General features: G+C 47.3%; 1 protein-coding gene across 2 annotated transcripts; it reads right to left on the reverse strand.

The window, feature by feature from the left end:
• Positions 1–10,987: 10,987 nt before the first annotated feature.
• Positions 10,988–33,938, reverse strand: GPRC5B (G protein-coupled receptor class C group 5 member B). Of its 2 annotated transcripts, none has more exons than XM_040257489.1 (4): positions 33,821–33,938; positions 23,196–24,209; positions 15,503–15,615; positions 10,988–14,204 (listed from the first exon to the last, which is right to left on the reverse strand). In XM_040257489.1, the coding sequence occupies exons 2-4, from the start codon at positions 24,199–24,201 to the stop codon at positions 14,160–14,162; spliced, it is 1,164 nt and encodes a 387-aa protein (XP_040113423.1). In that variant the 5' UTR covers positions 24,202–24,209; positions 33,821–33,938; the 3' UTR covers positions 10,988–14,159. The 2 variants fall into 2 exon arrangements, with proteins under 2 accessions (XP_040113423.1, XP_040113432.1); XM_040257498.1 differs by lacking the exon at positions 33,821–33,938 and adding an exon at positions 33,350–33,368 and having other exon boundaries at positions 13,122–14,204.
• Between the last annotated feature and the right edge of the window lie 37,561 nt (positions 33,939–71,499).

Consider the following 71,499-nt stretch of genomic DNA (forward strand, 5'->3'; position numbering starts at 1 on the left):
CAGACTGTGACCAGTGCTCTGAAGAAGTTCTGAGGCATCAGATAGATGCCTTGAGAAACTTTAGCAGGAGGTTTGAATAGGTTCCCCTAGTAATTAACTAGACATGAGTGGCAGTGAGGGCTTTCAGATGAGGAAAGGATGGAGGCAAAGACCTTGAGCCTGGAAAGGGGACTGAAAGAAAGCTTGAGTGATGAAAGCAAGTGTGAGGTGATGGGGAGCTGGGAGAGAGCAATGGCCTCAGGGGCCTGGTTAAGGACTTTGGCCTTGGTCCTAGGGGCAGCAGGCAGCATTTAAAGGCCTTTAGCGGGGCAGTGGCATCATCAGATGGGCTTTATAGAAGGATGAGCATGGCTGGAGGTGGGGGCTGAATCGGATGACCTGGTACCAGTGAAATTCGACAGAAGTGGATGGGTTTAGGAGATGTTCAAAGGGTGAAAATGACCTAGGTGATATGAGTGATCCTTTCCGAAAAGTAGCTTTGTTTAGGAGTCAGTATGTTTCTCTCCAAGGTCAGGGTTTGAGAATATTTGATTTTTTCTTTTCAGTACACCAGAGAGCTTCCTTTTAGAACTCTTTGCTGAAACTCTTGGAATGTTACTTCCCATCTCCTTCATTTAAGGTTTGATAAAACTGTCTTTCTAGTCTTGGATGATTCTTGTCTAGAGCTGTGTCAGCCCAGGGTTCTGGACTGACCGCCAGATAATAAGTGAATACTGTCACGGTGCCTAAGTACAGACTGAAATAGTTTCTCAGTTAGTTATTAACTTGTTATACTTACAGAGGAGCTGTGTAAAAATAAACGAGGGGGTCTGTTTCCATTTCACTTAAAGACAGCATTCAATATACAGAGCTTCTGCCAGTCTGAACTGGATGAGAACTGTTTATACCCCAAGCTCATTCAGAATGCCTGGGATATTTCTAAAGGTTCAGTCTTGGCGGCAGCAGCTGAGAATTCAGAGATAAATAAAAAAGTCATGAGACACGGCTGACAGGGTTCGTCTGTGTTCATTCACACCCCGGACTCACTAGGCTTTTGAAGATGCAGAATTTCGAAGGACAGCCTACTACATAGTGGCTTAAACTGCTGTGCTAAATCTCCAGTCTTGATAACTTCCAAATGGAACTACCTTTGTAAATTCTGATGTAGAAAGAAAATACTAATTGATATATAAATACATATGAGTAGCACAAAAGCTCACCTACAGAATTTAAAGAAAATTTGTTTAAATATTTATTTCCAGTTGTTCTAAAGTCAGTGAATTGTTGCTGTTCAGTTGTCCAGTGGTGTCCGACTGCAACCCCATGGATTGTAGCACGCCAGGCCTCCCTGTTCCTCACCATCTCCCGGAGTTTGCCTGGAGTTTGCATTACCTGTATAATTAAGAAATAATTTTATTGGGCATCAACCACGTGCCAGGCAGGTTCCATCTCACTTCACCCTTTGCACTCTATTACTGACCCCATTTTATGAGTGAGGGAGCTGAAGCTTCAAAGAGGTTAAGAGACTTGCTCAGGTGACTCAGTTGGTAAACGATGACGGGATTCAAAGTCAGGTCCCCTGGTTTCCGAAGCTGTGCCCTGAACAACTAAGCTGTGCTCCGATGGCCCCATTCCTTCCCCTGTTGGAGCCTCCGTTTCTGTTATCAATGAAAAGCAAGTCTTTTATTGATGGTCTCCCTTTAAAGGGTCAAAACTTGATATTGAGATTCTGTCTCAATATGACTAATATTGTCACTTCCAGCACCAAATATTTCCACTTACAAAATGCTGCCTCCCAGGAGACTTCATTCTGAGTTTACATTGTTTAGAAGTCAACACCAGTAATTACTGCACATTCAAGACTGTCCACCCCAGTCCCTTGTGGCTTCCAAGCTGGCTCAACTTTCCTCAAAAATAACACAACCCAACATCTGGCATCATTAGGAAAGGGAGGGAAACGTACCAGAGTACTCACATTACCCTCTGCATGTCAACATCTTCCAGTGGGGAGATGTGGAGTTTTTTTCACATTTTTTTCCTATATTTTTCAGACTTTCTATAATGATTGTGAACTGCTTTTATAATCAAAAAGTAATCTTATTTTAAAAATTCAGCCCAGTAAAACAGAAAAGAAATAGAACCTTGGTAATATATATTGCACAGTCCCCTGCCTTCCTAACTAGAAAGTCTGGAACATGACTTTAAGCTCTGTTGGCTGATTCTGGGTCATGGTCAGGGGTCCAAGTTCTTACTCTGCACTGGTGTGAATGGTGGCTAAGACCATGGGTTTTAGACTCAGATAGACCAGGCTTAGAGTCCTGGCAGGGCCATTTCTTTTAGCTCTGTGACCTTGGGCAAGTTGCTTAGTGTCTCTGGGCCTTAATTTTCTCATCAGTAATGGAAATAATGCTAGCATCTACCTCCTGGAGTGACTAGGAACATTAAGTGAGGTGAAAAATTTGTGTAAAGCCTGAACATAATGTCTAGCGTTCAGTAAATGCAAATTTTCTAATTAATTCTGTGATATTGTTAATAATCTGTTACAAGTGTGGAGCCCTCAGGGACTACTGAGGCACCTCAGACTCTGCCCTGGATCTGAATGAAAAAGTCCTCAGATTCTTGTGCCTGTTCTCTTCCTCCCTGTTTTCCTATTTTGTTTTATCGTTTGTTGAGGTGAAATTCAGCAGGATGTACTAATTCTCAGGGTACAGCACAGTGAACTGGTCTGTATGTACATACAATGTAACAGCACCCAGATGGTTGAAGAATGAGCCCCACCTTCCAGGGGCCTGCCCACCAGGCAGCAGCTGATCCCAAGGCAAACTGTATTTAGATTTCTATCACCGTGGAAAAGGTTTTACTTATTCTCAAACTTCATATAAATGGAAAATCAATATGGACTCTGTGTCTGGTTTCTTTTGCTGGACATTACATCTGGGAGACTCAACCAAATTGTGGAGGGCAGCAGCAGTTTGCTCTTTTCTCCTAAACTGTAGTATTCTTTCCCTTGAATATCATCACAGTTTGGATAGACACTTGAGTTGTATCCAGCTTTTACGAACATTCTAACCTGGGTCTCCTGCATTGCAGGCAGATTCTTTACCGTCTGAGCCACCAGGGAGGCCTGTATGTTTTTTGGTGGATGTCAATACTCACTTCAGTTGAGGCTTAGCCAGGAGTGGAATACACTTTCAGTGGCCTGAGAGTATGTAATAATATTTAACTTGGCGAGATGCTTTCAAATAGTTTGCTAAAGAGGTGGGACGGTTTCCCATCCCCACTAGCGATGCCTCAGCATTAAGTTGTCCTGCATCCTTGTCAACACTTAGTGTGATGAGACATTTTCATTGTAATCATTCTGGTGGGTGTGTCGTGGCTGTCCCACTGTGGACCCTCATGTGCTTATCAGCCACTGGGACACTGTGTGTGTGTGTGTGTGTGTGTGTGTGTGTTAATCGCTCAGTCACGTCCAATGCTTTGCAACCCCATGGACTGTAGCCTGCCAGGCTGCCCTGTTCATGGAATTCTCCAGTCAAGAATACTGGAGTGGGTTGCCATTCCCTTCTCCAGGGAATCTTCCTGACCCAAGGATTGAACCTGGGTCTCCTGCACTGCAGGCAGATTCATTACTGTCTGAGCCACCAGGGAAGCCCATTGGGAAACTAATTCATTCCTAAATTCAGTTATGGTCCAAGGATAACTCAGCTTGCCAGTATGATGCTTTAGGAATGGGCACACAGCTCTGAGAGGGGTCTCAGAGACTCTTCGGTGACTAATATACCAGAGTTTGGGAAACACATTCCAAAGCATCTACCTGGCTTCTTCTGCTCACTTTCAGGCCCTGGACTGTGTTTGATAGCTGAGCTTGAAGATAAATAACTTTCAAATGAGTGACATGAGTTTCAGTGATACTAAGTGAACTCTTTAGTAGCACTTCAGCTTGTATTTCTATAGGCCACTCAGGGGAGAAGAAGTCACATTTGTTGAGTACCTACTACATATTAATTCCTGCACTGGGCACTTTAGGTACATTATCTCCCTAATCTTCCTAAGGACTCTGTGTGGGCAAGATTATTTCACTTATTTCAAATGAGGAAATGAGGCTGGGACTGGGTCACCCAGCTATTAGATGGAAGAGCCAGGATTCGAACACTGGGTCTACTTGTCTCCAAAATCGTCTGTTCTGTGAACAAGCAAGCTGTTCCTGGCATACATTTCATTAATATTTTTTGAATGGTCACCTCTACTAAGGCTTCCATGAAGGCTCACTTGGTAAAGAATCTGCCTGCAATGTAGGAGACCTGGGTTCAATCCCTGGGTTGGGAAGATCCCTTGCAGAGCAGAAGGAAATGGCAACCCACTCGAGTAATCTTGCCTGGGAAATCCCATGGACAGAGGAGCCTGGCAGGCTACAGTCCATGGGGTTGCAAGAGCTGGACATGTCTGAGTGACTAAACCACCACCACCACTCTACTAAGGCAACTCCACCCTGGGTAGAGCTCTCCCTGGGGTCTCCCAGCATCCTAACATGGGGTCTGCTGATACCAGGAGGCCAGCACCCCGCCCCTCCAGACTCCCCAGCTCCTCACCGTTCCTCCTTCTTTCCTCTCCCCACCTCTGTGCTCTGCCTGATCGCAGTAACACCACGTGCCTGTTGATGCTCTGACAGTCTGTTTTTCTTCTGTCTGGTATATTTTCTGATAATTCTTTTAGAAAAATTTCCCCAATAGTATAGCAATGCATCTATATTGTAGACATTTGCGAAAATGAAAATTCACTCATTTCTTTTCAATCATTTTATCTATGTTTAGTTTTTTGTTGTTGCTGTTTAAACAGTTAAAAAGCTGGGCTACAACTTAGTTATGAATGTAATTTTTTTTAATGGGGCAGTCACATTTAAAGGATGTACTATGAACAGCTCACTCAGGAACAAATGTAAACTAGGCGTCACTTGTTTTAATTTTTTTTCACTTGTTTTTTTTAAAAAATTTTTTTCAGAAAGGCAAGAGGGAAGACGGGCAGAGATGGCTGAGTGGAAGAAACTAAATTCTACTTTACTTTCAGAGGAATCAGCTTGGTTGGCTTTCAACACGACCAGACAGAAGCCACAGTGTCCCCTCTGGAGACACTGTTAACTTTGGGAATGGAGCAAGAAATTTACATAATCAAAATGTACAGGAATTTTATAAATTCCACTGTATTTTGCCCTTGGCTTGCCTCCCTGTTCCTTTAAACTTTGCAGAAGCACATGTGCAATGGCAGCCTCCTGTTTTATGAAGTTTTAAAGTATCAGATACCTATTCATTCCCCAGGGGTTGGGCATTGTAGTTGTTCCTAAACTGTCTATGTGGGAAGTGAGTCTTTATTACATCTTTATTGCAGAAGTCATCTCGCTAGGGGGAGACCAAGATCCTGGAGAGGGTAAGGGCATGAATGCAGGAGCCAGGCAGCCCACAGTGTGACCCCAGACCCCTCGTGCATGCCTCCGTTTCCTCATCCGTATGATCACTGGGAAAAGAATGGCATGTACCTCACTGCTCCTTTGTTTGCTCAAAGGGCCCAATGAGCACCAGAGAAGTGATATTTTATTATTTACCTGGAATCCTAAAAACTGAGTGCTAACCAGATTAAAAAAAATTTTTTTTTAATTCTTATATGCATACTGCTGACTTGACAGTGTGAACCAGTCTCTGCTTTGTAACCTCAGGGCCCATCTCTGCGATGGATGCACATTTACTGAGGCAACTTCTCTCTCTGGTTTGTAAGCATCTCTGTGCTGTACTGTGTGCTGTGCTTAGTCGCTCAGTCGTGCCCGACTCTTTGCAAACCTATGGACTGTATTCTGCCAGGCTCCTCTGTCCACGGGATTCTCCAGGCAAGAATACTGGAGTGGGTTGCCATGCCCTACTCCAGGAGATCTTCCCCATCCAGGGATCGAACCCAGGTCTCCCGCATTGCAGGCAGATTATTTTTTTTTACTGTCTGAGCCACCGGGGAAGCCCATGAATACTGGAGTGGGTAGCCTATCCCGTCTCCAAGGGATCTTCCTGACCCAGGAATCAAACCAGGCTCTCCTGCATTGCAGGTGGATTCTTTACTAGCTGAGCTACCAGGGAAGCATCTTTAATTCCCTGTTAATTTTCCTGCCTCTCCTAGGCTGTGAGCTCCTTGAGGTCAGAGACTATGCCCTGAAAATAGTAATGGCTAATGTGCAGTGCCTGCTTCTGTGGCTCCGACTCAGTGCTGAGTGACCCCTTTGCTGGTCTTGCCTTGATTGCCCCTCCCAGGCCCTTGGGAGGTAGGGCACCTCTCAAATGTGGGCCCTGAGTGATGGCTGAGTGATACCGTGCTCTTTCCCAAACTTGTCACATCCGGAAGGATCACAGTCACATCCAGGATCACTTGTCACATCCAGAAGGATCACAGTGGTGGGAGCAGTCCTGATTCCCAGGCCTCACTCTCTGAGATTCTAATTGTCAAGGTCTGGGACCCTTTGCACTGAGGCCACATGTGGGCAACACTGAGTGAGCAGCTGGGTGACCCCCGTGGTCCCTGAATTTCCTCCCTGCATCTTAGGCAGCTTTTCTAGCCATGCCTGGAGTTTTCAGCTCTGTGACCGGCTGGAACCGGAGAGTGTAGGGGGGCGATCGAGAGGCGGAGAGTGTAAGCGGGTCTCATTAATATGCGAGGCCTTTCTTGTCACACTTCCTTTGACTGAAGCTGAAAGGCTGGCGCATCACCCCGGGATTTTCCACTCTCTCAAGCCCTTCCGGAACTGGCTGCTCACCAGCCTGCCAAAGGAGGACAAGGACAGCGCAGGAGCACGGAGGCAGCCATCCATTTGTGATGGAAGCCAACCTCGATGATGTCTCTAAACTAAGGTGGAAACTGGGGTCTCTCATCTCCCCACCTGCTCCTTCCTGCTGCCTCTTCCCTTGCTCTGTCCTTCTACTGAATAACCTATCTGTGCAAGGTTCTGTTCCATCAGGACCAGGAGAACAAAAACCACAAGGGAAAGGTTTTGTTTCTAAATTTTTTAGCAAAGTCATCCTTGTACATGGTTCCCCTGGTTACAGGTATATAGGATAAAGCAGGAGGCTGAATGAGCATCAGCGCTGTCACCGTCTTCTCTGGCAGTCACTTTGAGCTCTCGGCTGTCTCTCTGGGTGGTTAAGGGTGTTCGGGTCAGGAGGCGTTTAGACACTGTCTCCTGATTTCCTGCTGTGACACATGAGAATCAGCTTGCTTCCACCCCATTCACGCCCTCCCCAAAGACTTAAATTGCCCCTTTCCATTCCTTTACTAGTTGACTTTGTAATTTCAAGTAATACACTGCCATCTTCTTACCTTTTATTTGAAGGGGGAGGCATATATATAATAACAGCTACATAAAACACATATAACTTATAAAGCAAATACTCATGTAACCATCATCCCAGTTAAGGGAGGGGAACTCTGTGGCCCCTTTTAAGGCTCCTCTCCCCCGTGAAACCACTCACCCTAACCTTAGTGATGATCATGATCTTGCTTTTCTTTAGAGTTCTTCTCACCTTTATAGGTATCCCTTAACATCTAGATGTGTTAAAAGTAGGATCACACTGTGTGTTATTCTGTGCCTTGCACCTTTCCCTTCAACACTGTAAGCTAACACAAGCTGACATGACTAGCTGTGGTTCATGTGGGCTCACTGCTGTATATTCACCGTTCCAGGAAATCAGCATTTATTGATGCAGTCAGCTGGTGATGGACTTCTGGGCTCTTTCCAGTTTTTTCTGCTGTCATGAACATCTTCATTCATGTGTGCCAGTACACGTGAGCAAGGGCTTCTCCAGGGGCTGGATAAAGAAGTGGAATCACGGCATCGTGGGGAATGCACACACTTGTTTCACTTTAAAATGTCAGTTTTCCAGGGTGTTTGCACCAATGGACTGTCCCTACCTCCAGAGAACCTGACTTGATTGGCCAGCGTGAGGCTGGGCACCAGGAGTGTTCAGAGTTCCAGGTGATCCCATCAACTCCAGTTAGTGTCTTGACACTCCAACTTGGAAGGAGTGGCCCTGGCATCCCTTTTGACTCTTCTCCCTCAAGATTTTCGTATAATGATCTGAAAGAGAGAAGAGCTTTACCCAGGCAAGGTCAAAACGTGGAGCTGGGGGCGAGCATCTCAAGGAGTGACAGGACTGGTTGAAATCCTGGGACAAAGGAAAGACATGCAGGTCGATTTTTCCAGCAGGGTTGAGGAATTGAAGAAAACCCAAGGGCTGGGAACTCCACCCGTCAGCCAATTCCTCCTTCCTCCCATGCTACCAGTAGCCTTGAGTGTCTGTCTGCTACTTGTAGGCCAGAGAGAATGTCATTCATATGGCTTATATATTGAGACACTGAGGCTCCTGTGACCTGCTCTGAGGGTCTTTGTAGTCAGGTTTCCTTAAAGAAATCCTGGTTTGGGTTTCTTGACCCTGCCTGAATCTTAGCAATATACAAGAACTTTGAATAAATACTGATGCCTGGGCTCCAGACCAATTACATCAGAATGTCTGGGGAGAGACCGAGGTACCAACAGGCTTCAGAAGCTACCCAGGTAATTCTTAAATGCAGCCAGGATAGAGAACCAGTAGTCAGTGGGTCTCAGCTTTATCCAGTGTCCAACAGAATCACCTGGGGACTTGATAAGAACGCACATGGCTGGGCTCCACTTGCCTGGGGTAGGGGCTGGGACGTGCATTTCTTGTAGGTTTCCGGTGCTGCAAACATTGCTGGTCCCCCAACCACATGTGGAAAACCACTGTACACTGGGGGTTTCCCTGCATATTTTGTGGGGATCCGGGCTGCCACGTGTCGAGCTGCTCCATCCGGCTGTGTGATCCCCCTTCTACCTCAGTATTTTGTTATCAGGCTGGTAGCTTGAAATCAGCCATGGAAACTGGCAAATGCTACAGATCAAAACTCTGCCACCTCAGTCTGTTGCTAAGCATTTCATATCCTAGTTTATGTTATGGGCCCTCAGGATAATTTTCCCATGCCTATAGGTTCCCAGTATTAAAAATATTTTTCTGGTTTCAGTTATTAATACAACTAATAGTAGTTCACAAAGCCAATTAAACACATTCTAAAATTTGATAGTTATTAAATATAGAAAGCGAAGAAGACTCTGGGGGACACCAGCATTTCAAACTGCATCCCTGTTTGGCCCCTGGGGATTTCTGACAGCCTGGGCAATGCCAGGATGGGGAAACTAACATTGTAGGTCCACTCAAGGAAGCCAAGATTTGGAAATTGATTGTCTTTGAATAAAACATGACCAAGAACTCTTGGGAAGTCTTCGTGTAGCCCCAGTCTGAAGACTGCTGGGCTAGCCTGTCTAGCCCACTGCACTGCATATGATGGGGTCCACGGCCAGCCTGTGACCTCAATCACTGGGAGGTCAGGCTTGATTGAAATCTTTGCTCTACATGGTACCAACCCCCAAATACCCTTTCCAACTTGAACACTGCTCTCCACAAATGACCAGAGCCTGTGGCCTTGCTCTGAATAACCCTTTAGGCATTAACATCGGGGGCAAGCACTTGGACACTAGAAGCAAAGATTTATTAAAAAGAGAGGGTCTTTCCAAATGGATCCCCCACCTGCCAGGAGAGGATTTCCGTACATCTTGGGGGAGAGGTTTTTATCTATCGGGACGATTTCCCTTACAGACAGTGCCCTGTTGTGTGTTCACTTAACTTTCCTATTTGGCCAACTCAGGAAATCACCCGGATCACATTCTCGTCCGGTCCATGAAAGAGAAGAAAAGGTTCTCTTCTGGCCGTGCATTGACCCCCGTGTCCTGAGTTTTTGATTTTGGGTGGTGGTGGGGGGGAGCAGGGTGAGTGGTGATAGATTCAGTTGAATCGAGAGCTTCAAATCTGTCGTCATCTTTAGTGAAACTTCCCTCAGTGCCCCTGACCTGCAAAGCACACTTTTGACCTTCTTCTGAACTGAGCTCAGAACAGCTGTGAACATTTTGTGCAGTTCCTTTGAAACTTCAGGTGCTGCCAGTGGAGGACAATGGCCCTGTGTCCTTCCCCGGTGGATCTGTGGGATCAGAACCATTGCAAGCGCTCAGTGGGATTCAAAGCAACCGACTTCCGTGTATCAAAGTTTGCGGTGTCCAGATGCCGCTTCTGTCTAGGTGTGTGTTGATAAATCAGCCCTGACATTCTCTTTCATTTCTTTGCAGTGAAATGCAAAATGGAGGATGAGGAAGAGGCTGCAGCTAAGACTCCACAACCTTAACAGCTGTCGGCGTCTCTCCCACTCTAAGCTCCAATTACCCAACTGGAGGACAATGTTCTAGCTATGTTTCCTCTATTGTGTTTTCTTGAAGGACTAGATCTGGTACATTCGGATAAGGATCTTTTTGTTGCAAACATATTGTAGTGCAAATAGTTTATCATAAAAAAGTAGTAGTTTTAACTTTCTGCATTATCCCCCCCACCCCCGATTTTATTCTTTCATCTATTTCTTCAGCAATATACTTCTACATCACCCACTGCTAAAATGTACAATGAACTCTAGTTCCAAGGGATGTTGAAATGTTCTAGTTACCAGCTTCCCACTTTTGGTCGCCTTTGCAAAGATCCATGTTTAAAACAAAGTCCCAAACCTCTGCAGTGGGTTTAAGTTTATCCGCTGAGCATGCTTAAAAAAAAAAAAGACATCATTGCCTGTGATCCTTCCACAAGGAGGTTGACCCTGAACTTTGACTGCAAACCTAGCAAGATGAGATGCTTAAACACAGGCAACTATAACAGATAAATAAGTTTTGTTGTCTACGCCCCAAAACATTATAGAAAGTTCCTCATTTCATGGGTAAACTCACTTATTATCTTCAATTGTTCCACAGTTTGCTGTTACCCATTTTTGAATGGATTTTCCCATTCAAAATGCCACAGACTTAGCCTCCAGGCAGATCTGAAAGCCAAACAGTTGTATGGGGTTGTTTTGACAAGCTACCACACGTCTTAAGTAAATAGTAAAGCCTTTATTTTTTGTGTTAAGAACAGCATTTTGAAAATAAAACCTATCTGCCCATGCTTTACAACCTTTTAAGTCTGTAATATTTATTATATACAGTCATTTATGATACATGTTGATTGTCTTGAAATTTAACGATGTTTTTTTAAGTATGCAACAGTCAGCCAGGGGAGGATAAAGGTACATTATAAAACACACATTAATACATTTAATAAATATATATTATCTATCAAAAATGAGCCTTAGCTCTTTATCAATTAATAAAAAGCACCTGCTGAGAACTCCTGTAAGCTGGTATAATCATTGCATCATTGGATTATAAAAGCCACAATGCTCCCTTTCAGTTTAGGGTTCAACTCGGCCTTGCCTAACCAGGAAGACCACACCCACTTTGCCCATGTTTCCTGGACCCTGACAGAAACTGTGCTAAAACAATGGATCCCCAGCTTGCAACAACCAGATCTGCAACCCTTGAGACACACAGAACTTCCCAGTCTGTCATTCTCTCCTTCCCTCCCTGCTCCCATCTCCAGGGGAGGAATCCAGCACAGAATAACCATTTCCTATTAAAGGGGAGAAAGAGTGGCTGTTATAGTCCCAAGGTGATTTCGATAACTGGATCTGGAAAGAGTTGTGCTTACAATGAGGTGTTTTGATCACAGAAGTTCTCCTTCCCGGTCATTCTCCCCAACGTCTTGTTTACAACAGATCTGAAACAGCGGTGCCATTTAATTTTGTATTTAAACTTCACTCAGTGGGGGCGGGGGCTGGCACAGTCTCCTGGCAAAGATGTCTCTTGTACCCTTCAGGTGACGTCCTTAGAAAGAGAACAGTTTACTGCCCTCCCCCTCACTCCCTGCCTCCCACCCACCTCCACTGGGAGAGCACTCAGCCCCCTCTTGACCTTAAAGCCAAAATAAAATAAAACCCAGAAGCGCAAAAAACTATCAGAAACTTGAAAAGAAAAAGGTCTCATTAAGTGAGGTTTCCTGGGGCTCAAAGCCAGTTCTATTTTTGCGGTGGTGAAACATTGCTTTCGGCCTGGAGCCATCTCTGCTGTGTTCACCGTGCACGCTTAGACCACCAAGAACTTAGAACGTGATCGTGTCAGTTCTCCGCTCTCCAAGTGGTGGCGGGCTCTTGCAGTCTGAGCCCCTGATGGGATCAGAGAGCTCCGAAGGACTCCAGGGAGCGGGGGTGAGCCACTGTTTCCTGGCACGAGAACATGTATCGTGGCCGCTTTTCACCGGACTGGACCGAGGTGTTCGGAGATTTCTGTGATTTTCAGAATTCTAGGTCCACATGCATCCTCCCGCACTCCCAACCCCAGTCCAGGTTTTAGCTTCTCCCCCCTACCCCAATACTCCCCGTGGCAGTCCTCCCCCACCCCCGCCCGGGGGTGTTCCTGGCACAGAGATCTCGGATCTGACTCTCTCTAGAAGCAAGCACGTGCTCCGGGTGGGTGGGTGCTTCAGCGGGTGCTTCCCTGCTTCCCCCGGTCGGGTATGTCCCCTTTTCCCCGTGCTGGCAACATGTGGGAATGGGCTACCTTGGAGGAGGGCCACATCGGGGCCAGATTGGCCTTCCTACCCGGGTGCTTTGCAAGGATGGGGACGGGGGCGGGGCGAGGATGGGACACAGCAGACTAGGGCCTCAAGAAAAATCAGGTTTATTAAAACATACTCAGCTCAGACATATTGGCTTTTGAAAAGGTCAGTTTCCCCCCAAACACTAACCTTTTTCATTTTCTGTAAAGGTTAAAGGCTTATGGGTTGTTTTATAGAAAACAAAAAAAAGCAATACAGTGACTAGAGTATATGGAAAAAGACCCACCCTCATTTATACATTCCATGCCGTCAGGTTAAAACTCTTTGCTTTGACTCATTGCCTGCGATTATGCTGGCCAAACAGTGCAGAGAACATGGGGCTTTTAATGGCCGAGATGTCTGAAATGCCAAAGAAAGGAATGACTTGCTTAGGACAGATGGAAACCATGACAGAAACAATGGGCTTGGAAGAGAACCATTTTCATGGAACTTGCAGAAAACTGAGACAAAAATGTTCCCCACGCCCTCCCAAAGCAGCAAGAAATCCTTATGTGCTCCACCCGACGCTGGACCTTTCACTACATCCGCAGAGAAGACCCAAGAACTCACTGCTTGCTAGGCAGTAGGCATTGCCTCTCCACCCCAGGGTACCCCTGCCACGTGACAGCATCGTGGAAAATCCACCCCAGCATCTGCCCCCTTGGCCAAGCCACGGGGCTTTGAGCTGCGGGCGCCACGTGAGCCTTTGAAATGGACATGGCAGGAGAGGCGGGGAAGGGCTGGAGGAACACTCATGAGGTGGGAAGAGGGAGAGGTAATCAGGGGAGAGACGGCTGCTCCAGTCGGAAACTGCCCCTTGGAGGCAGGCAGGCTTGCTTCCTGGCAGTGATGCCAGAGCAAGAGGCCCAGAGAAGGAGCAAAGCCTGGGTGCTACTTTCTAAGTGTGACGGTCCCTTCAACTCCCAGACTGCTTTCTCTTCTTTGGCACATGCCAGGCTTCCTCCACCACTGCTCATAAAGCTCTTCCCTAGATACAGATGGGCTGGGCCTCGGAATTACACCCACCATCTCCTTCACTGCTCCTGACTCCCCTGAAAATTGAAAACCCACAGGCAGGCCAGTGAGAAAGCCCCTATTCTCCTTCCTCAGTGAAATGACCATCTCCAAGAGGCCACCTGGGGTCCAGCACTTGCTGGGGAGGGGCGATGGTGTGGGGCTCTCCGTGCTCAACCAACACTGGCCTGGCCTGCTGGCTGTGAACGCGGTTCTGCTCTTACCCCAGAGGATGAAACAGTCTTCCCAGCCACATTTTCGAGTGAGCCTAATCCTATTTGCAATTAGCTTTGCTTTAGTTTGCGGGGTTTGAGGTTGGTTTGGTATTACGTGTGTGTGTGTGTGTGTGTGTGTGTGTGGCAGGGGCGGGGAGGGCAGTTGGTGTTAGCTTTTCAGTTCAGCAGTGTTCACATTTACACGAAATCCCCTTGTCTAGGATTTCCAAATCTCCTGGCTTCGAGGCGGCCTTGTTCAGCTACTGTTACTGATTTCTCCCTCAAGAAAGACACGACCAGGGAATAAAATTGGTAAGAGAGACTCTTATTCTCTGGAACTTAAAGTCTTTCACCAGAGGTGTCTTCCAGTGTAACTTGGCGGAGCTGTTGGGATCTGGAAATAGGAATAACACACTAAGAACTCAGCTTTGCAAAGTCAATGTTAGAAACCCATTTGTTAACAATGTACCAAAGCTAAGTTAGCTTGCCTTTTCCTAAGGGGCTGGATAATTCCCAAGAAAAGCAGCAACCACTGTGTGTTACCTACAACATTCTGCTCTTGGGAAGGCTGTCTTACCCTTTTCTATAATCGTGCACCCGAACAAATACCCAGAACCCACATCACTTTCTAAGTCCAGGGTGTTTTTATGCACATTGGCCTTGACTGGACACAGAGGGTTTAAGAATGACTGGTGGGGCTGATTTCTAACTAAATTTATTAAAACCCACAGGTCAAATGCTTGGAACTCAGGATTTTCTTGGTACCCAACAATAAACAGGCCCATGGATGGCTGGTGCTCTTCATGACTGCAACCCGTGAGCCTATTGCTTTGAGCCCCTGGCATACCAGTGCAAATGATGCCTCTCATACCAGTCAAAGGCCAGGAAAACCCAAGTTTCCTCTAGAGATCAAAGATCATCTCTGACTCACATTGAAAATAAAAAGGTTCAGGTTGAGTTATGGAATTGGCACATGATATAAAGAATGGAAATGTAATTTACACGTGTAAACTGGTTCATGTGTTGTTTGTAAAAGAAGCATGTAGCTATGTTTGAAAATTAAATGTGGGAATGAGAGTACAATTTTGGATCGCTAGAGAAACAAAATGATGTAATTCCACAGAGGCAAAATGTAAATGATGACAATTCTGCTGAAGGTCTGTTTGGCATCAGATAGTATGTGTTTTTGTGTTTGTGGGAGAGAAATGATAATCACCTCAATTTCTTAAGAAATCTTTTAAGTATTGGGGGTTGGGGGGAACCTGGTACCCAGCTGGGGCATGGGGCAGGAGGCTCAACTAGGTTGGATGCCAGCAAAATCTGCCAGGGTTTTGTAACTCTGGGCTTTTCCTAAAAGTCACTTCCCAAGGAAAGCATGGGAAGGGGCACCTCGTGTATGATGAAAAATAGAGAATTCACTGGGTGCAAGAGCTGCAAGAAACAGGAACTCGTTCAAATGATCTACAGATGGTCAGCTAACTACAGGGAAATGTCTCATGCATGGAGAAAGTGGGTGGAGAGGAAAGAGAAATGAACACTGCATGCATCCTAGCTGCAAGGGGTGTTGATGTGAGCTGCTCTCTTTGCAGCCCCATGAGCAGCCTCGACAGAGTGGTGTGTCCCTGTCGAAGCTGCCCCCCAACACTGACCACTCCAAGGCTTCCTGCCAGAACATCACCTCTTGATACTTACAGTCCCCCCGTTGAGCACAACGGCCATCTCAGTTGGCTGATACACATTGCTTCTGAACGGAGCGCTGGGTCTGTTTCCCAAGCTGCCGTTGCGAAATCCTGCAGTTCGGAGAGCTGAGGGAGGGAAAGGCGACACCACACACACACACACAAAAAGACACAGTTTTGAGTTTTGTTTTCTTCCCCTGCATCAACACCATGCTCCAGGCACACGCCCCCTCCCTGCTCCTCCCCTTTGTCACAAGCCAGATTCAAAACAAAGTCACAAAGGCGCTTTGTTCTTGGGTTCTCTTGGAGCCTGACCCATCTCAGTGGGGTTGGGGAGTCTGCAGAATCCAGGGCGCAGGCAGCTCTCGAGGGGACCCGGGGTGGAGCCTCTCCCCACACCCCCAGAGGGCCATGGGTGACAAAGACAGCACCTGCACCTCTCACAGGGTCTCTTCTGACAAAAGACCTGCTCACGGCTGAGTGCCATCCATGACAGGCTCAACACCATACTGTGCAACACGGTTTCTGGATACACACAGAGGTGGGCAAGCCTGAGATGCTGGACCACAGGTACATGGGAGAGCTCGGACATCTTCCTGGGAAAGTGATGCGGGAGAGGATGGAGGGCCCCCAGGTGTATGGGTGGGGTCATTTCTAGACAGGAAAAAAGGGAGATCTGAAGCAAAGGCAGCAAAATAGGTCTGTTCATTTTACCTCTGAAAAGTAAATGATGTTTCTTATTTGCAATGTATTTTTATACATCTAAATTTCCTCTTTTGGTGAAGAAAAATCAAATGACACAAAAAGACTTGGATGAACCATGAATGTGTATTATTAAGTGAAAGCAGTGGGCTATAAAATCTCACGTTATATGATTCCAACTATACTATTCTGCAAAAGTATAACCTATAGAGGCAGTGAGAAGATTAGTGATTGGCAGGGGTTTGGGGGGAGCACAGGGCATTTTTAGGGCATCGGAACTACTCTGGGTGATACCGTAACAGTGGAGACATGACATCATGGATTTGTCTAAGCCCACGGAACTGTACATAGTGACCTCTAGAAAGCAAATTATGGACTTGAGTTAATAATAATGTATCAATATTGATCCATCCATTGCAACAAATGTTAACACCAATGCAAGTTGTTAATAACAGGGAAAACAAGGGGGATGGGGCAGGTGGGAACTCCATGTACTTCCTGCACAATTTCTCCGTACCTAAAACTGCTCTAAAAAATAGTCTATTAAAAGATAACAGAGAAAGAAGAAGCACTATAAAAAAATCAGAACAAAAGTCTGTCTCAATTGTGAGCTGTCGCCTTCATTATCTTCCTTCTCACTGAAGGCACTTATCTTACTTTGCTGAGAAAAACCTCAATTAAAGTCCTCCCTGAAGAGAGTCTTTTTTTTTTTTTTTTTTTTTCTGACTAAAAAGTAGTAAGAGGACTTGGGATTTTTACAAATTAAATTACTTGGGGAACGGACCAAAATCACCTTGATAGTACAGTTAATCTTCACAGAGTGCCAACCAAGAGCCAGGGCTGGTTATAAAAATACTTTATATGTATTATCTCATTTAATTTTCATAGCATAGTAGGTTCTTTTATTATTTCCATTTTACATGGGGCACAGAGTGATTAGGTAACTTGCCCGAGGTCACACAGCTGGTAAGAACCAGCATTTGGATCCAAGTGGTGTTCTTGCCTGGAGAATCCCAGGGCCGGGGGAGCCTGGTGGGCTGCCGTCTATGGGGTCGCACAGAGTCGGACATGACTGAAGCGACTTAGCAGCAGCAGCAGCAGAGAGAATTGGTTTCCTTGACCATCACACTATTTTGGGTCCAAATACGATGTTTTTAACAACTGCACTTATTTACTTAGGAGCAATTTGAATTTAAGTGACATTTGGGGGTAGATCGGCCCAGACTGAACCAAAAAACAAAAGGCAGAGTGGGGAACGCATGTTCTAAAAGACTTGTGAAAACCTCTTTGCTTTAGCATCTCCAAGCCTTCAATAGCTCCCACGCACACACTGACAAGGAGGTGCCCTTCCTGGGGAGCTGAGAAGAGGGGACAGGATCCAGGGCACATAGAGTCCCTGGACTCTCACTAGTCCCAATTCCTAGCCAAGACCTCCTCGAAAAGAGGGAGAATGGAACAGCGCAGCTTTCCTCATAAAGCAGAGGCTGGCCAGCTGCAGTGCGGAATGTGGCTCTCACATTCTCTTCAAAGAAACAAAGTCTCAGCCGGATAGGTGTCTGTGGGGTGCCCTGGCCCTGCGATCCCTCTGTGTAGTGGTTATTTGGACTGGGTCTCCTCTGGTAAACATCCCTCCCACATTCTGGGTCCCTGAGTACTGGTTACAACTGCCTCCTCCCCGGGCCTTGAGGTGGTCATGGGATTTAAGCCCGGCCAATCAGGTCTAGTCAGAGCTAACGCTGGGATTTTATACTCAAGCATCCTGGGAAACATTCCTTTTCTCTAGTGGGACTCTGCATGAGTTCAGAGCTGGTGTGATTCTAACAGAGCCAAGAGATGGAGAGAGACCGGATCTTGGCATCACTTAAGTCTCCTGGATCTATCCATTTCTGAAGCCTGATCCCCAGTGCACCAGTTTTGTTGTTTTGTTTACTTAAATTGCTGAGATGAGATTTTTTTAAAAATTAACTTGCATCTTCAAGAACCCCAACTGACAGCCCACTCTGACCCAGAGATGAGCCCTCTGAAAGGCAAGCAGGGCTCACCCACAAGGAGTCCCTAGAGGAATCTAAGAGCATAGGCTAAATGCCAGCCCTCTCCACAAGTGAGGCAAGTTTGGGTCCTGCCCCCAAAGCTGACACGAGGCCTTCCATTGGGCAGCGAAGGGGCAGAGTTTAAATCGCCCTTGGCCTAATGAGATCAGAAAGCCCAAATCCCCTCATGGAGGAAAGAACACTTTTCCTTCCTGCTCTTGGAAGGTGAACATTTAATGCGCCTTGTTAGCGCTTTCCAAACTGTGATCTGAAGTGCTATATCCTTGTGTATTTTCATCTTCTGTCACATACCTCATGCCTTGTTGATAAGTATTAAGAAACAGCAGGCTGGTGAAGTCCTCCATATCCAGGGTCCCACTGGGGGAAGGAAACAGGCAGCAGAGGCTGAGCTGCAGGTCAGCCTGGGGCATATTCCTCCCGTCTCTTGACCTCAGGGCTGGACTTTCAAGGGTAAAGAGCCCAAAGGACTGGCTGGTTAAAATGCAGGAGAAATAGCGCCAGCTGTAGCTCCCGGGTAAGGCCCCGTGTAGGGCCCGGTTCCCTAAAATACAGCTGGCTGAGGTCAGACCAAAGATGACAGCAGCTGTTCTCACCATGGCTAGGAAGGGTGCCCAGGCATTCCCCAGCCAGCAAAGTAGGATTTCTCGAACAAAGGCAATCCTAGCCAGGATGACTATTTATTCTCTCTCTGTGAGCCTTCCGAGGGAATTGACTTTGCCTGGTGCCCACATGAATTTTGGTAGATACACATTTGGGAGAATGCAAGACAGGGCTATTAAAAAAGTCTGACAATATCCAAGGTTGGTGAAGAAGTGGGGATGGGGGCTCTCATACAATTCATCAGGGAAGACTAAATCAGTCTACCTTTCTGTGGGGAGGGGGGCTCTGGCAGTATATATCAGGATTGAAAGGTGAGATTCTGATGCACGTCTAGGAATTTTTTTGCAAGGTAACTGATCCAGGACACAAAGATGAATGGATAAGTATGGTTATTGTAGCATAACTTGTATGGAAAGCCAGAAACAAGCAGAATATTCACCAGCTAAGATCATAAATAGCTCAGTTGGTAAATCATCTGCCTGCAATGCAGGAGACCCGGGTTCAATTGCTGGGTCAGGAAGATCCCCTGGAGGAGGAAATGGCAACCCACTCCAGTATGCTTGCCTGGAGAATCCCAGAGACAGAGGAGCCTGACAGGCTACAGTCCGTGCGATTGCAAGAGTCGGACATGACTTAGCAACTAAACCACCACCAAGATCAGGAAAACAAATTATGGTGCCTCCTGGAAAGCTCTGTCTCGTGAAAAGGACAGCTCTGCAGTTGTTGACCTGGAAAGGCCTTCCTCCACGATACACTGTTGATTTAAGCAAGCGCATTGCAGACAGCCTCTTAGACAACGAGTGCTTTCAACCTGGTTACATCCTAGAAGCACTTGGAGGGCCTAAAATACTTGAGCCCAAACAGACTTACTCAATCAGATTGAGGGGGCAGGCGCTGGTAATTTGTTTAAAGCTGCCCAAGAGACTCTAATGTGCAGACAGGTTAAGAGCTGCTCTGCTGGACTGGTTTGTGTGTGTGTATGTGTGTGCGGGGTGGAGGTACTGTGTCTGGCAAGACGGGAGCAAACAGTTAGCAGTAGCTGCCTTTGGGCAATGGGATTTTGAGCGATTTTTATTATTTTCACTTGCTGAACTCCTGATTATTGTTGATCTTCTGTCATCAGAAAGGAATAAAAAAGTTATTTTTGCTTTGGAAAAGAAAGAGGGGAATGAGGGACAATGTCCTTGGCTCTGGAACCCAGAGTATGAAACAGATGGGTGTGTGGGCACCTCTGAAGCCCCATCACCCCCTGTGCCAGTCCAGGCACTGCTGGTTCTGACATGGGTCGCAAATCGCTTTGATCTCTGGATCTTACAAGGATATGACATACTGACTGCATTTTCGCAGAAAGGATGCAGGGCATCCAGAAAACCAACCTTCCTTTTCCCTGCTCCACTGTGAGCCTGAACAAGTTGCCGGACACTCCTAGACTCCGTTTTCTGTACTGTAAAATGGGACTGATAATCCCTGTCTTCTCAAGGCACAGAGTTGCTCTGACACACCTGTGAGATGAGGGATGCTGAAGGGCTTTAAGAAGAGAAGTTCTGTGGCAGAGTGGGCTTGGAGCCAGGCTGCCTGGGTTCAAACCCTGGCTTTGCCTCTTAGGCGAATTGTTCAGCCTCTCCATGCCTCAGTTTCCTGTCTGCAAAATGGACCTCACTGGGTTATTGCAGGAATTAAATGAGATTAGTCACCAAAATGCTCAGAATGGAACCTGTCCATCGTAAGCACCCAGTAAAGGTTAGCCATCTTTAACTTCTGACACCCCTAATACTTGTAGGTAGTTCTAGCACCCAATACCTCCTTGCACTGCAGGTAAACTAGACCATCAGGTTCAACAACACTGATTCTTAACCTTCTAGGGATCACAAATGGCCTTGAGAATTTGACAAAGCAATAGACTAATTGCCCAGTGAATGTATAAAGCTCTATAACCATTTCAGGAGTTCCTGTTACCTTTAAGGTCCAAGGGGAGTTTGTGAGTGTCAGATAAAGAGGATCATATTCCAGGAGAGGCCAGGGAAGAGGTGGCTCCACCAGGACCCCAAGAACTGGTCAGGTGCCTGGCCTCTGCTTATCATATGCCCTGAGGGACCCTTTGGGCTCCCTGTAATGACCCCCATCTCCTGGCAACCAGGGGAGTCAGCCCCACCAGAGCTGTGGCTCATCCTTGTCAAATCTCTTGACAAACACAGGCTTGCTGGTCTGGGGCTTCCAGTATGAAGGAGACCGCTCTGATAAAGGCCACCCCAGGACTGTGATTCTACCCATGGTGGGGAGGGGGAATGAGCAGGGGGCAGGTCTGTCATTCTCCCGGGGGTCTGAGCAGGAGCAAGGTGCAGAGGCAGCGGGGCACCTCCTGGTGGGCAGAGGGCTGCGGGGGGCCTTGGAGGACCTGGGGGCTTGATGTGTTTCCCCCTGCCTGTGGGGGTGGGCGGCTGTGCTGAACCCGAAAAGGCTGACTCTGCAGTATGACCAGACCACCGCCCAGGCACCTGGGTGAGCGTCACAGAAAAGGGGACTCAACCATTCGGAAGGGGCCACCTCCTATGTCACTGGGCAAGACTGAATCTCTTACAGCCTCTACTTATTCCTCTGTGGGATGGGGATAACAGACACTAACTCGTCAGCTGGAGGGATGGACTAATGAGATAATGCAGGTTAAGGAGTAGGGTCTGGCATGTAGCTAGTGTTCAAAAAATGACAATTATACTAGGTAATTATTACTACTGCAGCTGCTACTGCTACTATGATTATTACAGCTCCTGATAAATCTTTAGGTAACTGAGAAAAGGCACTTTTAATTAATCTCAAGTACTGGGAACCCAGCCGACTTGCTTTAAGCAACAACTGTAAGAGACACTTCTCCAGCATCTCCCGCAGGGGTAGCTGGGGCCAGGGCTGCTACTTCTTGGCTCACCTGGGGATCCCACCTCCGCCTGAAGTGCCTGCTGAATCTCTGCTTTTCTGTTGGTGGAGCTAATAGAACTTGATTAGCCCATTTATGGGAGCCCTGGCAGACACTCATGGCAGCGGGAGATAGGAGTTGATGGACAGATGCTGCAGCCTCCTGTCCTCCAAGGATCAATTCTGAGGCTCGTTCTACACATGTCCCTGGCAGGAATGAGCCCCAGCTGCCCATGGTGGTAACCAGCTCTCGACACTCTTGTTCTGGCGTTTCTGCCTTCCCGGTCTCATTCTCCCGGGCAGGGGCGACCTCCTAAGTAAACTACCTGCAACAAGTCTCAGGCTCTGCTTTCAGGGGAACCCAACCAAGATAACACATTCAACAAGCCAGGTGCCGTGGGGGTCCCTCGGTACATCAGGACTCACAGCAGCTTTATGGGGTACACAAAGCCTACATCTGGGAAGGGGCAGAATCCCAACCCAGACCCTGACCCCAGGGCCCAAATTCATCCACTCCTGGAGACAGAGCTAGAGGAGAGAACGCGAGCATTGCCTCTCGCCATCCCCTGCATCCAGCTAGCACACGGGCTGCAAACTCAAACATCCAGGAAGCAGGGAGCTGATGCTGATATGCTATAGTGGCTGGGACAGGGAGCCATGGGAAGTGAAAGTAGCTTAGTCATGGCTGACTCTTTGCAACCCCATGTACTATACAGTCCATGGAATTCTCCAGGCCAGAATACTGGAGTGGGTAGCCGTGCTCTACTCCAGGGGAATCTTCCCAACTCAGGGATTGAACCCAGGTCTCCTGCATTGCAGACAGATTCTTTACCAGCTGAGCCACCAGGGAAGCCCAAGGGAAGTGCAGTGAAGAGAAAATGGATGCCCACCTAAAAGGCCACCACCACCTGGGAGGGTAGGAGACAGGGCCTTCCAGCCAGCTGCAGACAACCAGTGCCAGTTGGGAATGGCACCAGCATTGCCAGATCCAACTTTTCAAAAAAGGCCAGGAACCTGACTTTTTACATTACATTAGTTGAAAGTGCTAATTAAGTCTCTTCCCAGATGGCTCAGTGGTAAAGAATCTGCCTGCCAATGTGCGAGACACAGGAGATGCGGGTTTGATCCCTGGCTCAGGAAGATGCCCTGGAGAAGGAAATAGCAACCCACTCCAGTATTCTTGCGTGGAGAATCACATGGACAGAGGAACCTGGAGGGCTACAGTCCATGAGGTTGCAAAGAGTCAGGTATGATTGAACACACATGCAGGCATGCACAGTAAATAAATCGATAATGCTGAACCTCTAGGGGCCAGTTTCAGCACAGGGTCAATGTTTGCAGGCTCTGATTTGCCAGGACTACCCCCAGGGCCCGTGATCCTCAGTGGGGGAAAAGGAGCTCTTTTGGGAGGACCAGCCTAACCCAGTGGGACAGTACCCCCTTTACCTGCATTGTGCTCATCCATTGAGAAGGCTTTGTTCTCCATGTAGGTCCGTGGCAGCTGCACGTCCTCCTCAAACGCCGTCTCCCGCATCCTTGGCTGTGACGTGTCGAAGTAGTTGGGCGTGTTTTCCTGCGGGGCTGGCAGAATGGTGCAGTGGATCTCCGGGATGGCATGGAAGATGACGAAGACCCATCCACTGGCCACCAGCGTGATGGCCAAGGTGGGGTCGCCCCAGGCATCTCCCTGTCGTAGCTCGGCGTTGCCGAAGAGGTACATGGTCATCCAAGCCACCCAGATGAGCACAGAGAGGAAGGCCGTGACCAAGATGCAGACTCCATTCTGCTTCCACTTCTTGAACTTTCCACAGAGCGAGCAAAAGGCCAGCCCCAGGGTGGCCACAAGCAGTACCATGTCGTAGATGAGGGCCATGGCGAAGTCCATGGGCTCGTAGGCACATGCCGGCTTCGCGTCTCGAAGCACGGTCAGCACCAGCCACTCGATGGCGATGATGACCTGCACCAGCATCAGGCACAGGGCCATGCCCACCAGCTGCCAGCCTGAGGGGCTCTTGCCATGGCGCACCAGCCTCCTCACTCGCCATGCCTGGCTCAGCAGGCAGGAGAAGCAGAGCGCGAAGAGGACGCCCCAGAGGAACCGGCGGACCGAGCAGATGGTCTCGTCCTCCCGGATGATAAAGGCGAAGGTCAGCCCAAAGAGACCTAGGGTCCCCAGGAGGAAGAGGAAGTGGAGGCCGACAGGGTCCTTTTTCTCCTTGTCCTTGATGAACGGCAGCCGCACCAGCAGGATGAGCATCAGGAGCAGTGTGATCAGGGCGCCCGCCCCGGCCACCGCCTCCACCACGATGCCCCAGATGGTGTCCAGGTCGCACAGGGACACGTACTGAGGGAGAAGGTCCAGCCCGCAGCCCCGGGACGTGCTGGCGTTCTCAGAGGCCCCGGAGGCAATCACGAAGAGCAGGAGGAAGGCGAGCGCCTGGTGGGTTCTCATCTTTCTCTCTGATGCCACCGCGAAGGTTCCAAAAGAGTTGGGGGGAGAAGACCAATTCATGGTGAGACTTCCACTCTCCTGACTTCTTTAAGGAGACCCTACGTCCCTTCAAACCCACCACCAGCCCCTTTCTCCAGGCAGCACAGCCTGGCACCAGGAGTGGGTGAGGATTTCAGTCCCCATCTGCCCCCTTGGCTGGGCTCAGTGAACAACCATGAATCGTCAGCGCTAGTGGCTGGAGGAGAGGGTGGGAGGGAGACCCCCTTTCTCTGAATACCCTGTCATCTTCGTTGAATGTGAGGCCGTGTCTGACCTCTTTAAAAATAAGGGAGTAAAATGAGACTCAAAGAGATGCTCATGGGCTGAGTGGTTGCTGGGAGAAGGACATGCACTGTGGTTTCGGTCCCTCAGTGCTAACAGCTGGCACTCACCGATGACTCAGCCTCGGCCAGGGACCCGACACAGCCAGTCCTCACACAGGTGACAACAGTCTTGAGGAGGCTGGGACACTTGCCCAAGGTCACACACTCAGCTCCTAGAAGCACCCTCTCTTAGAAGCTTCCCAGCATATCAAACACAGTGTCAACTGTCTTCCTGGGTTCTGCCTTTTCCCCCTCCCCTCACCCATCCTACCCTTCTCACAAAGATCTCCTGAGAATCCATCCTCTTGCTCCCAGAGCACCCCCTCTCCTGGAGATGTCTGCCGGACGCCCCCAAGGACTGTACCCAGCAGCCAGAGACCGGCTTATTAACCCGAGTTTCCTCTTCGCCTCCTGCTTCCTCTGCTTAGACCCCTCCCACCCCCGCTTTCATGGAAAACTGCTCCTCCGCACACTGGTCTCAGCTCTCATGTCATCCACTCAGACCTTGGCCAAGGTCACACCCCCCCCCTCCACAGCGAGTCTCATCTATTTCTTAGGTCTAATCGCATCTGTTATCCTTTTGCCTGTTTACTTTGTTTCTCCGGTCCCTTCTTCCTTTCCTCCCTTCCTGTCGTTCTTCACCACCAGCTGCAGGAGGACAGGGACACTGTCTTGTTCATCAGAGCAAACCAGGGTTTCTCAGCCCCGGGATAACGGACACTTTGGGTCTGAGCCTCCCTTGTTTGGGGGTCTGTCCTGTGCATTGCAGGAGGTGGAGCAGCACCCCTGGCCTCCACCAACTAGGTGCCTGAAGCACACCCTCTCCCCTAGCAGTGACAACCGCTCAAATTCTTAGACACTGCCAACATTCCCTGCGGGGCGGGAAATCACAGAATGAGCACCACTGGTGAAGAACTAGCACAGAGTAGATGCTTCTTAAATACTGCGGGAATGAGACTTCTCAATAGGGCTCTCCTCTACCCACTGCCACCAGGTCCTTGCTTTTGGAGGGAGCCTGGCCTTGGGAAAGCCCTGCTTGCCCAGCTCTGCTGTGCTGTGTTTCTGGGCATCTTGGGCCAGACTTAGCTCCGCCCACAGTGAGGCTGTAACCAGCCACCTCCCAGGCAGTTCAGCACATCCCTGGGGCTTTCTTAAGTAAATGTGGTATCGACCACTTCTCTCTCTCAGCTTCTTGATGGGATATAGTGAGCAGCTCTGATCCTGCCTTGGCCGCAAGGCCATCGACTGGGATAAATTATTGATACCACAGAATGAGAAGGAGCCTGGTGCTACGGGGTGATCCTTCCTTTGCCCAGAGATGAGAGAGGCAGGAACAGAGGGTATCTGACAAGACATGGTCCTGAAACAAGCACTTAGACATTGGTAATCAGGCCCCTGGTCCCATCACTCTTTGTGCCATGTCAGTCACGAGAGTGCCACCTCAGCTATTTAAGCTTTGTCTACATACCCCCTGTAAGTTACTTACTTAACTGACTCACCAAGGTCTTGAAATTGACCCAAAAGAAAGCTCAACACACTGGAATACCTGTTGATGGAACTCATGTTGCATCCCCATTGCCATATCCCAATGTACCAACTTTGGAAAAACATGCTGTCCTAGTCAGAGCTGCTTATCAAAAGAGCACACTCGGAATTAAAATTTAAGAGCCAACAAGCCCAGAAAAAAAAAAAAAATTTAAGAACTGGATACGCTGGAACAAAATGCCATTGGCCCCTGACACAGTATAGTGAATTTCGTCTAGACTTCTCATCAATGGCAAATGTGATTAAGAGACTTCTCAGCAAGTGACAACAGAACACACCCCATGCAGACTTTCTAGTTCACACAGTGGCCAACTGTCCCCAGGACGGCTGGGGGGAGACAGGGAGGAAGGTGCTTCTGGAGTCTTGACCACAGCCCTCTCCCCAACTCTCCCCACACACCTCCAGGCCAGTGGTTCTCAACCAGAGTGATTGTGATCCCAGGGAACACTGGGACATATCTAGGGACAGTTCTGCTTGTCACAGCTGGGGAGGGAAGTGCAACTGGCCTCTAACAGGTAGAGTCTAGGGTAGCCGCTAAGCAGCCTGTGCTGGGAAGACTCTTTAGAGTCCTTTGGACTGCAAGGAGATCAAACCAGTCAATTCTAAAGGGAATCAACCCTGAATATTCATTGGAAGGACTGATTCTGAAGCTGAAGCTCCAATACTTTGGCCACCTGATGCGAAGAGCTGACTCATCGGAAAAGACCCTGATGTTGGGAAAGACTGAAGGCAGGAGGAGAAGGGGATGACAGAGAATGAGATGGTTGGGTAGCATCATCGACTCAATGGACATGAGTTTGAGCAAACTCCGGGAGATGGTGAAGGGTAGGGAAGCCTGGTGTGCTGCAGTCCATGTGGTCACAAAGAGTTGGACACGACTGAGTGACTGAACAACATGCCTGAGATGGCCCTCAACACTAAGAGTGATCTGGCCCCACATGTCAGCAGGGCTGAGGATGAGAAAGCCTGGTTTATATGCTTGAGAACAGACTTGAAGAAGCAGCCAGGGAACCAGCCAGGTCTCTCAACCTTATGCACCGCAGGTCCTTTCCTTGCAAGAACTAGACTTTCTTTAGCTGCCTCCACTCACTCTCTTGGAGGAATCTCCTCTCTTCAGACCTGCCTACAAGTTGGAACTTGGTTCTGCCGGTTCATCCCTCAGTTCTGCCGGCTCGTCTCTCTTCCTGACTGACATTCCAACAACAACAGGAAACCGAGGTGAAGAAAATATAAAGATGGCAACCAAGCTTCTGAAATTGTGTGGGTTCTTTTGGCTGTGGTCCCCGTCTCTAGCTCCCACTCCTTTCTGACATGGGAAAATAGATACACTCTTGCTTTCTGTTTTCATTCCTGAGGGTGGAAACCTCTCCTTCCTCCAGTTCTGAAAAGAGCTCCTGATTTTCCTCTGGAGAGGCCCCTTCAGCTGTGAGCCCCAGACCCAGCCTGGCCAATTGAAGCATTTATCCCACCCTTTGGCCGCACTGATTGGCTCAGGGACAGGCACTTGGCCTCAACCAGACCCATGAGAATCACTCTTAGGATTTTTGCTAGAATTAACTGGAAAGAGGTTTTCTCCTGTTACTGGGGTTAATAAGCTGAAAGGAAGGCAAAAGGAGAAGCAGGCAGCAGAGGATGAAATGGTTGGATGGCATCACTGACAAAATGGGACATGAACTTCAGTGAACTCCAGGAGACAGTGAAGGAAAGGGAGGCCTGGCATGCTGTAGTCCACGGGGTCGCAAAGAGTCGGACACAGCTGAGCGAATGAACAACAACAAGCTAAAAGGATATAAACCTGGAGCTGGAGAGGGTATATTTACCATCACAGGGAAAGAACCTGCCTGAGAGGAAAGCTGGCCCACAGGAAATTGTCACGTGATGGACAGGAGTCCCAGTACACTTGCAAGGCTGGATTCAGTTATGCCTGAAGCCAGATACCCTGGTCTTTGCACCTCCAGCAGTCAATTAACTTTTCTTTTTTTGGACTAAGCTATTTTGAGATGGGTTTATATAACCTGTTAACAAAGATGTTCTATGATGTATCCCACATGATGTGGTCTTGTTCTTCCAGGAAGTCCTTGCTAATCAACATCTAGGCACCAGGGTCTTTGGAAGGGTTCAGTTGTCCCAAGTAGGTCATTATCACTGCGAGGGATGCCCATGAGGTGACAATCATTGTTCTACAGAACTCTGTCTGGGATGATCGGAAGGAGGGCTATACCACCTCACATAATGAAGCAGAGTCCAGCTCATCTGGGCTTTCTGGGGGATTCAGAACTGCCCTGTGGAGTTCTCTATTACTGCCATAGTGAACATAATAATGACTGTTAACTCTCACCGTGCTTACTATGCTCTAGGCCCTCTGCTATGCACTTCACATATATTAACACCTCATCATCTGGACAATGACACCATGAGGCAAGTGGTATCACTATCTGCATTTTACAGGAAATAAAACAAAGAGGCCAGTTGGCTTGTCCACGCTAGGACAAGCTATACAGCTAGAAAGTCGTGGAATCAGGAGATAAACGTACTATTGTTACTGGGCTCTTCAGACAAACCAGGGCTCTGGAAATGTCACTGGCTGAGCCCTTTGCTAGCCAGTCTATCTAAATTAGGTTCCTTTTGCCCCTTTGATGCTCTATACCAATACTCCTGATCTTTTTGTAGCAGGTACCACAATTTTCAACTGTTTTATTTTATTACTCTTTTGGTCTGTCTCCCCCACACCCAGGCTGCTGTCTGTTTTGTTCTGCATTGATTCCCCAGCACCTGGCACACGGGCAGTACTCACAGCCCAGCTGCTGAATGAATGAACTGATTAAATACGGTCTCCAACCCTCACGTCACAGGGCAGGAAGATGCTCTCGCGGTCATCTTACAGAGGAGGGGACTGAGGCTTAAGTCAAAGTTTGATCCTCGGACTGGCAATGGCAGCAGCATTGCATGGGAGCTTGTAAGAAATGCAGACCCTCCAGAGTGGGCCTGGCCACCTGTGTTTCCACAGCCCTCCGATAAGCTCCAGGTGTGCTCAGATGCTTGCGTGCACTGAGGTTTGAGAAGCACAGACATGCAGCTGGGGAGCCAGAACTATGGCCTTGCACCTTCTGCCTTCCTACCACTGTGCCAGACCCCACTCAGGCTCCATTGCACCCACTGTCAGGTAAACCCCAGCTCCATCAGCCACCTGAGGCCTCCCCCTGCCAAGTAGGGAGCTCTCCAGGATCCCCAAACTGCACAAAACCTGATTAGAGGTTTGGAGTCAGCCCCAGGGCAAGGCTGACTGGGGCGGGATGAATATATGGCAACAAACCCGTGGGATGTAGGCATGCAGCTCCTCAAAAGGAGTAATGAATAAAGTGACGAATGTGCAAGACTCGGCTCACATACTAATTACTTTGCTGCCGGCCAGGCTCCCAGAAATGTGACTCATTCAGATGCTCTTAAATACACTGCGTCGCACACGCATGCGCACACACGCTCTCTCTCCCCTCAGAGGGGCCAGAAGCTGCCGGCAGGTGGTGGAGCAGCACGCTCCATTTCTCACAAGCTGGGGCCTGCAGAGGCTGGAAAGAATGCAGGCAAGATTCCTTGTGCGAGGACAGTGCTGCTGCCTGCCTGCAGGCCACAAGCAAGGCTGGTTCTCCCAGCCTTGATCCTCACCAAGCAGCATGAACTTTGGGTTTCCGATTCTGCCCCTGGCATTTGCTAGAACCTTGTGACCTGGGACAGCAGACTTAATCTTACTTGCCCCAGTTTCTTCATCTGCAAAATGGGAGTGATAACACCCAACTTGCAGGGTTCTTGTGAGGATTAAAATAATAAGTAGGGTTTAGGACCATAGCCTGGCATGCTGCGGTTCATGGGGTCACAAAGAGTCGAACACAACTGAGTGACTGAAATGAACTGAACTGAACTGAAGCACTTATAAAGGGTCTTAAATAAATAACAGACTGGCAAATGCCCTGAGGTTATGAACTTTTCTGACTTTCCTTTTCCAGGAGGGGCAGTTGCCATGGAGATGGGGCTGAAATAGGCTCACCCAAGTGTTGGTCCACCACTGATTTCCAGCCTCCACCATCACACACCGAGAAAAGAAGTCCCTGAGGGGGTGTGACGGGGAGAAGCCTTTGGGGTGGTCTATCTTCAGCTCAGTTCAGTTCAGTCACTCAGTCGTGTCCGACTCTTTGCGACCCCGTGCTGTAGCACGCCAGGCTTCCCTGTCCATCACCAAGTCCCGGAGCCTACTCAAACTCATGTGGTCTACCTTGAAAACTCCCAAACTCTCCTGATTCCCACAGCAGGTGTTCTAAATGGTGGCCTGACTGCACAGGTGGTTTTCCAGAGGGGACCCAGGCGCTGGAGGACCAGAGGCCAGTCTGCATGCCCTAAAACCAGGTGCCCCTGCTGCGGAGTCAGAGGTAGACACCCAGAAACCAGACACCAGCCATTCTCCTGGGAACCAGCATCCTCACCTTCCCACCCACCCAGATGACAGGAGATACAAGATGTACAAAACTGCTCTGGAACATGCCATTCTGACCTGCTTCCCCTTGGCTACTGCCAGCAGAGGCACCTTTAACCCACCTTCTCTAAAGAAGTGGGGAGGAGGCGCTGGAGCATAGATGGGAAAGAAAAACTAAGCAGGTCTGGAGGGCCTTTCCTAGCCCTGGGCATGTCTAAAGTACTAATGAATACCTAGCACAGAATTTACACTCCCATCTGTGTCCTCAAGAGTGGAAGACCTCAGCTGGAGGAAGTCAGACAGAACCGAGTGACACAGGGCATTACTTAACCTCTCTGACCTTCAGTCTCTTCGTAAAACAATGATAGTAATAGTGCCGCTTTCTCAAAGCCGACTTAGAAAGTACGCAGCCTGGTGCCTGGCAGACAGGGAGCTCTGGGTCCTGACTTGTTACAAAAACAAAGACAATTCTCAGTGTCCTGTTGGGAATAGGAAGTGGTAATGCGACTTGGCCAGAGACTTCCTGGAAGTGACGGATGAGCTGGGACTAGAACCCACTGCTCCGGGCTCCTGACCTCAAGGCTGCTGCATCCCAGTTGGACTCCCCCACATTCAGCAGACGGCCAGGATGAGGCTGCGGAGCCTGTCTCCCCACGCACCCCAACACCACACTCTGTCCTTGCCCTCTCCCTTTAGAGCGGCTGGTGCATTTCCTGCTCCCGAAGGATTAAACTGTTACAAGGTTTCCTGACATTAATTAAAACTCTTTCCCAGACCTGCAATCTTACCCTTTGATCTCTTTTCCAAGTTATACCATCTCATAATCTTTAGTTCCCAGCACCATCCAGACCACCAGACTATCTGGGGGCCCTTGAATTTAATAACCCTCACACGTTAGTAAACAGGGTTGTCAGAACACAGGCTCCGTGATCCATGAATATGCAAAGCAGCTCCAATCCTGTAAATAAAAGCAATCATTTAAATGCAAATTGCATCCTCGGCTGCCCATTCCAGGGTGGATGGTTCCTCTCAGGCTGTAATTCAGAGAAGAAAATGTGACTAACTCAGAACCCCCAGGAAGCTCTTCCCTGGAAGTGTATATGCAGCCGTGGGCTCTGGGTGGGGGCTGCTTAGGGTAGACAGAAACTGCCTAAAAGTGAGACGTGGGTTTTAAAACCTGACCCATCCCTGGCGTAGGCTCATTCAAAGCAGTCCCCACGGGTCCACTTCGGAGGCTCCCGGCGCCTCGCCATCCCCAGAGGCAGAATGAAAGGGGAGCTGCTTTTCCTCTCCTTGTTGAGGTCAGGGGAGCTTTTAAAAATCAGATCTTGTGGCTTTCTACTCCAAACCCTCCCTCCAAGGATTCATTTAGGGGTATAAAACCTAAGCTCCTTTCCATGGCCCCCCAAATCGCGGTTTGGCTGGTCCTGCCATCCCCTTTCTGACCCCCACTCTCAACATCTGCCTACGAGCTCCAGCCACAATGGCCTTTGTTCAGTTTCTCTAAGCTCATTCCCACCTCCCAGCCTTTGCACTTGCAGTGCCCTCTGCCTGGTTCAGTCTTCCCCCCAACATCTGCCTGTGGCGGGGGTGGGGGGGGTGGCCCTATCTTGCAAAGCTCCACTAAAATGTCACTGCGCAGAACTCTCATCACTTTATTTTACATCACCCTGCTTTATTTTCCTGGCAGCACTTATCCCAATTGGAAGTTCTATCCACTTACTATTTATTTACTTATTTAGTGTTCGCCCAACTCCCCAGTGCTCTGAGAGCAGGGGCTTATCTGCCAGTTGTGTAGCTGGCACATTTACTCAAATAATACATTAACCGATCAAGATTTTAAGCTTCTCTCTCTAACAAGACTGCTTGTCTCACTGCCTGTGCGCTAAATGGCGACTCCTTCCCACTTCCATTTTTCCCTCCCCAACTCAGTTGACCCCTTTTCAGACAGAGCAGGAACAGATAGGAAACAGTTCACTCCACAGTCCAGATACAAAACTGGCCGGGTGGAGGGCTCCCAACCCACAGATACCGATTTGCATTCTATTTACATCCTATTTGCATACAGTTTAACTCAACGTCTTGAGTCCTCCAGAAAGCCTCCATCCCTGGGGAAACTTATGAATCAAGGTTCCTCGGCAGAAGTTTCAAAGCTTTTGTGCCAAGCCCCTCCCCCACTTCTCGCCTCTTTGCGAGGACCCCTAGTTCCTCCTGGGCTAAGTTCAGGTCCCCCCCACCCCCCATACTGGCGCAGTTGGGCAGCCAATGTGGCGCGTGGCCCGGGGCCCCAGGCGGGGACGCCGCTGCCCGCCACACTCCAGGGGCCTTTGTCCGCGCTCCAAGGAGCCGCCCCCTTAGCGAACTGGGGACAAGTTGCGTTGGGGGGTGGGAGGGCGATTGGCTAGGCCTGGGAGTGACATAGCCGGGGAATGAAGCCAAGGGCTGCGCTGGACCCGTCCTCGGTGGCAACGGTACCCACTCCCCGGCCAGTTAACCAGCCCTCCGGCCGAGGCGGGTGCGGGCGGTAGGGGTCCCGGGATGCTTGGGACTGGAAGCCTGTGTCCCCCAAAGGGTGGGGACGCAGCACAGGGCTGATCATCGCCTCTAGCCTGGCAGGAACAGAAACGCTAACCCTCCCGCCATTGTATGCAGCCGCCCCTCACTTGTACCCCAGCTCCAGGGCCCAGCTCTGCCTCTTTTCGCCCTCAGTGTCCCTTCCTTGTCCGGCAGTGCGTAGCCGCGACCCCCAGTCCCTACGGCAGGTGCCGCAGCTCACCTCCAAAGCTCTCCCCTTGTGCCCCCGGCTCCGCCTGCCCTGTCTGTGGTCAGGCCCCGCGCCTGCCACGCAGCCCCCAGACCTGCCCGCGGCTGCCGTCACACGAGTCACTCGGGCACGCCTGAAGTCTCTTACAGTTCCAGCAGCCCTTTGCCTGATCTGCGATCGCCTCCAGACCCTCCTCTGAGACTTTGATCTCCGTCTGGTCCGGGAACACCGCCCCCGCCCTCATTAAGGTCCCAACCTTCTCCGCCCCCTGCCCCGCGGTCTGCGGGCTTCGCTCTCCCGCCAAACTGTGGTCCTCCAGCCCGGAAACCCCAACTCCCCCAGCAGACTAACCCCTTGGGGAAGAGGGGGAACTCAGAAAAGCCCAAGAAGCAGACCACATCCCAACGCTCCCAAGTCCACCCGGGGAAAAGTTTCTGGGGTCGCCGCAGCGCCCTCCACCCTGCCGGCGCGGCTGGCACTCACCGACCCCCGCGGCCCCGCAGCGCCGACGCTCCCGCTGGCCCTCGGCCCGAGTCACATCTCTGCAGCGCCGCCGTGGCCCCAGCCCAGCGATCCCGCCCGCCCGCCCGTCCGGCCTCACTGCATCGTACTCGCTAGCCGCAGCCGCGCGAGGCGCCCCCTGGCCCGGCCCGCGCTGCTGCAGCCGCCGCGGCCCCGCCCCCTGAGGCCCCGCCCCCGAGCCTCCGAACCCCGCCCCCGTCCCGTCCAGGGCTGATTGTTCCAAGCGGAACCCGGCGCACGCTCCTTGCTCCCCGCTTGCAGGGCCGAGACGAGCCCCCTCCAGTGTCCGCATTTAGGGAGACCACCACCCTCACATCCACAGTGCGTCCAAAAGCACTCTGGACGCGCTGGACATTTTCCTCCGTTGATCCACTTGCAGAAACACACACATAGAGGGGTTTTCTAAACTGTGGGTTCCTAAACAGCTGTTGTTCTGTCGCCTTGTCGTGTCCGACTCTTTGCAACCCCCTGGACTGCAGCACGCCAGGCCTCCTCCTCCCTGTCCCTCACCATCTCCTTGACTTTGCTCAAGTTCATGTCCATTGCATCGGTGTTGCCATGCAGCCATCTCATCCTCTGACGCCCTCTTCTCCTTCTGCCTTCAATCTTCTCCAGCATCAGGGACTTTTCCAATGAGTCCGCTGCTCGCATCAGGTGACCAAACTACTGGAGCTTCAGCTTCGGCATCAGTCTTTCCAACGAGTATTCAGGGTTGATTTCCCTTAAGACTGACTGGTTTGATCTTGCTGTCCGAGGAACTTTCAGAAGTCTTCTCCAGCACCCCATTTCGAAGGCATCAATTCTTTGGCGTTCTGCTTTCTTTCCGGTCCAGCTCTCACAAGAGTACCCGGCCATTAATAAGACCATAGCCTTGACTATATGACCTTTGTCGGCAGAGTAGTGTTTCTACCTTTTAACATACCGTCTAAGTTTCTCACACCTTTCCTGCCAAGAAGTAATCATATTCTGATTTCATGGCTGCAGTCACCATCCACAGTGATTTTGGAGCCCAAGAAGAAGAAATCTGTCACTACTTCCACCTTTTCCCCTTCTATTGGCCATGAAGTAATGGGGCCTGATGCTATGATCTTAGTTTTTTGTAATATTTAGTGTTAAACTGGCTCTTTCACTCTCTCTCTTCACCCTCATCAAGAGGCTCTTTAGTTCCTCTTCACTTTCTGCCATTAGAGTGGTATCATCCACATACCTAAGGTTGTTGATGTTTCTCCCGCCTATCTTGATTCCAGCTTGTATCTTATCCAGCCCGGCATTTCTCATGATGGGCTCGGCCGATAGGTCAAACAAATAGGGTGCCAGCAGACAGCCCTGTTGAACTCCTTTCTCAATCTTGAATTCTAAACAGTTACTTTCCCACAATATACCAGTGCCGGATCCAGGGTGCAGAGAGGATTCTGCTGAGACTGTTCCAGAATCACTAACACCCCAACTTCAGCCAGGCAGCCCCTCCCACCTGGGCACACTCCAATCCTGCCACCTCCTGCCGTGTGCCTTTGTCCCTTTATGCACCATGAGCCCCACATCCGTGTTCTTGGCCACCCCAAACATACTCATACATCTACCACGAGCATATTCACAAGTCCACTCACCCCTCACATGGACCCACATGCAGGATCCCACCACTGCTACCGCCTTCATTACCCATATACATACGCACATTTCCACGATTGCCTCGAGCACACACTTGGGGGCCTGGGGCCACTAGTCTGGTGCTCAGCCGACACTCAGAGCTCAGGCTGCTCACCCGCCCACAGCGCAACTGTGAGACGCTCCTTACGGAAGGGGTCTGGGCCACCTCGTACCTCAACACTGAGCGTGGCTCCTAGACCCCCTGGGCTATCTGAGGTCGGCAGTGCCTCGACCTTGCCTGGGGGCTGCACTCCAGCTTCAGGCCGGATTTTCCCAGTCGTCTCTCCGCAATCCCCCCCTCCCCAGAACTTTGAGGACCCCTTTGTGGTATGGATAAGACCCCTCACCCCATCCCAGCCCTACATGACAGAGAGACAACTCCAGTTCCCACACTTCTCTGTGTGGGGAAAGGGGGTTGTGGAGAGGCAAGCAAGATGGGTTGTGGAATAGCACTTCCTTCTGGGCCAAGCTGCAGGCCCTGATCTTTGGGGATCGTGGAACTTTCGGATATTCTCGCACCTTCCTGCGAGTCTCTTGCCCGGCCAAAACTATTTTCTCCCAGGCAGGCCACATATCTTTGGGTAGGCCTCTCTCCAAATACCTTATATTAATTTTAAGAAAAAATGGAGAAGAAGCACAAAAACTGAAAACGTCCCCTGTTTCTTTGGCAGACGTGTTCTCAGAGCCTAGATCAGAGCCTGGCACTCTGTAGGTCACCTTTAAATGTTTGTGAGACAAACCCCTCCTCAGTGGTCTCCCAGACTGTGGAACTGAAAATAGGTGGGCACTGCCACCTGGTGGTGTATAGTGGAACTGACACCAAGATGCTTTTCTTTCCCTCCGCCTGCATAATAAATCCCTTCAGTCCTGTCTCTTTCCCACCCCATGGACTGTAGCCCACCAGGCTTCTCTGTCCATGGGATTCTCAAGGCGAGAACACTGGATTGGGTTGCCATGCCCTCCTCCAGGGAATCTTCCCGACCTAGCGATTGAACCTGCGTCTCTGACGTCTCCTGCATTGGCAGGTGGATTCTTTACCACTAGCACCACCTGGAAAGCCCCTCTTTCCCTCTGTAAAGATGGGGAAATTCAGCTTTGTAAGTTTCAATTTCCTCATATGCAAAATGGAGGATAATTTTAGCAATGCATACCTACTGGTGTTGTTGTGAAGATTAAACACATATTATAGGAAATTCGTTGGTGGCCCAGTGTTTAGGACTTGGCACAACCACTGTCAAAAGCCCAGGTTCCATCACTAGTCAGGAAGCTAAAATCCCACAAGACTTGCCCCGTGGCCAAGAAAAAAACAACACCACACGTAAGAAAAAAGGGCTCCTCACTGAGCCCAGCCTGTAAAACTGTTAGTGTGAGTTGGTTACAATTATGGTTATATTCCCCTTCCTGGCCCATTTTACAGAGGGATCTGACCGTGGTGATCAATTTAGCTTTGAGTGATGATACTTTGAGAAGTAAAGGGTTAAAATGAAGGCGGTTGTTGAGACGTTGGTGCATCTCCCCCAAAAGGTTCAAAGGTCCCAAGCACCCATCATCACTGTGAGCCAGGAGCTCTTCTAAGTGCTTTATATTCTTTCAGTTCAGTTCAGTTCAGTTCAGTTCAGTTCAGTTCAGTCGCTCAGTCATGTCCGACTCTTTGCAACCCCATGAATCGCAGCATGCCAGGCCTCCCTGTTCATCACCATTTCCCGGAGTTCACTCAGACTCATGTCCATCGAGTCAATGATGCCATCCAGCCATCTCATCCTCGGTCGTCCCCTTCTCCTCCTGCCCCCAATCCCTCCCAGCATCAGAGTCTTTTCCAATGAGTCAACTCTTCTCATGAGGTGGCCAAAGTATTGGAGTTTCAGCTTTAACATCATTCCTTCCAAAGAAATCCCAGGGCTGATCTCCTTCAGAATGGACTAGTTGGATCTCCTTGCAGTCCAAGGGACTCTCAAGAGTCTTCTCCAACACCACAGTTCAAAAGCATTAATTCTTTGCCCTCAGCCTTCTTCACAGTCCAACACTCACATCCATACATGACCACTGGAAAAACCATAGCCTTGACTAGAAGGACCTTAGTCAGCAAAGTAATGTCTCTGCTTTTGAATATACTATCTAGGTTGGTCATAACTTTTCTTCCAAGGAGTAAGCATCTTTTAATTTCATGGCTGCAGTCACCATCTGCAGTGATTTTGGAGCCCCCCCAAAAAAAGTCTGATACTGTTTCTACTGTTTCTCCATCTATTTCCCATGAAGTGATGGGACTGGATGCCATGATCTTTGTTTTCTGAATGTTGAGCTTTAAGCCAGCTTTTTCGCTCTCCTCTTTCACTTTCATTAAGAGGCTTTTTAGTTCCTCTTCACTTTCTGCCATAAGGGTGGTGTCATCTGCGTATCTGAGGTTATTGATATTTCTCCCGGCAATCTTGATTCCAGCTTGTGTTTCTTCCAGTCCAGCGTTTCTCATGATGTACTCCGCATAGAAGTTAAATAAGCAGGGTGACAATATACAGCCTTGACGTACTCCTTTTCCTATTTGGAACCAGTCTGTTGTTCCATGTCCATTTCTAAGTGTTGCTTCCTGACCTGCATACAGATTTCTCAAGAGGCAGGTCAGGTGGTCTGGTATTCCCATCTCTTTCAGAATTTTCCACACTTTATTGTGATCCATACAGTCAAAGGCTTTGGCATAGTCAATAAAGCAGAAATAGATGTTTTTTTGGGACTCTCTTGCTTTTTCCATGATCCAGCAGATGTTGGCCATTTGATCTCTGGTTCCTCTGCCTTTTCTAAAACCAGCTTGAACATCAGGGAGTTCATGGTTCACATATTGCTGTAGCCTGGCTTGGAGAATTTTGAGCATTACTTTACTAGCATGTGAGATGAGTGCAATTGTGCGGTAGTTTGAGCATTCTTTGGCATTGCCTTTCTTTGGAATTGGAATGAAAACTGACCTTTTCCAGTCCTGTGGCCACTGCTGAGTTTTCCAAATTTGCTGGCATATTGAGTGCAGCACTTTCACAGCATCATCTTTCAGGATTTCAAATAGCTCAACTGGAATTCCATCACCTCCACTAGCCTTGTTCATAGTGATGCTTTCTAAGGCCCACTTGACTTCACATTCCAGGATGTCTGGCTCTAGATGAGTGATCACACCATCGTGATTATCTGGGTCGTGAAGATCTTTTTTGTACAGTTCTTCTGTGTATTCTTGCCCCCTCTTCTTAATATCTTCTGCTTCTGTTAGGTCCATACCATTTCTGTCCTTATCAAGCCCATCTTTGCATGAAATGTTCCCTTGGTATCTCTAATTTTCTTGAAGAGATCTCTAGTCTTTCCCATTCTGTTGTTTTCCTCTATTTCTTTGCACTGATCGCTGAAGAAGGCTTTCTTACCTCTTCTTGCTATTCGTTGGAACTCTTCATTCAGACGCTTATATCTTTCCTCTTCTCCTTTGCTTTTTGCCTCTCTTCTTTTCACAGCTATTTGTAAGGCCTCCCCAGACAGCCATTTTGCTTTTTTGCATTTCTTTTCCATGGGGATGGTCTTGATCCCTGTCTCCTGTACAATGTCACGAACCTCATTCCATAGTTCATCAGGCACTCTATCTATCAGATCTAGGCCCTTAAATCTATTTCTCACTTCCACTGTATAATCATAAGGGATTTGATTTAGGTCATACCTGAATGGCCTAGTGGTTTTCCCTACTTTCTTCAATTTAAGTCTGAATTTGGTAATAAGGAGTTTATGATCTGAACCACAGTCAGCTCCTGGTCTTGTTTTTGTTGACTGTTAGAGCTTCTCCATCTTTGGCTGCAAAGAATATAATCAATCTGATTTCAGTGTTGACCATCTGGTGATGTCCATGTGTAGAGTCTTCTCTTGTGTTGTTGGAAGAGGGTGTTTGCTATGACCAGTGCATTTTCTTGGCAAAACTCTATTAGTCTTTGCCCTGCTTCATTCTGTATTCCAAGGCCAAATTTGCCTGTTACTCCAGGTGTTTCTTGACTTCCTACTTTTGCATTCCAGTCCCCTATAATGAAAAGGACATCTTTTTTGAGTGTGAGTTCTAAAAGGTCTTGTAGTTCTTCATAAAACCGTTCAACTTCAGCTTCTTCAGCATTACTGGTTGGGGCATAGACTTGGATTACTGTGATATTGAATGGTTTGCCTTGGAGACGAACAGAGATCATTCTGTCATTTTTGAGATTGCATCCAAGTACTGCATTTCAGACTCGTTTGTTGACCATGATGGCTACTCCATTTCTTCTGAGGGATTCCTGCCCACAGTAGTAGATATAATGGTCATCTGAGTTAAATTCACCCATTCCAGTCCATTTTAGTTTGCTGATTCCTAGAATGTCGATGTTCATCCTTGCCATCTCTTGTTTGACCACTTCCAATTTGCCTTGATTCATGGACCTGACATTCCAGGTTCCTATGCAATATTGCTCTTTACAGCATTGTATCTTGCTTCTATCACCAGTCATATCCACAGCTGGGTATTGTTTTTGCTTTGGCTCCATCCCTTCTTTCTTTCTAGAGTTATTTCTCCACTGATCTCCAGTAGCATATTTATATTCTTTAGAGTACTTAATCCTCCCAGCAACTCTCTATGCCAGATACTGTTATTTACCCGTTTTATAAATGGAGGCACTGAGGCCCAAGGTGTTAATTACCTCCCACAGTTATATAGTTTGCAGAGCTAGGATTCCACCTACACCCTTCCTCTCAACCAGTGGCTAAACTTGTGTCATTTGCTGCAAAGTCAGATATCATCCTAGACAAGCCTCATGTCCCTGAAGGGCTTCCCTGGGCTCTAGCCCCAGAGAGAACAGCTCTAGGAGGTGCTGAGAGCTATATCAGCCTCTCAGATGCTCAGTCCACTTTGAGCTAATTGCTTGCCAGGCTCTATTTCTCAACTGAAAAATGGCAAGAGCACTGCCTGTGACTTTTCTACTGATAAATGTCCTGGTGCGTGATTAGGTGTTTGTGTTGTTCTTTTTTTAGTGTCTATCTGCCTACTAGGCCGTATCTCAGTGCTTTCCAATAAGAACTTTCTACAGTGATGGGAATGTTCTCTACCTGTGCTGTCTGGTATGGTACCCACCGGCCACATGTGGCCATGGAGCACTTTATATGTGACTGGTATGACTGTAAAACTCAACGTTCAATTTTACATATTTCTAATTAATTTAAATTTCAGTCACCTCATGTGACCAGAGGCTCTAAGCACAAAGAAAACAGGAATGATGCCCATTGTTCCCCCCTGTATCCCATGCCCAGTACAGGGCATTGTTCACTAGATATTTGTTGACTAAATGAATAAATTCCAGCCTTGCTTTCCCTTTGGAGGTACGTCTATTCTGCATCCAAACCCATAAATAACCTCTTTTCTCTACTAAATAGATCATTTTCCAAAGGAAGGTGCCGCTCAGGGTTCTGGAGTCACTGTGTCCACTTCTGTGGATCAACTAACTCTAATGAAGGAACTTTCTGAGGTAGACATTGGCATCTTGCTGTGACGGCACTGAGTCTTGGAAAGGTTGAATGACTTCTCTGAGGTCTTATGGCTGGTACGTGAGCAGAGGCAGGATGTGAACTTAGCTACACGTGCTCCTCCCATCCACTGCACTGCCTCACGGGTGGGAATTCTGGAAACACCAGTAAACTCCATGGAGAAGTGAATTTGAATGATGTCGATGCAGAGACATCACAGGTGGTCAGGTGACACCTGAATATCAGACCTTGATGGATCACTAACACTTTCCTTGGGTGTCTGCTAAGTGCCGGGCTTTGTACCTGATCCTATTGTGATTGACAGATGGACACGAGGTGGATCCTACCTCAGGGAGCTTCAGTGAGCAGAGGAGGCAGGCTGTCTCACTCGAGTGTGAGAGAGAGGTGGTTAGTCCTGAGCATGTGGGAGTACCTCAAATCAATGGAGTCCTGGGAGCCCTCTTCTTCTTCCCCGGAGACTTCAGAACTTGACTTTCCCTCCAGAGTGGGAATGAGGGAATTTGGGGCCATTATCATGTCTGGATGCATTTTTTGGAGTGAGCAGTCAGGAGTAAGTGAGTGTGGGACGCATCATTCTGTGGGTTTGTGCCTGTGACAGACATCACTAATCGATCGTCACACTCTTTCTTGTCACCATATGGCAGCCACCTCTCTCTCTTTCCCGCATTGGCTCGCGCAGGTCCTTGTCTGTGGTCCACACATTACTTGGAATAGTCTCATCACGGCCCCTCTGGTTCCCTGTGAGGTCAACGTGCGGACATTCTCCAAATGCCCCTAAAGCCGTCAGTTAGGCAGTATTCAAGTATTAATACAGAATAAAAAATGGCCTCATCAGTAGAGATTCTTGTTAACACACAACAGTGAATTAGGATGAGTGATCTCTCAGCTGGTTCACAGGTCAGCAACGTCAACAATGGCCCAGACTCTTCTCAGCCTTCTGCTTTGCCATACTCAGGTTGGCACCTCATGGTCACAAGATGGTTGCCAAAGCCCCTTGAAGTCTTCACTTGATAGTCTCCAAATGTAGGAAAGAGGTGGTCAAGAGAGAGCTCTCCTTATGAGCCTCATGTTAACCAGGAAAGAAATCATTCCTAGAACTGCCCCTCTCCCCTTCTCCTTTCAACTATAGACTTGCCCTTACATTTCATTGACCAGAAATGGCCTAAGCTACGTGGGAGGAGACATTAGAACTCCGAGTTTCAGAGCAGGAGCTCCTGAACCAGAAACAGTGGGCACTGAATATCCAGATCACTGTGCAACCTTGGAAAAGTCACTTAGTGTCTCTGTGTCTAGGTTGGTTTCTGATCTTAACAGATCCCACTGATTGAAGCTGAATGAGCAGTGACTGAGCTGATGCCTGTTAAGGGCTTTGCATCATTGCCTTGTCAGAGCTGGTGCCCAGTGAGCCTTCACAGATTGGGAGAAGACATGAAAATATGCCTGTTTTCTCTGCTTTCTTCCTCTCCTCAATATACCAGGCGGTTCCCAAAATGAATTCCAGGGAACCTTTCAGGGGGTCTGCCAGATCAAAACTGTATTCATAATAGTCAGTTCAGTCGCTCAGTCGTGTCCGACTCTTTGTGACCCCATGGACTGCAGCACGCCAGGCTTCCCTGTCCATCACCAACTCCCAGAGCTTCATAATAATGCTAAGATCTTATTTGTCCTTTACATTGTCACTCTCTCACAGGTGTATAGAGGAATTTTCTAGCATGTTCAAGACATGTGATATTGCAATAGGCTGAAAGCAGTGGCAGATGTGGCATTCAGCTGCCTTCTATTAAGTCAGATCTAACAGATTTTCAAAAACATAATATCACTACACTTTTCACTAGTGCTTTTTGTTTTGGGAAATATGGGAGTTTTTTTTTTTTTGTAAGATTTTGTGTTAACATGTAATGAATTTATTATTGTTATTTTTAGATGAATGAGTAAATATTTTTCAAAACTGCTTGGCTTTAATTTAAAAATATGATAAATACTGATAGGTAAAACTCACCTAGACAAAAACTCTTTGAAGTCTTCTATCAACTTTAAGAGTGTAAAGGAGTTCTGAGAAATAAAGTCTGAGAACCACTGATCAAGACACAATTATTTAGAATCCATTTTCCCCCTCTTCCCCAAAACAAATAGTTCTTTAGTATTTTATTGAGTGTCAGGCAATGTTCTAAATTAATTATATATATCAGTTCAGTTCAGTTCATGTCCAACTCTTTGTGACCCCATGGACTGCAGCACGCCAGGCTTCCCTGTCCATTACCAATTCCCGGAGCTTGCACAAACTCATGTCCACCGAGTTGGTGATGCCATCCAACCATTTCATCCCATCTGTCATCTCCTTCTCCTCCCGCCTTCAATCTTTCCCAGCATCAGGGTCTTTCCCAGTGACTCAGTTCTTCCCATCAGGTGGCCAAAGCATTAGAGTTTCAGCTTCATCATCAGTCCTTCCAATGAATATCCAGGGCTGATTTCCTTTAGAATGGACTGGTTGGATCTCCTTGCAGTCCAAGGGATCCTCAAGAGTCTTCTCCAACACCACAGTTCAAAAGCATCAATTTTTCAGTGCTCAGCTTTCTTTATAGTCCAACTCTTACATCTGTACATAACTACTGGAAAACCATAACTTTGACTAGATGGAGCTTTGTTGGTAAAGTAATGTCTCCACTTTTTAATATGCTGTCTAGGTTGGTCATAGCTTTTCTTCCAAGAAGCAAGTGTCTTTTGATTTCATGGCTGCAATCACCATCTGCAATGATTTTTGAAGCCCAAGAAAATAAAGTCTGTTACTGTTTTCATTCTTTCCCCTTCTATTTAACATGCCATGATGGGACCAGATGCCAGGATCTTAGTTTTTTGAATGTTGAGTTTTTCACTGTCCTCTTTCACTTTCATCAAGAGGCTCTTCAGTTCTTCACTTTCTGCCATAAGGGTGGTGTCATCTGGATATCTGAGCTTATTGATATTTCTCCCAGCAATCTTGATTTCAATTTTTGCTTCATCCAGCCCAGCATTTTGCATGATGAACTCTGCATGTAAGTTAAATAAGCAGGGTGACAATATATAGCTTTGATGGACTCCTTTACCAATTTGGAACCAGTCTGTTGTTCCATGTGCTGTTCTAACTGTTGCTTCTTGACCTGCATATAGATTTCTCAGGAGACAGGTCAGGTGGTCTGGTATTCCCATCTCTTTCAGAATTTTCAACTGTTTGTTGTGATCCACACAGTCAAAGGCTTTGGCATAGTCAATAAAGCAGAAATAGATGTTTTTCTGGAACTCTCTTGCTTTTTCCATGATCCAATGGATGTTAGCAATTTGGTCTCTGGTTCCTCTGCCTTTTCTAAATCCAGCTTCAACATCCAGAATTTCTTGGTTCTTGTACTGTTGAAGCCTGGCTTGGAGAATTTTGAGCATTACTTTGCTACCATGTGAGATGAGTGCAGTTGTGTGGTAGTTTGAGCATTCCTTGGCATTGCCTTTCTTTGGGATTGGAATGAAAACTGACCTTTTCCAGTCCTGTGGCCACTGCTGAGTTTTCCAAACTTGCTGGCATATTGAGTGCAACACTTTCACAGCATCATCTTTCAGGATTTCAAATAGCTCAACTGAAATTCCATCACCTCCACTAGCTTTGTTCGTAGTGATGCTTTCTAAGGCCCACTTGACTTCACATTCCAGGATGTCTGGCTCTAGATGAGTGATCACACCATCGTGATTATCCTGGTCATGAAGATCTTTTTTGTATAGTTCTTCCATGTATTCTTGCCATCTCTTCTTAATATCTTCTGCTTCTGTTAGGTCCATACGATTTCTGTCTTTTATCGAGTCCATCTTTGCATGAAATGTTCCCTTGGTATCTCTAATTTTCTTGAAGAGATCTCTACTCTTTCCCATTCTGTTGTTTTCCTCTATTTCTTTGCATTGATCACTGAGGAGAGCTTTCTTATCTCTCCTTGCTATTCTTTGGAACTCTGCATTCAGATGCTTATATCTTTCCTTTTCTCCTTTGCTTTTTGCTTCTCTTCTTTTCACAGCTATTTGTAAGTCCTCCCCAGACAGCCATTTTGCTTTTTTGCATTTCTTTTCCATGGGGATGGTCTTGATCCTTGTCTCCTGTACAATGTCATGAACCTCATTCCATAGTTCATCAGGCACTCTGTCTATAAGACCTAGTCCCTTAAATCTATTTCTCACTTCCACTGTATAATCATAAGGGATTTGATTTAGGTCATAGCTGAATGGTCTAATGGTCTTCCCTACTTTCTTCAATTTAAGTCTGAATTTGGCAATAAGGAGTTCATGATCTGAGCCACAGTCAGCTCCTGGTCTTGTTTTTCTTGACTGTATAGAGCTTTCCATCTTTGGCTGCAAAGAATAGAATCAAACTGATTTTGGTGTTGACCATCTGGTGATGTCCATGTGTGGAGTCTTCTCTTGTGTTGTTGGAAGAAGGTATTTGCCATGACCAGTGCATTCTCTTGACAAAACTCTATTAGCCTTTGCCCTGCTTCATTCTGTACTCCAAGGCCAAATTTGCCTGTTACTCCAGGTGTTTCTTGACTTCCTACTTTTGCATTCCAGTCCCCTATAATGAAAAGGACATCTTTTTGGGGTGTTAGTTCTAAAAGGTCTTGTAGGTCTTCATAGAACTGTTCAAGTTCAGCTTCTTCAGCGTTACTGGTTGGGGCATAGACTTGAGTTACTGTGATATTGAATGGTTTGGCTTGGAAACAAACAGAGATCATTCTGTTGTTTTTGAGATTGCATCCAAGTACTGCATTTCAGACTCTTTTGTTGATCATGATGGCTACTCCATTTCTTCTAAGGGATTCCTGCCCACAGTAGTAGATATAATGGTCATCTGAGTTAAATTCACCCATTCCAGTCCATTTTAGTTCGCTGATTCCTAGAATGCCGATGTTCACTCTTGCCATCTCTTGTTTGACCACTTCCAATTTGCCTTGATTCATGGACCTGACATTCCAGGTTCCTATGCAATATTGCTCTTTACAGCATTGGATCTTGCTTCTATCACCAGTCACATCCACAACTGGGTATTGTTTTTGCTTTGGCTCCATCCCTTCATTCTTTCTAGAGTTGTTTCTCCACTGATCTCCAGTAGCATATGGGGCACCTATCAACCTGGGGAGTTCCTCTTTCAGTATCCTATCATTTTGCCTTTTCCTACTGTTCATGAGGTTCTCAAGGCAAGAATACTGAAGTGGTTTGCCATTCCCTTCTCCAGTGGACCACATTCTGTCAGACCTCTCCACCATGACCTATCCATCTTGGGTGGCCCCACATGGCATGGCTTAGTTTCATTGAGTTAGACAAGGCTCTGGTCCGTGTAATCAGATTGGCTAGTTTCTGTGATTATGGTTTTAGTGTGTCTGCCCTCTGATGCCCTCTCGGAACACCTACTGTCTTACTTGGGTTTGTCTTACCTTGGACGTGGGCTATCTCTTCACAGCTGCTCCAGCAAAGCACAGCCACTGCTCCTTACCTTGGAGGAGGGGTTTCTCAGTAAATCCTTATTCCAATTTTCTGTTGATGGACCCGGTTGTGTTCCTTTCGTCTTGTTTGACTTGAGACCAAACTATGGTAGGGGTAATGAAAATAATGGTGACCTCCTTCAAAAGGATTTTATGTATTTAGTGCCCCTGATGCTGCAGCAAGCCACTATCAATGCCTCCGATGTAGACTCCTGGCCTGTCTGGGTCATAGGCATATCCGGGTCAGTCTCTGTGGGGTCACTGCTCCTTTCTCCTGGGTCCTAGTGGGCACAAGATTTTGTTTGTGCCCTCCAAGAGTGTGTTTCCCCAGTCCTGTGTAAGTTCTGTAATCAGACTCTTGGAGGGCACAAATCACACACACACACACACACACACATATGGATTTCTCAGGTCAAACCACTCAATCCTAAAGGAAATCAGTCCTGAATATTCACTGGAAGGACTGATGCTGAAGCTGAAGCTGTAATACTTTGGCCACCTGATGCAAAGAATTGACTCATTGGAAAAGACCTTCATGCTGGGAAAGACTGAAGGCAGGAGGAGAAGGGGATGATGGAAGATGAGATGGTTGGATGGCATCACTGACCTGAAGGACATGAGTTTGAGCATCTCTGGGAGTTGGTGATGGACAAGGAAGCCTGGTGTGCTGCAGCCCATGGGATTGCAAAGAGTCAGGCAAGACTGAGCGACTGAAATGAACTGAACTGAACTGAACTGCTATAGATTCATACATATGCACACACAGTTTTCTGATCCTGTGGACATCTTATGAAGAAAACTATATCCACATTTAGCTTTATCAAAACTTTTCCCCAGCTTTTTTGAGGTACAATTGGCTTGCATTTGAGGCATATAACATGATGACTTGATATATGTATACACTGTGAAACGATTACCATAATGAAGCAAATTCACACTCTATCACCTTACATATCACCTTGCAGTTACCATTTCTTCTTGAGGGTGTGTGGTGAAATAACTTGAGATCTATTCTCATAGTAAATTTCAAGTATACAATTCAGTAGCATTAACCACATCTCTAGCCTCACTTTACGGAGGTGGGAGTTGAGGCACAGAACGCCAGCTTGAGTCTCCTGACAGCAGGCCATGGGCCAGGGCTTCCCCTGCAGAACCGGCCCCTCCAGAGCTCCTGCCTGCCAGGGAGCCTCATCCAGCCCCCTTTGGAGTGAGGAGCGGCCCCTCCCTCCCTCTCACCCGCTCCTTCTCTCTACATTCCTCTTGAGGGCTTGGCCCAGCCAACTGTGAAGGATTGTACCTGACAGGCGAGGCCGAGGTGGGAGCTGTGAGGTGGGGATGGGAGCCCGAGGTGACTTGGTTACATAAGAGCCCTTGGGACAGGGGACAGTTACATAAGGGGGAGGCAGGCAGGGATGAAAGTGAGTTAGGGCAGAGGAAGACGCCAGGAGCAGAGGGAGAAGAAAGAGGAGAGTAGAGGAAGCATGTCCATCATTGGCTGGGCAGCTGCCTTGCAAAGGGGACACCAGAAACAGCCCAGAGTGGACCTTCCTCTGGCCTGTCCCTTCCCCAGTTCCCCTGCATGGAGAGACCCCAGCTTCTCCTATCTGGGCCCCATTGGGGGGCCAGATGATTCCAAACCCCCTCCAATAACTTTTGACCAAACACCTTTATTGCTTAATTAACCAGAGCCAGGTTCTGTTGCTTGAGCAACACAGAACCCTTTCCTTCCCAAATATCAGAATCCAAGGGGGTCTAGAAACTTCTAGGCACGTGGTAGTTACTCAATATGCATGTTAAATGAATAAGTGAACAATGGCTACTTAATACATTCTCTTGTGATAGTTTTATTGGCATACTTTTTTCAACCTGAAGGTCACTTTGGTGGGCAAGTAGCCCAGTGGGTTATTCTCACCTATCTCTTCCCTGCCACCAATAGGACCACGGTCTCATTCTGACAGGCGTTTTGTCCATGGACAAACATTACCCCGGTGCTGTGCTGGGAGCCAAGGAGGCAGATGAGAATAGAGTGCTGGAACTGTTGACCCAGTATTTTCAGCGTGCTGCATTCTGCATGCATAGTGGGATCTGCACATCAGTCTCTTGTGGGTGGGTGTGTGGGGGTCCTGATCATTCCTGGCCAGTGAGTTTATAGCAGAAATGACTGGTGTCACTTCCAGGAGAAAGATTCCATGGTTGTCACGAGGCCCTCCTGAGCTTTCTTAGATTAACACTACAAAACTGTGGCTTCCCTGCCAGCCTTGGGACCTCTGGGGTCTCTGGGTGCCTGGGTGACCATGGTGAGCAGACACCCATGAGGGACATACATATGTATGAACAAGAAATAAACTTCACTCTTTCATGCAACTGAATGTTAAACATTGTGTGTTTCTGCAAACAGCCTGGTCTCACTTGACTGATTAAATGTGCTGGTCTTCCAGGAGTTTACAGTCTGGTAGGCAAGGTGGACACATATGCTGCGTCTCTCTGTCCCCCCAGATCCACTCCCCACCCCTTTTTTTGTTCCAGGAAGCTGAACTGTGTAGATTCCTCAATGGGCTCCCTGCCATCTGGCTTCTGATTGGGTTTGTTCAAGTGGGAGCCCCAGCAGGACATTGGACAGAGATTGGCAACAAAGGCCAGGGTATTTATCCCAGTGCTTTGGGCTGGTGATGGCCCTCAACTGAAAGTCACTCTTCTTTGTGAGGCAACCATTTCCATGCAAATCTCTCTATTTTGTATTCTGGTAACCACTCTTTTCCCATGACCACTAACCCTGGGTGACACACTGCCCCATAGGTTGCCCCTGCACCTACACTTATGTAACAGCCCCTTTGTGAACAAACATTTGTAGTGGATTAACAACATTGAGGGCATTATATTCAGGCAGGGAGGTAAATCAGATGGAGAAAGACAAATACTGCATGATGTCACTTATATGCAGAATCGAAAAAAGCCAAATTCGTGAGAGCAGAGTCAGTTGGTAGTTACCAGGGGCTGGCGGCTGGAGGGATAGAAAAGATGATGTTTAAGGGCACAAATTTGCAGTGAGTAGTAATTAAGTCCTATGGATCTAATGCCCAGGACTGACTCTATGTGCATCCATGCATGCTGAATGCTTCAGTTGTGTCCAACTCTTTGGAACCCCATGGACTGTAGCCCACCAGGCTCCTCTGTCTATGGGATTCTCCAGCAAGAATGTTGCAGTGGGTTGCCATGCCCTCCTCCAGGGGATCTTCCCCAGCCAGGGATCAAGCCTGTGTCTCTTACATCTTCTGCAATAGCAGGTGGGTTCTTTATCACTAGCACCACCTGGGAAGCCTGTGTGACTCTATAGATGACTAAATTGTGTTATTGTCATTAAACTTGCTGAGAGACTAGAATTTAATTATTCCAGCCACTAAAAGGAAATGATAATTATGTGATGTGATAGAGGTACTAATTATCTCTACAATGGCAATCATGTTGCTAAATATAAATGTATCAAATTAATACCTTGTACACCTTAAATATATACAGCATTATATGTCACATGTATTTCTTTTTAAAAATTATTTATTTACTAATTTTTCATTGTACTGGGTCCTTATTGCTTCATCTGGGCTTTCTCTAGCTACAGTGAGTCGGGGCTACTCTTCGTTTTGGAGCACTGGATCTAGGGTTAGTGGGCTTCAGTAATTGTGGCACAGGGGTGTAGTTGCTCTGTAGCACGTGGAATCTTTCCAGACCAGGGATCAAAGTCATGTTCCCTGTATTGGCAGGTGGATTCTTAACCACTATACCACCAGGGAAGTCAATATCAAATGTATTTTCAATTAAAAAAAAATAGGTAAGCTGTAAATTCCAGCTATTCCTTCGGCTGCCCTTGTGAATCTCTTTGCCCAGTGGAATGTGGTAGTAGTGATGCTGTGTATTGTTCAAGGCGTGATCAGTAGAGACCTGTAACTTCTGCTCTACATGCTTGGGAACTTTTTCCTTAGAACCTAGCTGCCAGGCTGTGAGAATGCAAGTTGCATGGAGAGGCCACAGTTTGGAGAGCTGCAGTACTCTGATTGGCAGCACCAATTGAGCTTGCAGACACTAGCCATGTGAATGAGCCACCTGGACATCCAGCCTGAGCACTCAGATGATTGCAGCTCCAGGTGACAACATGTATAGCAGAAGAATTGCCAGCTGAGCCCAGTCAATCCCTAGAATCAAAAGAGATACTAAAACTTTATTGTTAAGTCACTAAGTTTTGGGGTCCTTTGCTACTTGGCAATATTAACCCAAACAATATTTTCTGTTAATACATTGTCCTGTTTTGAGAGTACCATCTCTTCTGCTGGGACTGACTCATTTGTTGTTGTTTTTCAGTTGCTCAGGCATGTCTGACTTTTTGTGACCCCATGGACTGCAGCACACCAGGCTTCCCTGTCCTTCACTATCTTCTGGCGTTTGTACAAACTCATGTCCATTGAGTCAGTGATGTCATCCAACCTTCTCATCCTCTCATCCTGTTCTCCTTATTGTCCTCGATCTTCCCCAGCATCAGGGTCTTTTCCAACGAGTCAGCTCTTCACATCAGGTGACTGAAGTATTGCAGCTTCAGCTTCAGCATCAGTGCTTCCAATAAATACTCAGGATTGATTTCCTTTAGGATTGACTGGTTTCATCTCCTTGCAATCCAAGGGACTCTCAAGAATCCTCTCCAGCACCACAGTTCAAAAGCATCAATTCTTCGGTGTTCAGTCTTAATGGTCCAACTCTCACATCAGTATGTGACTACTGGAAAAATCATACCTTTGACTATGCGGACCTTTGTTGGCAAAGTAATGCCTCTGTTTTTCAATATGCTGTCCAGGTTTGTCATAGCTTTTATTCCAAGGAGCAAGTATCTTTTAATTTCATGGCTATAGTCCATAGGGTTGCAAAGAGTCAGACATGATTGAGTAATTGAACTGGATTTAACTGGAAACAAACTATGTAAAAGTAAAACAACATTATATAGTACAGTTGTTTTTAAATAAGGCTGCTCATTAGAAGCATATCTGGAGCTTTTAGGTAAAAAAAAGCAAGAGCTGAACATTCATACTTTTCAAAAAATTCCAAAATAATTCTGATATTCATCTGGATTTTAAAAGGTGATTACAGGTTTTTCTATCAAATGGTAGTTTTGGTGATATAGAGTTCTATTATTTTTCTGTTGACTAATCATTATACAATGGTATTAAGTGAATAAGAGTTACATAATCACAATGGTAAAAGATGTTTATAAGTTTTCACAATCAATAACCAGGCAAAAATAAAACATAATGCAATTGTAAGCCATAATAGGAACATGATTAACCTAACAATATAAAATAATTGCCTGCAATTTTGGGGGGTCAAGCAGAATGATGTGGTAAGTGGGAGTGCATACAGGTTTACATGTTTACAACAGGCATACATATTTTCATCCACCCAGCCAGCCTACGTCTTTTGGTTAGTGCATTTAAACCATTTACATTCAAGGTGATTATCAATATGTATGATCCTCTTACCATTTTCTTAATTGTCTTGGGTTTATTTTCTGCAGGTCTTTCCCTTCTCTTGTGTTTCCTGCCTAGAGAAGTTCCTTTAGTATTTGTTGTAAAGCTGGTCTGGTGGTGCTGAATTCTCTTAACTTTGCTTTTAACTTCTCCATCAAATCTGAAAGAGAATCTTGCTGGGTAAAGTATTCTTGGTTGTAGGTTTTCCCCTTTCATTACTTTAAATATATTGTGCCACTCCCTGCTGGCTTGTAGAATTTCTGTTGAGAAATCAGCTGATAGCCTGATGGGAATTCCCTTGTGTGTTATTTGTGGTTTTTCCCCTGTTGCTTTTAATATTTTTTCTTTGTCTTTAATTTTTGTCATTTGATTACTATATGTCTAGGTATGTTCCTCCTTGGTTTATCCTTCCTGGGACTCTCAGTGCTTCCTGAACTTTGTTGACCATTTTTTTCCTATGTTAGGGAAGTTTTCAGCTATTATCTCTTCAAATATTTTCTCAGGGGCTTTCTCTCTCTCTTCTCCTTTTGGGACCTCTATAATGTGAATGTTGGTGCATTCGATGTTGTCCCAGAGGTCTCTTAGGCTGTCTTCATTTCCTTTAATTCCTTTTTCTAGATTCTGTTCTGTGGCAGTAATTTCCACCATTCTGTCCTCCAGGTCACTTATCCCTTCATCTGCCCCAGCTATTCTGCTATTGATTCCTTCTAGTGTATTATCCATCTTTGTTCATTTGTTCTTCAGTTTTTAGTAAACATTTCTTGAATCTTCTCCATTGTTTTCCTGAGATCCTCGGTCTTCTTCACTATCATTATTATTCTGAATTCTTTTTCTGGAAGCTGCTTATCTCCAGTTTAAATTTAATTGTTTTTCTCGGGTTTTATCTTGTCCCTTTATCTGTGATGTAACTTTCTGCTTTTTCAACCTGATTAACTTTTGTAATGTGGCTTTTTTGTTAAGCCTCTGTGGGACTGCATCTTCTTGCTTCTTCTGTCTGTACTGTGATGGAGGAGGCTAAAAGACTTGTATAAGCTTCTTGATGGGAAAAACTGGGTCTTGCTCTGGTGGGTAGGGCCTTGCTCAGTTCAGTTCAGTTCAGTTCAGTGACTCAGTCGTGTCCGATTCTTTGCGACCCCGTGAATCGCAGCACTCCAGGCCTCCCTGTCCATCACCAACTCCCGGAGTTCACTCAGATTCACGTTCATCTAGTCAGTGATGGCGTCCAGCCATCTCATCCTCTGTTGTCCCCTTCTCCTCCTGCCCCCAATCCCTCCCAGCATCAAAGTCTTTTCCAACGAGTCCTCTTCACATGAGGTGGCCAAAGTACTGGAGTTTCAGCTTTAGCATCATTCCTTCCAAAGAAATCCCAGGGCTGATCTCCTTCAGAATGGACTAGTTGGATCTCCTTGCAGCCCAAGGGACTCTCAAGAGTCTTCTCCAACACCACAGTTCAAAAGCATCAATTCTTCGGCACTCAGCTTTCTTCACAGTCCAACTCTCACATCCATACATGACTACTGGAAAAACTATAGCCTTGACTAGACGGACCTTAGTCGGCAAAGTAATGTCTCTGCTTTTGAATATGCTATCTAGGTTGGTCATAACTTTTCTTCCAAGGAGTAAGTGTCTTTTAATTTCATGGCTGCAGTCACCATCTGCAGTGATTCTGGAGCCCAAAAAAATAAAGTCTGACACTCTTTCCACTGTTTCCCATCTATTTCCCATGAAGTGATGGGACCGGATGCCATGATCTTCGTTTTCTGAATGTTGAGCTTTAAGCCAACTTTTTCACTCTCCACTTTCACTTTCATCAGGAGGCTTCTTAGTTCCTCTTCACTTTCTGCCATAAGGGTGGTGTCATCTGCATATCTGAGGTTACTGATATTTCTCCCAGCAGTCTTGATTCCAGCTTGTGTTTCTTCCAGTCCAGCATTTCTCATGATGTACTCTGCATAGAAGTTAAATAAGCAAGGTGAGAATATACAGCCTTGATGGACTCCTTTTCCTATTTGGAACCAGTCTGTTGTTCCATGTCCAGTTCTAACTGTTGCTTCCTGACCTGTTTACAGATTTCTCAAGAGGCAGGTCAGGTGGTCTGGTATTCCCATCTCTCTCAGAATTTTCCACACTTTGTTGTGATCCACACAGTCAAAGGCTTTGGCATAGTCAATAAAGCAGAAATAGATGTTTTTCTGGAATTCTCTTGCTTTTTCCATGATCCAGAGCATGTTGGCCATTTGATCTCTGGTTCCTCTGCCTTTTCTAAAACCAGCTTGAACATCAGGGAGTTCACGGTTCACGTATTGCTGAAGTCTGGCTTGGAGAATTTTGAGCATTACTTTACTAGCATGTGAGATGAGTGCAATTGTGCGGTAGTTTGAGCATTCTTTGGCATTGCCTTTCTTTGGAATTGGAATGAAAACTGACCTTTTCCAGTCCTGTGGCCACTGCTGAGTTTTCCAAATTTGCTGGCATATTGAGTGCAGCACTTTCACAGCATCGTCTTTCAAGATTTGGAATAGCTCAACTGGAATTCCATCACCTCCACTAGCTTTGTTCGTAATGATGCTTTCTAAGGCCCACTTGACTTCACATTCCAGGATGTCTGGCTCTAGATGAGTGATCACATCATCATGATTATCTGGGTCGTGAAGATCTTTTTTGTACAGTTCTTCTGGGTATTCTTGCCCCCTCTTCTTAATATATTCTGCTTCTGTTAGGTCCATACCATTTCTGTCCTTTATCGAGCCCATCTTTGCATGAAATGTCCCCTTGGTATCTCGAATTTTCTTGAAGAGATCTCTAGTCTTTCCCATTCTGTTCTTTTCCTCTATTTGTTTGCATTGATCGCTGAAGAAGGCTTTCTTATCTCTTCTTGCTATTCTTTGGAACTCTGCATTCAGATGCTTATATCTTTCCTCTTCTCCTTTGCTTTTTGCCTCTCTTCTTTTCACAGCTATTTGTAAGTCCTCCCCAGACAGCCATTTTGCTTTATTGCATTTCTTTTCCATGGGGATAGTGTTGATCCCTGTCTCCTGTACAATGTCACGAACCTCATTTCATAGTTCATCAGGCACTCTATCTATCAGATCTAGGCCCTTAAATCTATTTCCCACTTACTATATAATCATAAGGGATTTCATTTAGGTCATACCTGAATGGTCTAGCGGTTTTCCCTACTTTCTTCAATTTAAGTCTGAATTTGGCAATGTCAGGAGTTCACCATCTTAGCCACAGTCAGCTCCTGGTCTTGTTTTTGTTGACTGTATAGAGCTTCTCCATCTTTGGCTGCATAGAATATAAGCAATCTGATTTTGGTGTTGACCATCTGGTGATGTCCATGTGTAGAGTCTTCTCTTGTGTTGTTGGAAGAGGGTGTTTGCTATGACCAGTACATTTTCTTGGCAAAACTTTATTAGTCTTTGCCCTGCTTCATTCCGTATTCCAAGGCCAAATTTGCCTGTTACTCCAGGTGTTTCTTGACTTCCTACTTTTGCATTCCAGTCCCCTATAATGAAAAAGACATCTTTTTTGGGTGTGAGTTCTAAAAGGTCTTGTAGGTCTTCATAAAACCATTCAACTTCAGCTTCTTCAGCATTACTGGTTGGGGCATAGACTTGGATAACTGTGATATTGAATAGTTTGCCTTGGAGACAAACAGAGATCATTCTGTCATTTTTGGGGATTATGGTAGGGTTAGCCTTCAAGAGGGCTCACATCAGGGGGGACCTTCCCAGACTGCTGCTGTCGGCACCCCTGCCCCTAAGGTGAGCCCCTGCTGACCCATGATTCCACAGGAGGCCCTTCAACACCAGAAGGTAGGCTTTATTCAGTCCCCTTTGGGATCACTTCTCATTTCCTCTTGGTCATTGCATGCAAGATTTTGTTTTTACCTTCCAAGACTGGAGTCTCTGTTTCCCCTAGTCTGTAGAAGTCGTATAATCAAATCCCACTGGCCTTCAAGGCCAGATTCCCTGGGGACTCCCAGTCCCTTTGTCAGATCCTCAGGCTGGGAAGCCTGGTGTGGGGTTCAGAACCTTCACAACAGTGGGAGAACTTCTTTGGTGTTATTGTTCTCCAGTTTGTGGGTCACCCGCCTGGCAGGTGTGGGATCTGATTTGATTGTGATTACTCCTCTCCTACCATCTCACTGTGGCTTCTTTGTCTTTGGATGTTGGGTATCTATTTTGGTGGATTTCAGCCTCCTCATGTCAGTTGTTGTTCAACAGATAGTTTCAATTTTGGTCCTCTCAAAGGAGATGAGCACACGTCCTTCTACTTTGCCATCTGGAAAGAGAAGCTTGTAAATATTTCTTATCATTGTGCAATCAGATTATTTCTAGATTCCCGCTGCTCATCAACAGTCCTACAGGAAATGTGCTTATTTGCATTTTTCAAAAAGTTATTTCCTTAAGCTTGATTTTCTTTGGCCACACCTCACAGCATATGGTAACTTGGTTCCCTGACCAGGGATCAAACCTGCACCTCCTGCAGTGGAAGCATGGAGTCTTAATCACTGGATGGCCAGGGAAGTCTCTAAGCGTGATTTTTAAAAGCAGATTTTTTATATTGAGACATATGAAGACTTGTTGGCAACCCACTCCAGTGTTCTTGCCTGAAGAATCCTGTGGACAGAGGAGCCTGGTAGGGTATAATCCGTATGGTCACAAAGAGTCGAATGTGACTGAAGCCACTTAACATGCATGCATGAAGATTTGTAAGATCCAGAAAGTTTGTAATACATGCTAAAATAAGGTTGTTTTTAAAATTTATTTCTTGTTGGATAATATGTTCAAGTGGTTAACAAACGCAATGCAAATGTTACCGAGCCCAGGCTTGCTCTGCTTGCCACACAATAGGCCAATAAATCCAGAAGACCAGGTGTTAAGGTAAGGAATGTAACTTTATTCAGAAAGCCAGCTGACCGAGAAGACGGCAGACTAACATCTCAAAATACCCACCTTGTTGAAGCCCGGATGCTAGGTTCTTTTATGGATCAGCGATGGAGGGAGGTGAAGAAACAAAGGAAAAAGAACATTTAATTCTGGCAAATATCTCCTAGAATGGCAAGTTTCAGGCAGGGAGATGTGTTAGTTTCACTTCCTTACAGTCATTTCATGGGTGGTGTAACATGGAATATCTCCTGCCATATTAATAAACAAGGATGCCACAGCTACCTGCAATTATGGCCCCCCAAGTGTGAATTTCTGAGCCATGTTGGTAAACAGCAAACAAGTGGGCACCATTTCCCACACAAAGAACTCAAGAATGTCACAGTCCCTCGTAGGTGGGCAGGGTCAGATAATCTCCCTGAAGGGTAAACACAAAGCAGTGAGTTAAGATTTGACCATTCAGGTATGACCTAAATCAAATCCCTTATGGTTATACAGTGGAAGTGAGAAATAGATTTAAGGGCCTAGATCTGATAGATAGAGTGCCTGATGAACTATGGACTGAGGTTCGTGACATTGTACAGGAGACAGGGATCAAGACCATCCCCATGGAAAAGAAATGCAAAAAAGCAAAATGGCTGTCTGGGGAGGCCTTACAAATAGCTGTGAAAAGAAGAGAGGCGAAAAGAAAGGAGAAAAGGAAAGATATAAGCATCTGAATACAGAGTTCCAGAGAATAGCAAGGAGAGATAAGAAAGCCTTCTTCAGCGATCAATGCAAAGAAACAGAGGAAAACAACAGAATGGGAAAGACTAGAGATCTCTTCAAGAAAATTAGAGATACCAAGGCAACATTTCATGCAAAGATGGGCTCAATAAAGGACAGGAATGGTCTGGACCCAACAGAAGCAGAAGATATTAAGAAGAGGTGGCAAGAATACACAGAAGAACTGTACAAAAAAGATCTTCATGACCCAGATAATCATGATGGTGTGATCACTAATCTAGAGCCAGACATCCTGGAATGTGAAGTCAAGTGGGCCTTAGAAAGCATCACTATGAACAAAGCTAGTGGAGGTGATGGAATTTCAGTTGAGCTCTTTCAAATCCTGAAAGATGATGCTGTGAAAGTGCTGCACTCAATATGCCAGCAAATTTGGAAAACTCAGCAGTGGCCACAGGACTGGAAAAGGTCAGTTTTCATTCCAATTCCAAAGAAAGGCAATGACAAAGAATGCTCCAACTACTGCACAATTGCACTCATCTCACATGCTAGTAAAGTAATGCTCAAAATTCTCCAAGCCAGGCTTCAGCAATATGTGAACCATGAACTTCCTGATGTTCAAGCTGGTTTTAGAACAGGCAGAGGAACCAGAGATCAAATGGCCAACATCCTTTGGATCATGGAAAAAGCAAGAGAGTTCCAGAAAAACATCTATTTCTGCTTTATTGACTATGCCAAAGCCTTTGACTGTGTGGATCACAATAAACTGTGGAAAATTTTGAGAGAGATGGGAATACCAGACCACCTGACCTGCCTCTTGAGAAATCTGTATACAGGACAGGAAGCAACAGCTAGAACTGGACATGGAACAACAGACTGGTTCCAAATAGGAAAAGGAGTCCATCAAGGCTGTATATTCTCACCCTGCTTATTTAACTTCTATGCAGAGTACATCATGGGAAATGCTGGACTGGAAGAAACACAAGCTGGAATCAAGATTGCTGGGAGAAATATCAATAACCTCAGATGTGCAGATGACACCACCCTTATGGCAGAAAGTGAAGAGGAACTAAAAAGCCTCTTGATGAAAGTGAAAGTGGAGAGTAAAAAAGTTGGCCTAAAGCTCAACATTCAGAAAACGAAGATCATGGCATCCAGTCCTATCACTTCATGGGAAATAGATGGGGAAACAGTGGAAACAGTGTCAGACTTTATTTTTCTGGGCTCCCAAATCACTGCAGATGGTGACTGCAACCATGAAATTAAAAGACGCTTACTCCTTGGAAGAAAAGTTATGACCAACCTAGATAGTATATTCAAAAGCAGAGACATTACTTTGCCGACTAAGGACCGTCTAGTCAAGGCTATGGTCATGTATGGATTGAGAGTTGGACTGTGAAGAAGGCTGAGCACCGAAGAATTGATGCTTTTGAACTGTGGTGTTGGAGAAGACTCTTGAGAGTCCCTTAGGCTGCAAGGAGATCCAACTAGTCCATTCTGAAAGAGGTCAGCCCTGGGATTTCTTTGGAAGGAATGATGCTAAAGCTGAAACTCCAGTACTTTGGCCACCTCATGCGAAGAGTTGACTCATTGGAAAAGACTCTGATGTTGGGAGGGATTGGGGGCAGGAGGAGAAGGGGACGACAGAGGATGAGATGGCTGGATGGCATCACTGATTCGATGGATGTGAGTCTGAGTGAACTCTGGGAGTTGGTGATGGACAAGGAGGCCTTGGTGTGCTGCGATTCATGGGGTCACAAAGAGTTGGACACGACTGAGCGACTGAACTGAACTGAACTGAACTGAACTTAGTTTGAGGATCAGGTGGAGGAGGGCAAGGGCTCTCTGAGGCAGGTGGTATGTATGCATATAATAACAATAGCGGCAAAATAAGAGTTCAAGTCACGGAAGTAGATCCAGCACGGGGTCAAAATTGACCCTTTCTGGTTACACAAAATGATACCCAGTGTAAAACCCCATCTTCAGGGGCCTGCAGGGGGCTTTCCATAGATGAGGACAGGTGTCACCTCTGGTGGGTGCAGCTAGGGGCTCAGTGAGAGGAAAGTGGCATATCTTCCTTCTGGGTCAGTGTGGTGGGTGCCCTCCAGTCTCCATCTCAGCCCCTCTCTCCCCTCAACCTGGCCCTCTTCCTACAGCCATGCACCCAGGTCATCTCCCACACAGGTAACCACTGCTCTTCATGTCCTCTGCAGGCTTCCAGAAGTTTTCATTTTTAAAAATTCATGTCTAAGGTGTGACCCTATGATTGGTAATAAGAAATATATATTTGGTCCTCATCTCTGCTCCTGGCACAAATCTCCTAAAAAACCTTGGCTTTTCCTGTGATGAGAGGAGAAAGAAGTCTTTTGTTATGCTAGGCACCTAGGGAGGAGGCTGGTAGTCAGTGGAAGCAACCACATGTTAGAGGATAGAAACTTTTAGTCCCACCTTTCTGAGGGGAGAGGGACTGGATTGAATCAATCACGAGTGTCTAGTGATTTAATCAACCATGCCTCTATTAAAAAGTCATAGAAACCCCAAAAGGATGGGCTTCCAAGAGCTTCTGCGAAGGTGAACATAGGGAGATTGGAGAGAGAGGTGTCCTTGGAGAGGGCATGGAAGCTTCACACCCATTCTTCCATACCTTGCCCTGTGTATCTTCCACCTGGCTATTCCTGAGTTGTACGCTTTTGTAATAAGCCCAAAATGTTTCTCTGAGTTCTGTGAGCTACTCTAGCAAGTAAATCAAACATGAGGAAGCTCTAATTTCCAGTAGATCACTCAGAAAGAAGCAAGGAGACAACCTGGATATACTATTGGTATATTGGCAAAGGGTGTAGGGGTGAGGGGGTCTTGTAGGACTGAGCCCACAACCTGTGGGACCTGGTACTGTCTCCAGGTAGGTTGTGACAGAATTGAGTTGAATTGTAGGACATGCTGCTGCTGCTGCTAAGCCACTTCAGTCGTGTCTGACTCTGTGTGACCCTGTAGACGGCAGCCCACCAGGCTCCCCCGTCCCTGGGATTCTTCAGGCAAGAACACTGGAGTGGGTTGCCATTTCCTTCTCCAATGCATGAAAGTGAAAAGTGAAAGTGAAGTAGCTCAGTCATATCTGACTCTTAGCGACTCCATGGACTGCAGCCTACCAGGCTCCTCCATCCATGGGATTTTCCAGGCAAGAGTACTGGAGTGGGGAGCCATTGCCTTCTCTGTGGTGTCAAAAGAATGGCGTGGTTGGTGTGAAAAAAACACATTGTAACTGGTGCAGAATCACTACAAGCAAATATGAACAGTCACACTTTTCACCTAATATATCCTTTCTGCATGATTGCAAGAGATGAAAACTTCTCCTGTGTATTGGAATGGTCTTCCATGAAACTGGAGTCTGAGTTGTTTACTGGGTTCTATGTCAGGGCTGGGATTTTGAGGTGGTGGGGGGGTCTTCTGACCCAGTGAGCAGCTGGAGCTGGGAGCCCCTCTGGACTCAGCTCCCCTGGCTGGTGCAGTACCTGGGGGAGCAGTGGCTGATTAGGTAGGGGCATGGGTGAAGGGAATGGGTGAGGAAGGGTCACCCCTCATGTGTGGTGGTGGAGGGTGGGGGCAAGAGTTCTTGATGAGTTTTCTCTCTTGACTCAGAAAACAAAACAGAAGCAAAATTCCTTCCACCTCTTCCATTGCCCATAAACTCTGTCCTTGCTTAATCAATCCCACTTCCCTTGGTTGCAGGCTAAAGGAGGGGATATTAACATTCCCTTTGGTAGAGGGAAGAGCTGTGTGAGGGGAAGGCCTACCTGATAGCAACCTGTGTCCCCTGGGAGGGCATTTCGTCCTCCTCTGTGTCTCTTGGGAGGTGTTGTATGAAGCACAGGAGTGAAGGCAATGGTGTCTGAACAGACTTCTAGACTTCAGAGCCCATTCATTGAGAAACAGTTAAATTGTATGAAAGGTGTCTTAGTCAGCTTGGGTTGCTAAAATACCACAGACTGGATGTCTTAAACAACAGACATTTATTTCTCATAGTTCTGGAGGCGGGGAAGTTTGAGATTAGGATGTCATTAGATTGGGTTCCTGGAGAGAGCTCTTCCAGGCTTGCAGATAGCCACCTGCAGACAAAGAGAAACAGAGGGCTACGGTCTCTGCAGCTCTTTATAGGGGTACTAATCTCCCATGCGGAGAAGGCGATGGCACCCCACTCCAGTACTCTTGCCTGGAAAACTCCATGGATGGAGGAGCCTGGTAGGCTGCAGTCCATGGGGTTGTGAAGAGTTGGACACGACTGAGCAACTTCACTTTCATGTTTCACTTTTATGCATTGGAGAAGGAAATGGCAACCCACTCCAGTGTTCTTGCCTGGAGAATCCCAGGGACGGGGGAGCCTGGTGGGCTGCCATCTATGGGGTCTCACAGAGTTGGACACGACTGAAGCGACTTAGCAGCAGCAGCAGCAATCTCCCATGACGGGGCCCCACCCCCATGACCTCATTACCTCCCCAGGCTCCACCTCCAAACACCATCACACGGGAGGTTAGGACTTAAATGTGTGAATCTGGGGGAAGGACATAAACATTTAACCCATGACAGAAGGACCACAGTCTGTATGCAGAGGACCCTGGCTGGGCAAGAGGAGAGGGCTGTACACTGGGGAGAGTTAGGTGTGAGAAAGCCAGGCAGCTCTACCTGGACTTGAGGGGCAGAGGTGAGTGCGTTCAGGCAAATACCCACAGGTGGCAACTAGCACCTAGGAAGTCAGAGGGGGGTGTTCTTGGGGGCACCGCCCAGGGAACAAGGAGTGAGCAGCAGGCAGAGGGAGAATGGGGGCCTCTGTGCTTTACCAGGGGCCCCAGTGCACCTCACAGGAGCAGAGCTGTCTCATGCTGGGGCCAGGACTGGGCCTCTGCACCCCATGTCAGCTGGCTGACTGCAGACTCTGGGTGCATCTACCTACCTGCTTCCTGAAGGGGAGAGGCTGGGAGGGAGACTCAGCTTCCAGCAGGCATTCAGTGTCTCTGTTCTCTCTTATCCACTCTCCATCTCCTGGCCTGGGTGGTGTTCCTTGCTGGTCTCAAGGCTTTCCTTGGGGGCTGACCAAGATCTTCGTTTTCGAGGTCTCCACTCCCTACCTAGGCTGTGGCTACTGTACTTGGCCATTTCCCATGTGCCATGGACCGAGTATTTGTGCCCCTCTAGATTCATATGTTGACATCCTAACTCCCAATGTGATGATATTAGGAGGTGATTAAGTCATGATGACGGAGTCCTCAGGGATGGAATTAGTGCCCTTATAAAACATCCCTGAGACCCCCTCTTTCTGTCATGTAAGGATACAATGAAGAGTTGACATCTGCAATCCAGAGAGGCCCTTACTAGACTATGACCCTGCTCTCAACCTGATCTTGCATTTCCAGGCTCCAAAACTGTGAGAAAAAAATTTCTGTTGGTGAAAAGCCAGTCCGTAGTACTTTGTTACCGCAGCTGAACTAAGACACGATCAGAGGCTGGCACGAGGTGCCCAGCTGTAGTCACGGGGACGCTAAAGGTACTCGCCCCTGACCCCTTGGTGGGAGGGCACACTGCCTCTCCCACTAATCCGAGGTGGTTTCTCCTGTCCAGATGGCGGCTCCTTTCTTTGCCTGCTCGTCTCTCACCACTAGGAGCTCAAAGGGACCAGATGGCCCCTGTAGCTTGAAATTTAATGGGACCTTTGCTGTCCCCTAGTGGAGATGTCGGAGAAGGCAATGGCACCCCACTCCAGTACTCTTGCCTGGAAAATCCCATGGACAGAGGAGCCTGGTGGGCTGCAGTCCATGGAGTCGCTAAGAGTCGAACACGACTTCACTTTCATTTTCACTTTTCACTTTCATGCATTGGAGAAGGAAATGGCAACCCACTCCAGTGTTCTTGCCTGGAGAATCCCAGGGACGGGGGAGCCTGGTGGGCTGCCGTCTATGGGGTCGCACAGAGTCGGACACGACTGAAGCGACTTAGCAGCAGCAGCAGCAGCAGCAGTGGAGATGTCCCCTCTGAGATCAAGGCCCTGCTATCCTCCTGCAGAGCCCAGAGCTGGAGCTGAGTGGGAGAGCTGCCCTGCGCCCCAGGTTTCACCCAGCCGGCTCCCAGGATCAACCGCCTCAGCTGCCCCGGAGGCACTTGAGTTTGCAACTTCATCATGACTGTTTTCCAGCTTCACTTGCAAGTTCTCACTCAGAACAATTTGGACGAGGCTCCCTTTCCTCCTTCCTCCCGACGGCATTTCCTAAGACTCCCACTAGGGGGAGACGTCTCTTCATCCTGTTACATTTGTCTCGGGCCAGACATGTTTTGATTCTGACAGTGTCTCTGGCGGGCCCCGTCCTTTGGGTTTTGTTATAAAGTCCGAGTACCCTGACAGCTTTCCGAACTGACAGCCCCGCACCTCCCAGGGGCCCCTGTGGCCCTTGGACCCCTGGAATCTGACACACCACACGGGGCATATTTTTAAAGGTGTGTGAGAATTTTGTCTTCTGAGGATTAATGATGTTATTTACAACGTGTGTGCATATGTATTTGTTTGTTAACTCATTCAATTATTCACTCGTTCTTGGTCCTATTCTTTCAGGGACCAAGGTAAGTCTATTACTTATCCAGCAGCTTTGTAAACAGCGTCATAAACACAAGAGTCAGCCTGCTTGCAGCTGAATTTGCTTGAGGTCTGAGCTGTCAGAATTGCATAATAAACTACTACAAAACACAATGGCTTAAAATACAGCAGTTGGTTTGCTCACAGCTGTGTCACAGGACAGGGCTTGTCTGTGCTCTGGGCTGGAGGGTCCGAGGTGGCCTCTGGAGCTCCCGGGCTCTGTTTACATGGGTTTTCTCCCCAGTAGAACAGTTTCCGTTTCTTACCATGAGGCTGGGTTCCCAAAGGAACCAATCCCAAGTTCCCACAAAGCAAGCATCAAGCTTGCCGACATCCTTTTGGCGGAAGCGAGTCCCATGACCACGTCCAGTGAGTGTGGAAGGAACTGCACCAGGGCGTAGCAGTAGCGGCCACCAAGGCTATGTCACTTTCATCTTTCTTGCAGTGCTGTCGTGACCCACAGCGCTGGGTTTGAATCCCGCCTTTGCAACATGCTAGATCGTCTGGGTTGACATCCTCCCACACTCCTAAACTCATATGCTGAAGTCCTAACACCCAAGACTGCAGAATGTGGCCCATTCGAAGACAGGGTCTTTACAGAGGTAATCAGGTTGAAGTGAGGTAATCAGGTTGAAGTGAGGTAATCAGGGGCCCTAATCCAATCTGACAGGTGTCCTAATAAAGGGGGGAATTTTGGACATGGACACACAAGAGGGAAGGAGTGAAGACAGAGGGAGATGCGTCATCCACAAGCTGAGGAGAGAGGCCCGGGACGCCTGCTTTCTCACAGCTCGCAGGAGGAGCCGCGCCTGCTGACACTGTGATCTTGGACTCGTAGCTTCCAGCACTTCCAGAATTTAAACCCAGGTTATAGTACTTTGATCCAGATAGCTCTGCGACCTTGGACAAGTTACAGAACTTCTATCTACTGCAGTTTTCTCCTCAGTAAGATATGAGTACTAATAATACTTGTAAGTATTATTACCTTTGAGACTTGTTGATACAACAGGCGATTAACAAGCACCTCTTACTTGCCAGAGTGGTCAGCACTGGGGGTGCTGCAGCAAAGAAGGCAGGGGAGGCTCCCAATCTTCCGGAGCTTAACTTTTGTACAGATAGAAGGTAAACAAGTAAATAAAATAGTTGAGATGACTTCAGATAGTGATCAGTGCTGTGAAGAAAAAACAATAAAATCATGTGATGGAAAATAATGGGCATGATGGGGGCTCCTTTGGATAAGGCGGTCAGAGAGTGCCTCTGTGAGTGGAGACCTTCCACACAAGAAGGAGCCATGGGGCGAAGGTGAGAGGGAAGAGCAGTTCATACAGTGGAAACAGCAGGTGCAAAGCGCCTGAGGTGGGAATGGCCTTCTGTGTTTGAGGAACAGAAAGGAGGAAAGAATGGTTGGAGCACAGTTAGCATGCTGGAGTGTTGGGGCCATGATGGCGAGTGACGTGGCCAACGTCAGATCTAGAGGACCTTGTCGTCAGAAGTTTGGATTTTATTCTGAGTGGTGAGAAGACCTGGGAGGTTGACAATGAGGCAGAGGCGTAATCTGTTCTGTGAATTGAGGCACTCCTTCTGGCTGCTGGGCCAGAGAGAATGCTCTGAGGGGCCATGGGAAATGTCAGAGGGCTTCTGTCTGACCCAGACTGCGTGCTGGTCTTGACCCTCTTTGTCCTTGCACTACTGAGGTCAGCAAAATAATGTCCCCCATCTCCAAGGATGCCAATGTACTAATCTCTAGAATGTTACCTTACATGGCAAAGGGACTTTGCAGACATAATTAAGTCGAGGATCTTGATATGGGAGATGATCCTGCATTATTCAGGTGGACACCATGGACTCACAAGGGTCCTTATAAAGGAAAGAGGGAGACAGGAGGGCCAGGATCAGAGAAGGAGATGTAACCATGGGAGCAGAGGTTGGAGTGTGCAGGCTGCTCCCTGGATGGGGCCACAAGCCAAGGAATGTGGGCAGCCTCTAGAAGCTGGAAAAGTCAAGGCAACAGATTGTCCCCTAGAAGCTCCACAAAGAACCAGCTCTACCAACACGTTGACTTTTAGCCCACTGAAACCTGTTTAAGACTCCTCATCTCCAGAACTGTGAGCTGATAAATAAGTGAGGGTTTTATGCATTTTCTTCAGACTGTGTTTTAATAATTTCATTTGTTTACTTATTTATTTATTTCACGTTCATTATTTTTGGCTGTGCTGGATCTTCGTTGCTGTGCGGGCTTTTGTCTGGTTGTGGGGGCTCCTCTCTGGTTGTGGTGTGAAGGCTTCCCGTTGCAGTGGCTTCTCTTATTGTGGCGCACAGGCTGTAGGGCATGTGGGCTCAGTAGTTGCCACACGTGGGCTCAGTAGTTGTGAGTTTGTGGCTCCTGGGCTTCAGAGCACGGGCTTTAGTTGCTTTGTGCAGCACACGGGCTTTAGCTGCTTTGTGACATATAGCATCTTCCCAGACCAGGGATCAAACCTGTATCTCCTGCACTGGCAGGTGGACTCTTTACCACTAAGCCACCAGGGAAGCCTAAGTGTGGTTTCGAGTCATACATTTCTGATAAAGTGTCATAGCAGCAGTAGGAAACTGACACACCCATTTCCTTGGAGAACGCTGGAGCTGGTAGAAAACGTTACTTCACCGGCAGGCCTGGCTTTCTCACCAGTGTACCCCTGATGCTCCACGACAGGTCAGAATCGTCCACCAAACCCAAGAGAAGCAGGAGAAGGAGAGGTGCGTGCAGAGTGAGCCATAACCAACGGGGAACCCCCACCTCAGAAGCACCCCTGGAGCCTCCTCTTTGGAGACCACTTACAGCAAAAGCTGCTCAAACACCTTGGCTAAGAGTGTGGAGCCCCACCTGATGCCCAAGCTCACTGGCTATGTGCACATTTGTATTCAGCATGGATAAATAACTAATGCAAAGGGATTTATATTGAAAAGAAAACATTTCAGAGAAAAATACATATAAAGAATCCATGCTGGCTGGACTGTGGTGAACAGAGTATGCTTGTAATTCAACCACAAACATCTGCTTTGAGCCTTCCAGTGTGTTAAATAGGAAGCTGCTTAGTTTGCTGAGGATGCCACAGCGAAGTGCCACAAAATAGGTGGCTGAACATGGCAGGCCCTTATTCTCTCACAGTTCTGGAGGTGAGCAGTCCAAAATCAAGGTGTTGGTGGAGCCATGCTCCTGCTGAAGGGGGGACTGTTCTTGCCTCTTCCTGCTCTTGGTGGGCCCAGGTGGTGCTTGTCTGGAGGCAGCACCACTGCCGTCTCTGCTTCTATCTTCACACAGCCTTCTTCCCTGTGTGCCATTGGACTTAGGGCTCATTCTAACCCAGGATGAGCCCCTGTTAAATAATCACATCTACAGATTTCCAAGTAAGATCATATTCTAAGGTTCTGAGTGGACATGAACTTTTGAGGGATATGTTCAACTCACTAGTTCAGTTGCTCAGCTGTGTCCAACTCTTTGCAACCCCATGGACTGTAGCACGCCTGGCTTCCCTGTCCATCACCAACTCCCAGAGTTTGCTCAAACTCATGTCCATTGACTCAGCAATGCCATCCAACAATCTCATCCTCTGTCATCCCCTTCTCCTCCTGCCTTCAGTCTTCCCCAGAGTTAGGGTCTTTTCCAATGAGTCTGTTCTTTGCATCAGGTGGCCAAAGTACTGCAGATTCAACTTCAGCATCAGTCCTTCCAATGAATAATCAGGGTTGATTTCCTTGAGGATTGACTGTTTTGATCTCCTTGCAGTCCAGGGGACTCTCAAGAGTCTTCTCCAACACCACAGTTCAAAAGCATCAATTCTTCAGCGTTCAGCCTTCTTTATGGTCCAACTCTCACACCCATACATGACTACTGGAAAAACCATAGCTTTGACTAGATGGACCTTTGTTGGCAAAGTAATGTCTCTGCTTTTGAATATGCTGTCTAGGTTGGTCATAACTTTTCTTCCAAGAAGCAAGTGTCTTTTAATTTCCTGGCTGCAGTCACCATCTGCAGTGATTTTGGAGCCCAAGAAAATAAAATCTGTCACTGTTTCCATTATTTCCCCATCTATTTGCCATGAAGTGATGGGACTGGATGCCATGATCTTCATTTTTTGAATGTTGAATTTTAAGCCAACTCACTATAGAATCTATGGAGTAGGCACTCATTTGATCTTCACTGCAATCCTGTGATGCAAATAAAGAAGGGATTGTTTTGTCCGTATTTTACAATCGAGGAAACTGAGGTTCAGAGAGCCTTAGCAGCTTTCCTTAGCCACTGAACCCATTCATTCAATTGAAAAATAAGTGTTATAGGGACCAGGCACTAACCCTAAGTGCTGGCAACAGTCACCAGCAAGACTGAAAAACGTCCTGTCCTGTTAGAACACACTTTCTATGTAGGGAGAGACAATTAGCAAGACCTGTGGTCTAAGGCACTAAAGCATGTAGCCCCTTAGTTCCCTTACAGGGAAATGCAGAGCACAGGGCCGTGGGGTGTGCTGATGTCGCTATTCTAAATGGGGCATTGAGAGACACTGCGAGCCGAGGCTTGGAGGAGTGAGAAGCCTGTCTTTCTATGGTGAAGAGCATTCCAGGGAAACAGCCTTTGCACTTCCCAGCAGGCCATGTTGCCTTCTCTCTCCTCTGGGCCAGGTTGAATTTTGCCACCCCTAAGGGTCAAAGGTGCCTTCCTCTCCACCATTTGAAATGCAGCCCTTGAGTGTCTGGCGGACCACTTGCAAATCCTTGAAAGTGGCTTGCAATGGAGCCCAGTGGCCACAGGGTGGCAGAGCTGCTCGCAGAGATGGCTCCTCATCCAGCTCGGGGAGAGGTTGTAGAATAAGCGATTAACATAGAACTGTTTCTCTTTGTCCTTGAAAGGACAGCAACTTTGGGAGCCAATGAGCAGGCTTCCTTGTGTCTTATGGCGCCTGTGTCTACACCTCTGAAGGTGAGGGTGAGGAATGGAGGGTCAGGGTATGAGAGGAGAGTGGGACTCTCCCAGGGGACTGTTGAGATGACCGCAGATGCAGGGTGAGATGAGGAATTTGGGGCTTAGAGAGGCCAAGTTAGTGACCCAAGATCACACGGCTGATTGGTGCCAGAACTGCATCTTCTGATCCCTGGACCAGTTCCCCAGTGTGTCACTCTGCTTGCTTCCCCAGGCCTGGGGCTCAGTATTGGCTCAGTGCTGGGGGGTTTCAAGGCTGAGTGGGGAGAGGAGTGGAATGAGCACTGGATGGAGAGTCCAGAGATGTGAGCTTCACACTCAGCTCATGGGATGTGGCATCAGAAAGGAGATCCGTCTCTTTTACTGGGATAGACCGGAGGACTCAGCTTTCTTATTTGCAGAATGGAATAAAAAATTGAGTGATACCTGTGTGCAGAGACCAAACGTGGTCCAGTCTTTGGGATGAGATCTTTATTCTGAACTTTCAACATCTATGGTAGGAGAACTTTTAAAAGGACTCCAACTTTGGGGAATCAGGTACACCTGGTTTCAAAGCCCATCTAGCATATAGCCTTAACTTCTCTGAGCCTCAGTTCCCTCCTCTGTAAAATGGATCTAATAATATCATGGATTAAATGAGATAATCCAGGTAAAGAGCCCAGCCCAGTCTTTGATATTATAAATGTTCACTCTGTATTAATCCTGGGGTCGGTTGGGGAGGGGAGGGCAGCTAAGAGCAGAATGGAGGTGAGGATGCTCAGAAATATAGTCAGGATAAAAGCTTGAGAACACCTAGTCATTTTGCTGGGTGGCAAGGGGAAGCTGAGAGTCCAGGTTTTAGACTTAAAGATAAAATAGCCACAGTATCTACTGTTTGTTAAGCACACATGCAACTTTATTTGTTTCTTACAATCATGTATAATCATGTTGCTAAAGTGCTGCAGTCCGTATGCCAGCAAACTGGAAAACTCAGCAATGGCCACAGGACTGGAAAAGATCACTTTTCCTTCCAATCCCAAAGAAGGGCAATGCCAAAGAATTTTCAGACTATCATACAATTGCACTCATTTCACATGCTAGCAAGGAAATGCTCAAAATCCTTCATGCTGGGCTTCAACAATACATGAATCAAGAGCTTCCAGATGTACAAGCTAGATTTAGAAAAGGCAAAGATCAGATTGCCAACATTCGTTGGATCATAGAAAAAGCAAGAGAATTCCAGAAAAACATCTGGTTCATTGACTACAATAAAGCCATTGTGGATGGCTATGAGCCACTATGTGGATCACAACGAAATGGAAAATTCTTAGAGAGAAAGGAATACCAGACCATCTTACCTGCCTTCTGAGACACCTGTATGCAGGTCAAGAAACAAGTTAGTACTGAACGTGGAACAATGGATTGGTTCAAAGTTGGGAAAGAAGTACATGAAGGCTGTATATTGTCGTCCTGCTTATTTAACTTCTATGCAGAGTACGTCATGCAAAATGCAGGGCTGGATGAATCACAAGCTGGAATCAGGACTGCCAGAAGAAATAACAACCTCAGATATGCAGATGACACCACACTATTGGCAGAAAGTGAAGAAGGACTACTAAAGAGCCTGCTGATGAAGGTGAAAATGGAGAGGAAAAAGCTGGCTTAAAACTCAACATTCAAAAAGCTAAGATCATGGAATCCAGTCTCATCACTTCATGGCAAATAGATGGGGAAAAAATGGAAATAATGGCAGATTTAATTTTCTTGGACTCAAATAACTGTGGACGGTGATTGCAGCCATGAAATTAAAAGATGCTTGCTTGTTTGGAGAAAAGCTATGGCAAACCCAGACAACGTATTAAAAGGCAGAGACATCACTTAGGTGACAAAGGTCCATCTAGTCAAAGCTATGGTTTTTCCAGTAGTCATGTATGGATGTGAGAGTTGGACCATAAAGAAGGCAAGCATTAAAGTATTGATGCTTTTGAACTGTGGTGCTGGAGAAGACTCTTGAGAGTCCCCTGGACAGCAGGGAGATCAAACCAGTCAATCCTAAAGGAAATCAATCTTGATTATTCATTGGAAGGATTGATGCTGAAGCTGAAGCTCCAATAATTTGGCCACCTGATATGAAGAGCCAGCTCATTGGAAAAGACCCTGATGCAGGGAAAGATTAAGGGCAGAAGGAGAAGGGGGCAACAGAGGATGAGATGGTTGGATGGCATCATCGACTCAGTGGACATGAGTTTGAGAAAACTTCGGGAGATAGTGAAGGACAAGGAAGCCTGGTGTATGGCAGTCCCTGGGGTC

This window comes from Oryx dammah, unplaced genomic scaffold (genome assembly GCF_014754425.2).
Source record: "Oryx dammah isolate SB20612 unplaced genomic scaffold, SCBI_Odam_1.1 HiC_scaffold_2, whole genome shotgun sequence".
NCBI classification, from domain to species: domain Eukaryota; kingdom Metazoa; phylum Chordata; class Mammalia; order Artiodactyla; family Bovidae; genus Oryx; species Oryx dammah.

What these genes read in the sequence shown, in the direction of transcription:
- GPRC5B (XM_040257489.1), bottom strand. Translation starts at nt 24,201, where the DNA reads ATGAGAACCCACCAGGCGCTCGCCTTCCTCCTGCTCTTCGTGATTGCC. An exon ending in AATGGATGAGCACAATGCAG is followed by an intron (nt 15,616 to 23,195) that starts GTAAAGGGGGTA and finishes TCCCTCCCTCAG; the next exon opens with CTCTCCGAACTGCAGGATTT. An exon ending in TTGTGCTCAACGGGGGGACT is followed by an intron (nt 14,205 to 15,502) that starts GTAAGTATCAAG and finishes TCCTATTTCCAG; the next exon opens with ATCCCAACAGCTCCGCCAAG.